General features: G+C 37.8%; 1 protein-coding gene and 1 long non-coding RNA gene across 2 annotated transcripts; one reads left to right on the forward strand and one right to left on the reverse strand.

Moving 5' to 3' along the window:
- Positions 1 to 23447: 23447 nt before the first annotated feature.
- Positions 23448 to 28254, reverse strand: LOC130599960 (uncharacterized). Its single transcript, XR_008972337.1, has 2 exons — positions 28160 to 28254; positions 23448 to 23655 (listed from the first exon to the last, which is right to left on the reverse strand). It is a non-coding gene; the product is annotated as an uncharacterized LOC130599960 (long non-coding RNA).
- Positions 28255 to 35075: 6821 nt separating this feature from the next.
- UFL1 (UFM1 specific ligase 1) lies at positions 35076 to 60266 on the forward strand. Its single transcript, XM_057410872.1, has 20 exons — positions 35076 to 35198; positions 38377 to 38450; positions 39171 to 39316; positions 39982 to 40014; positions 40753 to 40846; positions 42077 to 42191; positions 43312 to 43442; positions 44076 to 44134; positions 46819 to 46965; positions 48109 to 48284; positions 48954 to 49133; positions 49518 to 49638; positions 51001 to 51123; positions 52957 to 53077; positions 53952 to 54115; positions 55052 to 55182; positions 56366 to 56446; positions 57183 to 57268; positions 57691 to 57871; positions 58578 to 60266. The coding sequence occupies exons 1-20, from the start codon at positions 35076 to 35078 to the stop codon at positions 58785 to 58787; spliced, it is 2496 nt and encodes an 831-aa protein (XP_057266855.1). The 3' UTR covers positions 58788 to 60266.
- Positions 60267 to 60948: the final 682 nt, after the last annotated feature.

A 60948-nucleotide genomic window follows, 5' to 3' on the forward strand; every position in this document is an offset into this window, starting at 1 on the left:
TTTTAAATGGAACCTCCTGCATTTCAGTTTGTGCCCATTGCCTCTGGTCCTGTCACGGAGCACCACTGACAAGGGTCTGGCTTTGCCTTCTTACACTGTCCTATCAGTCCCATTATACACATTGATCATACCCCCTGAACATTCCCTCCCTTCCTCAGGATGAACAACTTCAGCTCTTTCAGCCTCTCCGCATTGGAAAGATGCTTCAACCTCTTAAGCATCTTTGTGGCTCTTTGCTGGATTCTCTCCTGTCTGCCCCTTGTACTGGGGAGTCCACATCTGGGCCCAGGACCCCAGATGTGTTTCACCAGTGCTGAATAGAGGGGAAGGAATGCCTCCTTCAACCTGCTGGAAATGCGGGAGCTGTCGCCCTCTTTGCTGCAAGAGCACATTGCTATCTCGCGTTCAAGCTGTTGCATATCAGAAGCCCCATGTCCTTCTGTGCAGAGCTGCTTGCCAGCCAGTCAGCCTCCAGCATGTACTGGGGCATGGGGTTATTTGTCCGCAGGTGCAGGACTTTGCATTTCCTATCAAAGCATTAGCATATAAAAGAATATTAGATATGAAAACACTCATAAGGCTGCATTATATATCTCAAAATATTAAATAATTGAGAGGGCAGATGCTGTCTGTCCATGTGCAGATAATTTTCATACTCTTAAATAAGTATAGAGTTAAGTCTCTTTACTCTTCAGGGCTTCCCAGCTCTTACAGAAAATGTCAAGAAGAAACTGGTAAAATATTGCCTGTCCAGTCTGAGCTCTACTGCTTCCTTGATGTAAAGCTGAAGTGCAGGGAAAAAAAAAAAAAAACAGGAAAAAAAAAAAATACTGTGTCACAAACCCCGAGTTTATTTACACAGGTGAAAAACGTGAGAATTGGTGCAAACAATAAAAAATCAGATTCTATTTCTTGATAATTTCAGTTTCCAACACTTCCATTTTAACACAGCTAAATGGAAAGGTGATGTAATAATTTTCCTGTTGCACTTACCCAAAGTAAAAGGTAGAAGCAGAATCAAAGACCTGATTCACTGACATTTTAAGTGAGTGCTCTCAACCCCCACTAAAATCAGTACCTTACTAGTCGCAATTGTTTTACATAAAATATCAGAGAGGGAAGTCTAACACACCTTGTCTTCCATATGGAAAGGCAGAGCCAGGGGTCTGGAAGAACATGACATACAGGAATTCATTTTGTGGTTTGTTTTTTGGGGTGGGTATTTTTTTCTAAGTGAGGATATGCTCTCCCACTCCTTACGGATATGTGCAGGCAGCTGCTTTTGGTTGGGGTTTTTTTTGGAGGGTGGGCTTTAATTTCAACTCTATTTACACCTGTGGTGCTTGATTTAGGAATTGATATACCAGCAGTTCAGTGCCATAGAGATCTGCAGTGTGCAAAGACAATAGATAAGATAATATAGATGGAATAAAACACCTTGAAGGCTTTTCATTTTTATGTTGATGCTTTTATGATGAACCTTGGAAAATCAGCTCTCAGCACCTGAGACCACAGCTGCTGAGCAACTGTCATCTTCTCAGGCAGCTGGTGCAAAAGGTCTCAGGTTTAATCAGCCTTTTAAAATGACAAGCATGAGAACATTGTTAGTAACCATGGGAAACCCTTGCAGTGGTTTTTCTTTCTGTCAGGCAGACCCACTCCTCCATCTCTCCCTCCTTCCTTCCTTCTTTTCTTCCTTCCTTCCCACAGTAATATCCGGTCACTGACCAGGACACACTGCAAACACATCCTGCCTCACTCCTCGACCTTGGAGAACTTCAAACCAAATTAGGATAATTTTATACAGCAAATTTCTAAGTCCTGTCCAAGAAGCCTGAGTAAAAGCTTTTCAGCTCTCTCTACATTATGACCAACCTGAAGCCGGAAAGGGTAGATCCTTTAGTGTCTTTAATAAAGTCCGTTTCTGGCTTCACCCTTTCCTTTAGCAGAGAACTACTCTTGTTAACTTTTATTTCATGACAATTATAGGAATCAAATATCTTTCAGACCTTCACCAGTCTAAATTAGCTAAAAATGGCAACAGAAATTACAATTTCTTTATGGGAGAGGCCAAGAGCACTTGAAAACTAAGCATTTTCTGTATGGAATCTGGATAGAAATATCTAAAAATACATAATACTCTCAGGAACTCTGATGCTTTACATATGCTAGATGATGGAATTAACTGATTTCCTTTTTTTTTTAACTACTCTTTTTTTTTTAACTACCTTTAGATAAAAAATCCAAATCCCCCAATTTCCATATGAAAATACTATTTCTTTTATTCAATCCCTGAAACTTTTGAGTGAAACCACAATGGCAGGTTCCTATTAAAGATGAAGGGTTTTTTCCCCTTTCTTAACCCAAACCACAGAAAGTTACTGTTGTTAGAAAGCTTTATTCTTTTGACTGAAGGCCTGACCCAGCAATCAAAACTGCAAATTGTAGTCCAGTTACAAACACACAACTGTAGGCTGCGCAAGAATTGAGCTTTTTAATCTCTGAAGCATCACACTCTAGTTCATGTTACTATTCATTAAACAGGAGCTGTTAATGTTATTTGTTGATGCAAGAGTTATCACTATTTGACAGCCACTATCCCACAGCAAGGCTCTTCAGACCTTTTTGGACCCTTTCTCTGTGATTATGTTGTACCAAATTTTTTCTGTTTGCAGTGGCTCATTTATGATTTCAATTTTGAATTACCACAGAAACCCAGAATTTCCCACTGAGTTACTGGTTAGGAAGCAAAGGGGAAATAGTAATTTTGAATTATGTTTGGTTTGTTATATCTTTCAAATGGGAGGAAAAATTGTATTCTCCATCTAGACAGTTTCCCTTAACAGTGTTTCTAATGTGGCTGTGTTACTTTCTCTGACCAAAGCTTTTTTTTGTAAAAGTAAGTTCCAAGGAAAGGCAGGAAAGCACAACCCGTGGTGCCTGCAAAAGGCATCACTTAAGTAGTAGTAGTGTCCTGGGTTCAGCAGTAGCAGTCATGTTTCTCCTCCTTGGTAGCTGGTGCAGTGCAGTGTTTTGACTTTCGGCTCGGGAACAGAGAAACATGACTGCTACTGCTGAACCCAGGACAAGTAGAAAGACAATAATTAAAAAAAAATGATTTAGCGGGAAGGATGGAGAAGGAGGGAATAGTATGATCCAAGGCAGCCTGTGACTTAGGTTGCCCCTTCAGTAGGATTTTGTAGCCCTTGGATTATTGCATTATACTGCAAAAATAATATAGGCAAAAGTTTGAATTTCTAATCCTTTGGAAAAACATCATCTCATTCCAAATCAAGGTCCAAATGTTGAGGTTTTTCTCATCAGAAGCTTCAGAAAAAATCTGTTTCAGAAATAGCTAAATATTGTGTTATGAGTCAATTTGACACCGAACTGGGTTATCTGCCATCTCACATGGTCTCACAGGAGCTGTATCATCACCAGCTCATAATCTACTTCATAAGCAGTGCTCAGGACTTCATCTTTCACAATGTACTGACACTTACGAATCTTTACATGTTTCAATCAAAAGGCTACTACTATATGGCATCATGAGACTTATAACCCATCTGGGAAACACAGATTACAGACTGTCTGTAAGGCAGGACTCTAAGCACCTAAACCACAGATGTGAAGAAATTTTAGTGACAGGAAGAGATCCAGGTTAATGCTTAAGTGAAACTAACATTTTAAATTTAGCAAAAATGAGTGTTTAAGAACCCTTAATAGATTTTTTTTTATTATTATTACTAAGATAAACACAGTATTTTATAGAAAATTATGTTGTGTAGGAGTTGGCCTGCTCTACACAAAAGAAACAAACAAAAAAAAATCCTGGCCATGTCTTGGTGTGCAAATTGATGATTTTGGACTATGCAGGAGCATGGGGGATAGTTATAAAGAATGAAAGAATTTTGTTCCCTTTGACTCTGGCAGGAAATTATTGTGTCAAGTCTCTACATGACGCACTGCCTCAGAAAGGCAGGATGGCTTTAATAGCTGGACCATTAAAAAAGGTCAGATGGATGTAAGGCAATATGGCTGGAGTATTCTGATGCTTAATAACTCTGTAACTGGAATGATCTATTTCAGGCTAGATTACTAGAGTGATTTAAAGCAACTAATTCCTCTGAGCAATCAAGTTATCTGAGCTATACAGAATCACATCAGCAAAGATCTATATCAAAGCCTAATACAGTTGAGGGCACATTCATAACCAGAGGTCACTGAAATGATGCTTTATGCTTTATCCATGCTTAACAAAAAAGGCTAAGAAATTAATCTTCTAATCAGGCCAATATGAAAATTGGAGATGAGATGTCTTTTTATGCTCTTTGATGCATTTCCTATGCATTTTGCTTTTTCAACACCAGACTTCTTTCTCAAAAATCAAGTGATTCATGAAAAACTTTCAGGAATGTTCTAGCTATTTAAAATATATACTTTACAGGATATTTTTCTTGCTTACAGCCTTTTTGTTTGGTTAGTTTTGATTAGTTGGTTGGGTGGTGCTTTTACTTTTGTTTTGGAAAATGTGGAGAAGAATCTTAAAGAGTCATGTCTCGTTCATTACACTGCATTTTGTTCTTAGCAATTCCATTTTCTATTGCATCATGTTTCCTATTTTGTAAAATAAAGTAACTCATAATTTCTTAATCATGCCCCTTGCCTTTTCTGTTACAAAAAGGTTGGAACAAGATGCAGGTAAGAAATAATTAAAGGATAAGAATACATTTAATGTCACTTGGGTTGGCTAGAAGGAAAATAGATCTTATCAAACAAATAAGGTTTAATTTTGGCTGAGATTGAAGGTCTGATTGATAAAGATAAATGCAGAGGTGTAATTAAGTAGTTAAGCATTGATGACTAAAATTCAGATTTAAAAATTAGTTGTCTGTATGATCAATGAATTAAGAATCATTCAGCTGACAAACCCCCCAAAGTCAGTGGACGCTATCACTTAGTTGTTCTGCTGGAGCAAACTAGAAAAGGTTTTCTTGCCTCTGACAATACTAATGTAAAAAAGCATTAGCATTTTGTGGTAGAAACGGTTATAAAATTAGATAGAACTTCTCACCAGGGAGGACTTTGTCCTTCTTACCCAGTGAATATTTAGCTCTAGATATAAAGCAAAGAAGAGGTATTGAGACCCTCCTAGGAATGACGACAGTATGGTAAAACATTTTGTTTGAGATGTGGGTAATTTGGGTTGAAATACAATCCTTAGCTGAATCAAGAAAAAGAGGAATCTGCTATCAGACATTCCAAATTCCTAGGAGGTGTATATCTCATTTTTCTAGAAGGGAATTCTATTACCTTTATTAGATATTCCTGAATCTGAGAAATCTCTCTGTGAAATTCTCATCAAAACAAGCATGATCTATGAAGGATTATTAATTCCAACATATTGATATAATCCACTGAAAAGGACCTGTAAAAATACCAGCCTAGGCCTATTTTCTATGGAAAATCTGAAGGGTCTGACAACACAGATGATGCTAATCAGTATCTTCTTCAGTGGTATGGAAATAACATAAAATCACTGCTGATAAAATCATATCAAATGCTGCAAGATTGATGAAGAAACACCATTGCACTTGGTAAATTGCTCAGTAAACTGAGTCCATTAAGGCAGGATGCACTACACTAAAATATGTAGAACATGCAAGACATATAGTTCAGAGGGAGGGACTATTTTGTGAACACAGCAGATTTGAACAGGGTTTAGTGTTCCCACTAAGCCAACTACTGCAGTAGAGGGTAGGTGCAGACCCTGTTCAGATGGCAGAGGACTATTTCAGGTTGTATGTGTGTTTCTGAATGATACCGAATACTAAAGAGCTCTCAGATCTAACAGAAAAAGCCAGTCATATCAAAATCAGAAGTCTTACATTTATAACAATCTAAACATCAGGGATGTGGTGAATTGACCTTCCCTCACTCTCTTCAAGTAGATCTCTTGATCTCTTCAAGAGAAAAAACATTTCAATCCAAAATTTCCAAAGTTTTCTTAGTAACATTGCTTCTGTGTTCATTATCTCACCTTGAATTGTAATCCTGTAGTCTGGGAACCACTGATGTAGTGAGAAAGAAGTTATTGTCTTTCAACATTTCCAGCAAAATGAACCGTATTAGTCTGTAAAATGCAGAAGGTTTGATGAGGTTCAGTTCTTTGAACTGACATTTCACATATATAATGTGCTTCCGCAGTCAGTTCAAGCGATAAATGTAACACCTCAAGCTGCTCCACAGGACAGGTACTTCACCATTACTGATACGTGTAATTCTGCCATACTCCATCATCGGTTTCAACTACATTCTGGAGCAGTCTTATGACAAAGTAAAAAACTACTACAAACAAGCATGTAGTTCCACAGGCTCCAGCACTGAGGACGCCTGGCTTTCCATGAACTTTTAACCAATGTAGCAGACTTTTGTAAATAAAAAATCTCTACTAACTCCAGCTGGAAATTCAGCCTCCTTCCTACATGGATTGTCCAGTGGCTCCACTGGGGGAGCTCCCAGAGGTGTTCTTGCCTCAGGTATTGCATATGCAAAGTACTTCACTTATCCACCTATTTTCATCAAACTGGAGAACTAGCCTGCAGACTAGTCAAGCAAATTCAAGCCTGTCATTTGCACCTCAGTTTTAGGTAGCTGGTGATGCTGTGTGCGTGCTTTAGCACAATTATCACTGTATGGAAAGAAGTATTATTTCTGATGGCTTTTAGAAGCACTTATTGTCCAACTAACTTTCATGCCTAAATTATGGTCATCAAGATCTCTAAAGGCACCTACTCATCTGCATTTACTCCACAGGGAATTTAGCCAGCTGCTTTAAGAGCACTTCTTTGCTAGGAGTGAAAACATAAACACATTACCAGTCTTCAGCTGAGGAGACTTGACTCTGAGTGCTAGTTATCATCAACTGTATAAAAAATTAACAAGAGTAGACCCCTAAAGGCTATTTTAGCACACAAACATTCATGTATTCTATCATCCCAAATCTTTTTTCCATAGAAAACATATTAACCATATTTTTTTCATTTGTAATTTCTCTTTTACTTTTGTCTCTAAAGCAAAAGCTTCAGCATATTTTAAGGTAGCTGACAGCCAATATTTTGGGAAGAAATTTCTACTGTAAAGAAATGTGAATGAAAGTCTAGCATTTTTTTTTTCAATTAGTTGAGATTCTCATTGATATTTTTATTTGTCCAGAACACAGTGCTGTATAAACATTAACATCACTTCGCTGCATTTTTCTGAGTTAACATTACCATTTATGATTATCACTGAGATAATGTTGCAGCTGGCTGAAATATCCAGCCAAAACCTAACTGATGGCTGGACTGGTCTTGAATATGTCAGTAGAATTGCTGGCAGCCAAGTTTGTGTGCTGAGAACATACAGATCTGCTAGATGTGTACTTCTGTGCATTATAAAGCACATTTTAAGTGAGCGTACACAGAAAATATTTTCTCCTCAAGCTACCTGACGTTTAGGATTTTACTTGGATTAATTTCCCTCCCTCCTCAGTGTGATAGCCGAAAGGGTAGACCTTTTTCTTCCTGAAATTTCTGTTGCTCTTTGCAGCACACCAGCCTATGAAGGTTATTTTCTTCATTATTCTATCTTTGTTTTATTTATTGTCTTCCTTTAGCTTGATTCACTTGCTCCAAAATTATGGCTGTTTTACTTTAGTGCTCTCCCTGACATTCAATAGGAGATATCTTTATAGAGATAAAGCTGCTTTTCTCATAAGTCTTCCTACTAAGCTGAATTCACACACTCCACAAGAGATTCAGCCTTTGATTAGGGATTCCTTTCTGTAAAATCACATGGGAATGGAAAAATTCTTAACTGTGCAAGTTTTTGGAACATCTTTTGATCCACAGTTTTTGTCTCAGAACTCATCAAATTGCTCTCTCCTGTGTTCAGACATCATTTCTAACAATGGTGTCCCATTTATTTGCTTTCTTTTTTCACTCAGAAAAATATTTAAAAGGCATTATCTCAATTTTTTAAAAATCTTTTATCACGGGGAGCACTATATACAGACTTAACTTACTTGCCCTCTTTGCTTTTATGGACAGATATTTGGTGGTCCAGCTTGAAGCTGTTTGATTTTTTCTTTTTTTCTCAGTACTGTAGTCTTCAGCTGTTAATCAGTCTCCTCTGCAGCATGAATATCACAAAACTGAATAGCGCTACCATTTCTCTTGCATTACATGTTAAGTAATATATAAGAAGATTCTTATGGGCCATTTTCTATTTATGAAGATCTACAGAGACTCTACAAGTATAGCCAGCAATCTAGCCACATGTTGGCTTCCCAGTCTCCCTTTCAACTACTTGCTTTGCAAGCTGGATAGTTTTTTTCTCTAAGAATTTTCCAGATTTTTTAATTAATGCAATGCAAGCAGCAATGTTGCAAAAGTTCAGTAGCTTTGGTTCACCTTGCGGACCCATAATTTAGTAATCCCCTGCAGATCACCAGTACATGACTTCCTCTCTACAGTAGCAGCTGAACAGCAGCTGATAGGAAAAATTTATGATGTGAGGGTCTACCACAAATCACTCTCAGTATCATTAGTGGATCTACAATTTCTCTTGCTATCTCTGTACTTGGGACAAAAATAATATGGACCAATTCATCAAACAATTCTAAATCACAAAATTAGCAGAAGACATGACAATACAATGATCTATTACATCAAACACTTGTGAGGTTGTTGTGTATCAGGTACTTAATTATTGTATAAGTGTTCAAAACAGATATGACGGTTTGAAACTGCTAAGACTTTAAACCTTTACTATTTGTAGTGTTAACTTATAATTGCAAAGTACCTCAGGCCACTATAAATAAGTGCCAAGCATCTTAAGTACTTTCTCAGTCCCTGTATCAAACTGATGAAGTGAAGCATATCTCAGATACCTGAAGAAAATAAAACAGTAATCACAAATGATGAGTAGCATAAAATCAGAATAGTACCAGCGGGGAGTGAAAGAAGGTAAAATACTGAGAATTGCCCAGGAACAGTGCTGGTTTTTTTCAAAAGTGGGATCTAATTTTTGCTCATAAAATTGTACTCAGAGTTAGGAGGAATGTGGAGCTCCCATTGTCAAAAAATGTTTCATTGAATTCAATAAGCAGTGGTATGTGCAAATTGCTGCTTCACCATGTCAGTATCCTTTCTCCAGCTAATGCAGCCCATTTGGGTGCATTGCTGTGATACAGCAATATGTGTCTTTAAACTGTTCACCAAACTCTCAGAACAGTAATGCAGCAAGTCAGCTCCTCAGCTGGGATAAGCCACTATTGGTCCTTCTATGAGATTCTATTTTCAAACTATTAGCTGGAAGACCTGAAACTCTTTCATGTCCAGAAGTTCAAAAATATTTGGCTTCTTTCCCATACCTCAACTTTACACAATTCCCTGTTTGAAGGTGGGCAGAGAAGAGATTGGGAAGACTTTGCCCTATCTTTTTTCTTTCTGTCTTTGTTCTCTTTGGGTTTGATTAACTATTATATTATTTGGTCTGTAAGTGAAAACACAAATGACCTTTATTCAACAAGGACTACCAAACTTGTTAGCACTGGTGACAGAAACAGAAGCTGAGATATAGGTTTTAGAAAGAAATCAAGATGTATTGTTTGTTCTGTTTCTCCTCACTCCATTTTTATCATAAAATTGTCACTTCATATGTCTTTCCTTAAAAATATTGCTTTTTACCTCCAGCAACCCACAAATCACAGATTGCTAATGATATTTCTGTCTTATTTTCTTCCTCTCAGAAGTAAACTTTTTGCCTGATACTCTCTCTCTGAGAGAAATTACCTTTTAACAAGTGTAGTATGTATTTATTCTGAGACAGTCTTACCCTATCATGCATCTCTCCCATGACTGATTTTCCACTTTGCTGACTTTGTTATTTCTGTCTTAAAGCCTCCTGAAAGCTGATGGTAGGCATTACGACTTTGGCATGAGCACACATTCTGGTGGTGCTGATTACATTCCAATGCACCTTCCCATCATTTTCTGTTCCCCACTGGTAGGTCCTCAGAGATCAGTGGCTAATAGGGAGCACTGTACAATGAGACTAAAGTGGAATTCAGGTTGTCAGAACCTGTATCTTTACCCTTACAAACATAAGCTCTCAAGGAAATTCTTCCTTCTGTCTGAATTGAGAGGGCTCTGTACCAAAATACAATAGGTTGCACCCTTTAGATCTAGAGTTAGTTTTACATGATATGGCAACCCTTATTAAATTATATGCTTTCTGAGGTTTCTAAGGGCAGATTAGCAAGTAGTAGTAGACAGCTGACTGTTTTCTGTAATGTCAGTAACCCATCACGAGCCAGTTCCATTGCTACCATGTACACCTGTGTGGAGCAGGTTGAGCCCTTAAGATTAAGTGGACATTTGCATGCATTCATTTAGAAATGTAAAATATACTTGTGGTGCAAGTAAGGCAAGAGTATGAATTTTGATTTACTGGTCTTGTGCTCCTGATTAGAATTACTCCAACTTATGTAAAGATCAGGAATCCAGTGATATTTTTGTTATCATAGAATCATAGAATAGTTAGGGTTGGAAAGGACCTTAAGTTCATCTAGTTCCAACCCCCCTGCCACGGGCAGGGACACCTCACACCAAACCATGTAACCCAAGGTTCTGTCCAACCTGGCCTTGAACACCACCAGGGATGGAGCATTCAAAACTTCCCTGGGCAACCCATTCCAGTGCCTCACCACCCTGGCAGTAAAGAACTTCCTCCTTATATCCAATCTAAACTTCCCCTGTTTAAGTTTTAACCCATTACCCCTTATCCTATCACTACAGTCCCTAATGAATAGTCCATCCCCAACATCCCTATAGATCCCCTTCAGATACTGGAAGGCTGCTATGAGGTCTCCACACAGCCTTCTCTTCTCCAGGCTGAACAGCCCCAACTTCCTCAGCCTGTCTTCATACAGGAGGTGCTCCAGTCCCCTGATCATCCTCGTGGCCCTCCTCTGGACTTGTTCCAACAGTTCCATGTCCTTTTTATGTTGAGGACACCAGAACTGCACACAATACTCCAAGTGAGGTCTCACAAGAGCAGAGTAGAGGGGCAGGATCACCTCCTTGGACCTGCTGGTCACGCTCCTTTTGCTGCAGCCCAGGATATGGTTGGCTTTCTGGGCTGTGAGCGCACACTGAAGCCAGCTCATGTTCATTTTCTCATCGACCAACACCCCCAAATCCTTCTCTGCCGGGCTGCTCTGAATCTCTTCTCTGCCCAACCTGTAGCTGTGCCTGGGATTGCTCTGACCCAGGTGTAGGACCTTGCACTTGCCATGGGTGAACTTCATAAGGTTGACATTGGCCCAACTCTCAAGAGTGTCAAGGTCCCTCTGGATGGCATTCCTTCCCTCCAGCGTATCAGCAGAACCACACAGCTTGGTGTCATCGGCAAAGTTATCAAATCATCCCTAGTAGTAAAACAAGTCATTTTCTGCAAGGGCTCTCAGCAAACCAGTTTCTTTTACAACGTACTGGGTTTAAAGGATTTAGACTCACTGCAGCTGTTAAAGTCATTGAACTGGAATTTGCAGCTACTGACTGAGAGAAGGCCTGAAGAAGGAACAGTCTCTAATAATTTTTCTCTTTAGTCATACTCTATTGGATAGCAGAAATAGGACTCCAGCCAGCTGGTCCACTGTTTTGGCCACCATGTGTGTCCTGATTGTGAGCTACCTCTACACTTGGTCATTCTTTCAGCTTCTGAAAGCTTTCAACATATGAACAGCGATAAAGTTATTCTGCTGTGAACTGATTTAGTCTGGTTACTAACTACTATATGAATTTTCTGTGCAGGATTTATGAAGGAAGGGAAACAAGGGGTATATCTTACTAGAAGAGTGCCACTTCTATCAGCAGGATGCAGTGGGTGGTTGAGTCTACAATTAATTGAATGCAGGTGACCTCTGTTGGTATTTTTAACTTTTCATTCCTTGGTTGGTGAAACAGAAGAAAGTGAAACAAGAGTTTCAGGTAATGAGAGGACATAGCATAAATAAATAACTGTGGTAAAATTCATTATATCAGTGGGATCTGCAAGACTTTTCACACATAGCAGAAAGTCCTCCTTTCTTGCAAATATTTAACATACAAAGCCACAGCTAACATTTTTTGAACTATATGTGACTTTCTTTTTAGAGGAGTAGAAGCCACATACCATGTCCCATTAGAGAACTGCAGCATGTACATTCATCATTTCTGGCTAGAAGTCTGTTGTAACTCTTCTGAAATCCCCTCCTTACCAATACCACTTTGGATTAACCACAGAATCGCAGAATGGCTGAGGTTGGAAGGGACATCCAGAGGTCATCTTGTCCAACCCTCCTGCTCAAGCAGGGTCACCTAGAGCAGGCTGCCCAGTACCATGTTCAGAGTATCTCTAAGGCTGGAAACACAACAACCTCTCTGGGCAACCTGTGCCAGTGCTTGGTTATCCTCACAGTGGAAAAAAAATGCTTACTGATGCTCAGGAGCAACATCCTGTATTTCAGCTTGTGTCCATTGGCTCTGGTTCTGTCACTGAGCACCAGTGAAAAGTGACTGGATCTGTCCAATATGCACCCTCCCTTCAGGCATTTCTATACATTGATAACATTCCCCTGAGCCTTCTCTGCTCCAGACTAAACAGTTGTAGCTCTCTCAGGTTTTCCTCATAGGAGAGATTCCAGTCCTACAATCATCTCTGTAGCCTGTCACTGGACTCTCTCCAGTATGTCCATGTCTGCCTTATAATGAGAAACCCACAGCTGGACGCAGTACGCCAGATGTAGTCTCACCAGTGCTGAGTAGAGAAGTATCACTTCCTTTCACCTGCTGGCAATGTCCTGCCCTCTGCAGCATAGGATGCCATTAGCCTTCTTTTATGCCCTTACTGAATAATACAAGAAGGGAATAAAGTACTTGTGTTTTCTTGATGGAATAAAAAGAGTTAGGTTCTTAAATCTTCTTATAAAAAAGGAAGCATTAAGGAAAAACAGCTCATCAGTGGTTGTTACAAGTGAATTAATCTTCTTTACTACCACTTATAAATATTGCTAATGCATTAATGTTTCACACATTGAACTCAGAGATGAGAAAATATAAATCATTAATACATTCATTCTTTTCCAGCCACCTCATACCACAAAAGTCTGATGTATCTGTACAGTATATTGTAAAATTGTGAGACTCTCCATATCCTACAGAGTTGAGAGACCTATGCAAGGTTATTTGCAGCAGGAAGCTGGTTGCAGGAGGGCTTAGTAAATCCAGTTCACAAAAGAACAGATTCTTCAGTGTTCATAAGCCACCTGCCGTCAAAAGTAGACCGGTTTACTACTACATGCATGGCATGAACCTGAGAAGTATTCTCAGATATGGTACCACACAGATGTGAAGAGTACAACTGTACTGTGCATGAGAGGGACAAATGTCTTAATCGTCCAGCAACACCATACAGTTATCCTTTTTTTACTTTCTTATGAGTTCTCACTCTGCTCCTGCCTACTACATACCTTTCTGTTACCTTTTCCTTCTGTTACCTTCCATATTTCTGTGATGTGTCCTAATGAATTATTCCTTTCTTCCTAGGAATTAACTACTCCTTGTGTTGGCTTTTGCAGGTGATGAATGAGACAGATGCAACAGCTCTTCACTCTGGCTATAAGCAACATGCCAAAGGTCTGGAATTCATAAGAAACAAAATTAGGAACTCCTGCTTGTATTTCATAGATATCTCTAGTAACAGAGTTCACAACAGACTTTTTTACTTGGTCAGCAACTCTGACAGCGGTTGCTATGGATGTTTTGATTTTTTTTTTCCTGACTACTTGGCAATTAAAAGGCTTTGTAGAAACTGATTTCTTTGACAGCATGTAATTTCCCTGAGGTGAATTTCACATTTGACTACATGCTATTCTGGCATTCCTCTAAGTATCACAGTAATCATTACACATACACGCATTCAAAGGCACAAATCAAAAAGCAGGAGATGCCTATTTCAGTCAGGACATTTCCAGCACATAGTTAATGAAAATACTCCACATGCAGACAATAATTAAAAGTTAATATGGGCGGTCTCACTCAATGCAATTTCAACCCAACTTCACTATAATCACTGTCTGCATGGCAACAAGGCATCACACAGCCTTGCAGCAGGTCAGAAACCAAACTATACTTTTAAAGATGATAAAAAAAAAGAAGAAAAGAAAAAAGCTAAAAAGGAATTGCTTATAGCATCTGGTATCATTTCCACACTATTGCATAGCACAATGGGATATTTTGTTTGTGACTTTCATTCCAGTGCACAAATTGAGCTAGTACATCGAATGCTTGAAGCAAGTGATAAGTTGCAAATTTGGAGCAATCTGTGAAAAAACAGCCTGTAGGCTGCTGACTTCCGGGTTGAATTAACAACTCCAGAACTGCAGAATACTATCATTAAAAGCTAGGCACACTAACAGATTAATTAAAATTTGACTTTACAGGACTATTACCTTTTATTAGTTCAAATCTAACCTGAGTTTATTCACCTCTTTCTATGTATCTAATTAATATAATATTAACAATTAATATTAAGCAGATAAAAGATTTGAATTATTCAATCAAATAAATCTTCCACATTTTTCCTCCTCCTAATAAGTTTTTCATATTGTAGGTATTCCAGCTGAAGCGAACAAGTATCATTTTGCATTCAACCTTTGTCTCACTTAAATGTCAAGGAAAATAGATTGGTTTAATAATAAATAAAAAAAAATACCATTCACAGAGGTACAAGAAACAATAATCAATCGTTCATGTTATTATGCAAATCAGATTATTTCCTCCCCATTCATATTTTAATCATCCAGGAATATCTACAAACATGCAGCATAATGGATACTCCAAACCCAGAGGACGCTTTAGTACCTCAAAACCCAGCAATTTCATCATCACAACCAGGTATGAAAGCCAGAGCACACGAAAAACTCTCAGTGATGAAACTGAAATGTACTCTATACCATCTACAGTCCATGCTGGAAGACTGGCTTAAGGCATGCTGCTGATTTCAGCAGACAGGTATGGAATGGCTTCATTCATACTTTGAAATGAAAAAGAACATGATAAAAAAAATTTTTTAGAGGAACCATTCAAATTGGGTAGCCTAAAAATGGTTATCATGGGTAAACAGGACCTAAACAGGAGTGGAAGGTAATGGTCTACTGATTGGCTTTGGAGATCATTTAGTGCTGGTTTCAGTTAGCTCTTCAAGGATGACCAGGTAGATAAAGTGAACAGGACAGGAATCTGAAATCAGCCCTGTTGAACAAAGCTGTGGAAAGCAATGAGCTAAATGACATGACACAGCCACCTGGAGAGATTAGAAATCTGCTCCAAAAGGAGAAAAATGAGGTCTTTTTACTGGAAAAATAATTAAAAAAAAATAATACAAAAGGGTAATCTAATATATCTGGTGAAATCCAATTAATAACAGATTAAAAAAATACTCAGTCCATTGGAGAGGTACATAGAAGTACCAAGGGTGAAAGCTGAAAGTGAATGAGACAGGTTGGCAATCTGAAGTGGCAAGGCACAGGATTTTGATAGCATGTGTTCACCCCCCAGAATTTACTAAAAAAGATGCTGCCAAACTTGAAGGAGTTCATAGAAAGGAAAGAGAATTTGAAATTAAAGAGCTGAATAGCCCCAGTTTTCTCAGCCTGTCTTCATGCGGAAGGTGCTCCACCGCCTTATCATCCTTGTGCCCTTCTTATGTTGAGGACACCAGAACTGCAAGTGGGGTCTCATGATTCTTTCATATTTAATGAGAGGTAACTTAAGCTAGGAGAATGATGTGCAGAACTTAATAAAATTGAGTGTTCCCATGTGCTCATTCAAGGTCCTTTTTATGATAGTTTTCCAGTCAGTTTTAGTAACAGAAGTAACTCATCAATTCTGTCTGTGAAATAACTTGGTAAGTAGCAAAAAGGCATTATTGTTGCTCAAATATATGTTCATATGTTTACGTCATACAAACATTCAATACATGCGTCTTGTGTAACAGGAGATAAGAATTTACACCAAAGCCTTGGGACAAAAAATTCTTCTACACACACTCTGTGCAAGTATAGCTCTTGAACGGTGTGTTTTTAATAGATACAGGGATATTGTTGGACATCTATTACCTGAAATCATTTCAGAATTTCAGTCATCTTATGTGTGAACTGCAATTTTACAAATACAATCTAATTAATATTTCAGGCCATGAGAAATAAATAGCACTGTATATATTGCTATGTGGATATAATTTGTGCAATAATAATTCCCCATGCTATAAAGTAAGAATTTACATAAATTTTGATAATTAACCCTTTTGTATTACCAGAAATTACAAAATATAGGTAATTCAAATGTATAAAGTTGTATCAATCTCTGGGAAAGCTGAGGATCAAAATGGAATGTACAGAAGGCTGAATTCCCTTCTTGCCACTTTAGTTAAAATTATAATAGTAACTGTGCAAAAACATTTCACAAATTTTCCCCAATAAATTAAAGAAGCAAGCTTTCCTGAGTACAACCATTGCTAACCAAAATAAGCTTGAATTTTCATCTCTAGGGATGAATAAAATTCATGGTGTAAATCTTTGTTATCAAGTTAATGAATGACCGACATGATATGGAACTTCCATTAAAATGTTGAAACATTTCATAAAGGGAAACAATATACAGTTGAAGTTTGCTTCCCTGAACAATGATTCAATACAAAGCAAGTTTTCAGTGAGTTATATCTATTTTGCAATTAAATAACAACTAATAGTAGAAATACCACAGCAAAAGTTCTGATGAAAACTTCAGATTTTCCTTGTCTCGCAAGTGCTCAATCTAGGCTATAAATAATCTTTGACACACTAAATGACACGGATATGTGTTTCATGTTAAGTTAGATTTTATTTTCATTTGAGAATCATTAAATAAGATGATTTGGAAATGTAACATGGAAGAAAGAAAGACATCATTCCCAGTTTCTAATGACAAAAGTCCAGGCTTCCCTTGTATTCCCTGAACTAGCTTTTTTCAGATGTGCATTAAAATAATCTCCCATACTTTCCTGTACTTGCTAACAATGAAAAGTTAACTTTATCTCATCATAGCTGAGACATTGCACACGGTGTATAGTACTTGCAAGGGCCTACATAAGTCAGAAAAACCACCTGCTTGCTCAAAATAATCACCTCTGTCAGGAAGCTAGCGCCACCTGGGAGGAATAACATCCGTTAAAATATGCAGGCATCTGAACAAGTTATGCAAGGTTAGGCAGGGGTGAAATGGCAACTAATTTAGAAGGCACCTCACAGTTGCTGAAATGCTCCAAATAGGTAGATTATATTTTGAAGGAATCTAAAGTGAAGAGGTGAGGAAGAAGGACAGGAAAAGCGAAAATATTCTTTGCACTGGGTCTTGGCATAGGGTTCATTTTAGCTTGGATTGGTTTAGTTTTATGGTTTGTCTCTTTCCTGGCATCAACTGAACCTTTGACAAAGATGCCCCAGATGAAAAAAGTATTCTGAGACAATGCATTTGTCAAACCACACCTTCCTTTGGCAGCCTTTCTGCACCTTTCCAACCACTGCACCAACCACTTTCTCTTTTTCCTAACCACAGTCCTAAGGTTAGGTCTTGACACTGGTCTTGCCTGGATCATATCCCAGCACACTGAGCAAGGGTCCAGGTTAACAGATTCCCAGAAGACAATTCTGTTTGCCGCCTATGCCTTCCGTGGGCAGCTCTTTTGCTGCTGCACTCTAATCAATGCTTTCTCCACTTCCAAACTGCTGATCTTGGCCTTTGTCTTGGCTGAGTCCCATCCCAAGAACCAGAGCCATGGCCCAGACAAAAAAGTTCTCCAAGGGCTAATTCCTTCTGCAGCCTACATCTTTCTTTGGCAGGCCCTTTGCAGCTCCATTCCATCTGGTTTTCTGTGGTCGTGTTTTCTTGCACCTTAAGAATCCTTAGTGATAGGCTGACCACCCTGGCCATGGTTCCTGCTCCTATCAAAGGCTCCGCATTCTTGAGAGGAAAATTCAATTATCAGCTGTTCATTTTCTTACAGGATTTTCCAGACTCCTACACACACTTATCTCACAGTTTCTCTTTTCCTCCTAACTGCATTTTTATTCCTAAATATAATCCCTAGCATAAAATAAGCCTAGACACTGCCCTCTTCATCTTACCCAGAAAAGGATTTACTTCAGGGGGAAATCTAGCTTACAGGGTTGGTTTTCTCAGACAGCACTTCTCCTTCACCACTCAAGCTGTAGCTCTAGGCATTTTCTCTCAATCTTTAGAGAGCTGTTAAAGGAACTGAGTGGTGCAAAAATAGTTGTTTCTTTAGGAATTTTTCATCTTCACTGGCATGTTTTTTCTAAGGCTCATTTTAGGGTTTGGGTTAAGGTTATTTTTGACTGAATGTCCAGACCTAAGTTTGATTGCATATGGGCAGCATCTGACAAAGAAATCCATGGGCAGACTTTAATATTCTCCTCAGAAGAGCACTGAATCTTTGCATGAAGCACTATCTTTGGCACATGCATCAGCCAAGCATTTGTGTTAGAGCTAGAGGGGGTTTAGAAACAAAGGGAACACAGACATGAAGTTGTAGTGGGGCTACAACATACCCTCCACTGTTAAGAGTTGATGCTACAACTGGAGAATTGCATAGTATTTATCTAAGCCTATTTCTGAACGGGAAGGGTTTCCTCCCAGGCTAGGCTTAAGGTACACAGCTAAGCTTATATCTGTTGAGGAAAAGAAGCAACCCAGACATTCAGGGAGACAAGGTCTGGAAAGAGGATGCCAAAGGAAACTTGGAGTTGTGGAAAATACATTTGTGGCTGATTTTCAGTATGGATAAAGTTCATCTGGCCTTTTGTGACACTCCACTAAATCGTAGGATTTGGAATTAAGGCTTTGGTTGCTGTTGTAAGAAAGAGAAATCCTAGAACGATACTTCAGGAGCATCTTTTAAAGTTAAGACTAATGTTGAAATTCTTTTCTTAGGAATATTGATTGGTTTTGGTTGAAGTACCAGCGCTGTCCTAGGGATCAGACTAAGGCTAGGGCTGAGAGAAAGAAATTTCAGAAGTGCACTTGCAGGGGAACTGGAAATGGACTGATGAAAGAAACTGGAATTCTCCCATGAGGAACTGCTAGTCATGACTGTGCTGGCATGCTTTCTTCTGAGGCTTACCTTGCATTAGGGTTTGTGTTGAAAGAGAATAATTTGTTTGAACATGTAAGAGGTTTCCATATGTAGATTTTTCCTAGCCTTGTGTAAAGTAATGATGCATTCATGTGCTAGCATGATACCATCATTAAGGATCCTTTGTGTTAATCACAAACTCGCAGACTAGGCATATATTCGCTTAGGTTAAGTGCAAAAAGTGTGGAGGAGAAAGTTACAAGGTCCTTTCTAAAGGAAGGGACACTTTTTTCCCCCCCATTTTCTAACATACAGCAGCAAATACTTTCATCTTTTCATGTCATTATTTTGATAGTGAAAAACATACACATTCTTGTTTTTTATGATCCTATTTTCTTGACCCTCTGTTGCACTATATGCATGCTCACACACACACAAGTCTGCTCCAGGTTTTTCTATTGAGACCTGCAACAATTAAAAGCCTTATAACCACTATTAGTGGTTAAAAGCAACTGAATGTTCGGTTCAGTAACTTTCAAGGAAATAAAAAAAATCTACATAATTATTCTACATAGTTATTTAATTGTGTAATTTCACTCATGCTCAACATTTAATTTTAATCATATTTAATCACAGAATCCCAGGTTACAGTACCTATGTTTATGTGTGCTGTATGATACAGCAAAGCATTAAACCAACAACCTTAAACTGTAAATGCAGCACACATGAGATAGCTTATATTTCAGAGAACATAAATATAACTTTTTTCTTGCTTCTGGCTGCATGGATAAGCTTCCATAAACAGACTGTGGATGGCTGAGCAATGTTAGCCTGAGCATGTCTATTTAGGCGGTCTTTTGTAATAAAACCCCTCCTTTCTCAGGGAGAGGCTTATGCCTTAGGTTCTCCTTCATAAGAACCAGAATTGAATTTTCATAACTTGAGGGAACTCAGATTGTGGGGGTTTTATTTTAGTTCACTAACAGCAACAAAGACCCACATACAAATATGACCACACAGGTTAGTGCATTCGTACTACGACTTGAGTTCTTGTCTAGGTATGAGCAAACCAGTGTAAGCAGAATAAGGAGCCTCTCTGAAAGGCTCTGACATATTAAAGATGGTTATAGCAGTAATGGTTATAGGAATAATCCTAACAGAATTGCACTGAGAGCTTATATTTGACTTTGGACTACTTCCCATGAAGCCGACCCAGTTTATGCCTATGTTGTCTACTGCTTCCTTGAGCATAGCATCCACTTAGCAAGTCAGCATTCAGACCACTGTTTTGCATTCTGCATCAGGCATCATTTGAAATCCTCTTCCACCTTCCGCATGACAATTTTTACAACCTGGAAGCAGATTTTGAGTAAAGTGTATGAGCTTGTTACTTCCCAAATGACTGTTGTTAACCTGCTTGTTTCACCTTTTTTCATTATTTAAATATATGTATATGTGTATACAAAATATTTAACATCCTTATATTCAATACTGTATATATTCAGATGGAAGAATAATGTGTATGTGCTGTGCTCCATGTACAAAATAAATCATATAAAATTGCACAGCCTCACTGGACATACCATTAATGATTACAGTAAAGATGTTACAGAACAATCAAACATGACACTGCAGCATTCAGCTACGTGATATTGAAAAGTTCCTCAGATTGTTTGCTTATTACCTGGAGCATAAGACTGAACAAACATAGGTATGTGGTACATTCCGTTGTTCTTCCTGCATACAAATCCTGTGGATTCTAGTCTGTAAATCTATGCATACCCAGCTATGCGCTAATCACAGAAGCAAAAGTATCACAACAGAAACTCTAAACAGATGTTAACAGCTGGAAAAAAAAAGTATCTGTGCTATTTTCAAGCTCTTGCCTGTTTGGTATTAATGAAATCAAAGCTTTCTCCTGAGACACGAATTTTTTAGTAATAAATACAAATTTTATCAGATAATATATTTCATGTTTTATAGGTTACAGAGAGTAACTTTCTCTTTACATAGATGTGGAGGTAGATGAGCAGGAGTGTTAGCTGAGAGTAATCAAAGTTTAACAGACTGTTCACATACCAACCTCATTCCCTTCTCACTGCCCATTCTGGGACATCAAGCAAGTAAATTTAATCCTCTGTTTTGATTCATGTGGCTCTGTGTGTGTGAATGTATATGCATGGATAAGGATTTGGTCTACATTTCTTTTCCTTTTTATTTTTCCTTTCCTGAGTGCCAGTAGTGCTGTATAGTACTGTAGCGCCAGAGTGTAACACCAGATTACAACAGAAAAACTATTTGGGGGCTGTGCTCATTGCACCCAGGAATCCAGCTGTGCAGGCCTAAGGCAGTATCTGCACAAATGCTCTAAAGAAGCAATTTAATTACTACACTGTATCACTGGAAACAGCCTAAAAGGAAATTCACCCAGGTAGTGAGAGTGGTCATATTTATACTATATCAGAGCACAGGCTTGTCCATACATTTGCTCTTTGGCAACAGGGCTATCGCTAGAGCTGTAGCTGCTGGATTAAAAGAGATGCTGTAAGACTCAAATTCTGTTATGGGCAAAAAGCAACGTATCACATAAATGAAGCTAAGAATGTATTTTTATTCCAGTTAAAGTTTTAGTAGGCTAGCAGTCTGAATTAAAAAATTGATTGTAATGGCCCTCAGTACATCAACAGGTTTTAATTGCTTTGACCTTCACCTATGCCCCATTTCTTCCAGGAACCACAGTTAAGCTCCTTGCCTGAATTATGTTACAGGTATGTTTGTGCTCAGTTCTGTTCCTGGCTTGTTTTGGCTGGCTACTTTGCATATCTCAGATCATCACTAGACTGTAAATAGCATTTCTAATTGTACCCATTCTTTCCCTTCTCAGGCCTATGCCTCTGTCAGAAGAGGCACAGATCTTTGCACTGTTGCTTCTCACTTGTTTTCTCTTGTGGGGCAGCCCCATTCTTGTTATTTCCTGATTGTACTACATCAGTGTTTTTCGTCATAGATGTAAAATAATTTTTGGAATAATACATCTCTAATATGTAACCCTTTTTCTCTGCTGTTATGCTCACACTTCTAATGTTATCCCAGATCGTAGAGAAGAGTGAGTGAGTGACTGGATAAGGGCTCAGATGCTGGCTGGTGTCAAGCCACTGCAGGCAGAAAGGGAAGGTCACATAGAACAAATACAATTCATTGCTACTGTTCTAGTTTCACCATGTGTCTTTAAAAATGTTTCTGGGTTTTGTGTTTGTTGTTTTTTTTTTGTAGCTGCTGATACATGAGAACACTTTTTACTAGTCAGACTTAGTTCTACACCAAATTAGCCAGATACATGGTAATAGCTAGGAAGAAATGGAGACTTTCTTCCCACCCCAGAAAAAGCTTTGCATACTGGGAGGAAAGAATAAGTATGCAACAAGATCTGTTTCTGTAGTGCCAATCACCTTACGCCTTTACATACTCCCTAAGGCTCCTTCTTAGAGGAGATCAATAATCTGCCCAATCTGACATCAGCACATGACTGTTGGCATAGACTATGGATGACCCTGCTTCACTTTCAGTACACTTAAACAGGGACAGCTAGAAATGCCCCTGATTATTATTTTTTGTGTTGGAAAATACTTGCATTGTACAATGAAGGTGGAAAAGTACTGGAACAGGTAGCCCAGAGATGTGGTGGATGCATCATCCCTGGAGACATTCAAGGCCAGGCTGGATGTGCTTCTGGGCAACCTGATCTTTGAAGATGTCCCTGCTCATTGCAGGAGGTTGGATGATCCTTAAAGCTCCCTTCCAACCCAAACTATTCCATGATTCTATATGCCCCCAGCCTTTTATAATCCTGACAAGGCATAAACAACTGCTGAAGAGCCAAAGCAGAGAGATGTTATTTTCTGTGACAGCAGTAAAAATACACATTTCTATCCAAGCATTGTCCATTCTGTTTCAAACAAGGATGGCTTAATGTCCTGTGCTGCTCTCCGTCATCTGTGACTCAAGTAAAAGAGGCTGCTCTGAACCATCATGAAAGATCTGTTAACATGCCACTAAGAGATCTTCCATCATTCATACATTAAGCACATTACTAGGTTTTATAGGACGAAAATAAAAAGTAAGAAGAGCAAAGAATAAGTGCTTTAAGGAAGACTTGTATACAATGGTTATTGATTGAGACAGGCTTCAAATCACTAGTTTAGCACAAACATCTAATATCCACTCACAGGTGCTGCCACCCAGAGTCCAACATTATGACATTATGAAAACAGAATACCTTTCAAGCAAAATGACTGTATTTGTGTGGTCATTTTAAAAAGTAGAGGAAGGTGGAGGTATTGGTTTCAGGTGAGTATGTAGCAGGAAAAGGTGAAAGAGCTGATAAGCAGGCAGTAGGTAGTCTTAATCTTGAATTTTACAATGTCTTCCTTACAAAATCTGTAATGGACAAAAGCAGATATTATACCAAAAGGTGGAATGGTGGAACTTAGCATAGGAAAGCAAGTAGGAGAAGCTATTCTGTACATTTATCAGAATACATTAAAAACATATTTATTTTCAGTTCAGTTTTCAGGTCTGCAAAATAATGGTCAGCAGACTAGGAGATGTTCTAGTTGAGCAGCCTTGCCTTCAGTTTTAATGAAAAAGTCTGCCAGTTTTCAAGAAAGACTTAAAGAAAGTATATTTAAGCTTCTCTCTCCACCAGTAGAATACCACAGAAGACAAAATATCCCCATGAGGTAGCCTGACTGGAAATCCAAGGGAGGCTGGAAAATGAGCTATCCTGCTATGCCTTAGAATTTGCAAACAGCAGCAACCCAGTTTCTCAGCTAACCTGAGGGAGCTGGCAGCATTTGTTACTAGATGCCTAATTCAGTGCCTGGACTGTCACACTGTGTGTAATTTGTTTAGAAATGAGCTATGAACGCGGATCTCAATTTGCACAACAGGATATGGTTTGATTAAATGTGTCCAGATGCATTTGTAATGGGATTACAGATTTCAATTAGCAACAGTCATTGCAAGGTAATAGTTTTTCATGCATGTTATAATACGCTGAATTGGGGCAAGAAATAGAGTATGATGGAAAAGTCTCCCATTTCTTTCTACCCTCTACAACATTGTTACTGCTTCTTCACATTCATGCAGTGTTTCTTTCCAACTTAGCCTTATCATTCTTTCCTTTCCCTTTGCTGGCCTGCTGTCAAAGTGATGGTTTCTAGTTCCACTGAGCTCTGAACGTGGCCATGCTCCCAGAAATAGTCTGATCTGCAACTCTTCTGCCTGCTAGTGAATGACAGTGAATAGATCTTTACTATATCTCATTCCTGAGCCAGGAGGCTTAAGCTGGTTGTTTCCATGCTGTTGGTATGGGTATTTCTCGACTGAACTAGCTACCACTCCCTTAAATTGGTCTGTGTCTTTACTGCGTGGTGGAGAACAGGTTTGAGAAGACAGTGTCTGTTCATTGAGCCCCACAATCCTCACAGCTGGTGGTAGCTGAAGATGAGCCAGCTCCTAGTACTTCTTGCTCAACAGGTAATTAAGCCTCACTTACACCTCCTCCGTCAGACTACATCTAGAAGAGTAATTTCACAGAACCATGCACACAAGGATTCTCTCTTCTCCAGGAAGCCCTAGAGCTTGGACTGGTTTGGTCCCTTAGTGTAAAACTGAGGGTTCACAGCATGGGTAGTGGTCAAACTTCTGTTGCCTATAGTAGAGACAGACTACTGCCACAGAGACTTGCCAAAGTACAACCTGCAAACATGCAGCTAAATTTTCTTTAACAAAACAACACTAGAAAGGGTGTTAACAGTGCTGGACTTTGCTTGGATCTGTGCCTTGGTTTTGAGTAGGTTTGTGTCCTCAGAGAGCAGTAACTTAAGACAGTGGTCAAAGTAGGTATGCAGCTGTTTCTGAATAGGATGCTGGTCCTTTGGTAAAAAATATCTGTCAACTGTGGGTTAAGTGTCCCGATTCCTCCCGTGAAAAAAATAGGAATGCTGAATGGAGAAGGAGCAAACAAGGCAAAGCAGCTTATTCTGCATGCTTCCTTATAGGGGCTTTGTAAATAACCATTACTGATACAAATAATAATCACTTGTGACATTACTTGAAACAGTAAGTTTCTAACATATGGTTTGCACGCCTGCTGTCAGAAAATCCATTCAGTCCATACAATATTCTCCAGCGGTTGCAAGGAAGGTGTTTATGTTAGTAAAGTGTCAACAATTCACCTGCTGCTTTCTTGTGGGAACTGGGTGAAGATGGGTTGTCAGAAATAGCAGCTATTCCTTTATCTTATTCTATTCCTTCCAATCTCTTAAAAAATTAAACAACTTAAGAGTACTAAATGCAATAAAGCATACAGGCCGATATATAAAAATGTATATATATAACTGAACTCCCGACAAAACTGATATTGCCACTGCCATTTCAGAGAGCCACATCCCACTCTGAGGGGTATATAAACCCTGAAATGCAACAGATGTGTCTGCTCAGTTATGTCACTTATCTGAAGCACTCTTCTCCTCACAACCTGTTGGCTAGCAGATAGCTGTATAATTTGCTTCCTTAAAGTCTATAAATGCCCACAAGGAACTTTAAAGGACATGTCAAGGAGTCTTACTTTGGCAGACTCTTTATTCCACATAATATGCACCCCAGAGAATGGAGAGGAGACAAACTGACTAAAAAGAAGTTTGACTGGGCAATGATTAATGCACATACCTGGTAGAGGAGTTTTTTTCCTCATCTATCATTGTGATGTTTATTATCATATAGAAATCTGGCATGTTCATGGCATAATCAGTGGATGTATTGCACATGTTCAGACTATTCCAACCTACAGAAGCAGTCTGCATCAGTTTGCACTGTACTGGAAAACTCCGTTTGCATACACTGCCAATACACTGGCATAAACAGCATGGAAATGACTCCCGGGCAATGCACGAGTTATATTTTTGCAAAAAGGGGCAATGGATTGGCAATTTTGTTGCATCTGCCATAATATTGAGGCCACCTTTCTCTTCTGCAAAGGAAAGCAAACAGTTTTCCAGACCAGATGAATTTAAAAGGAAATATGATCATTTCTGCCCATTCATTCCATTCACATATTTCTGTTCAGTAGTTACAGTATGTTCATCATTATTTTATTTATTTCCTATAGAGTAGGGTAAGATCTGGTGCCTCTTTGCATCACTCTTCTGGATAGCTATTAGCAAATCACAGAACAGAACAGACTACTAAGATCAAACCCCTATTCTACAAGAACAGCATAAAAATACGTAGTTGCTTAGCCTGGACTGATCACTAGTCTATTGCTTATCCTTTATTTGCTGGAGTTCCTAGTCTGAGTGTACATTTCATTCTTTGAAATGTACAGAAAAACTTTAGAGAAAAAGTTTAGAGTATGGATAAAGAAATGGAAAGAAGGACAAGAGAAAGTGAGACACACAGGAAGTATTTCCAAAGCCTCACAGCATATTCACATGAAGAATTATCATGAACTGTAACAGGAAGGAACTAACTATATCCCAGAGACATCTCTGACTACTTCAGCAAATGAGAGAATGGGAGGACAAAATGTGATGAGTTGCAGTCACATGAGATCAACTTATCCTGAAAACCAGCCATAGGGGAAAAGTTTTAAAAGATACAAGTGTGTTTCTGAAAAGCACCCACCTGAATGCTGTTTTCCAGGATTACAAAGCACGTGATGTACTTTAGATATGATTGTCAGAGGCCATAAGCAAACCAAGTTTTAGTTGAATATAAGGTTATAAGACCAGATAATATCACTGGAGGCATTTCCTTCAGAGAGTATTTCCCTTATGTCTGAAATTGAAACCTGACCTGCAGATCCTCCATTCTGCCCAACTTCCTAAATCACCTCGAGGCCTCTCTGCATCCTGAGGACTACAAACCCTTCAGGAGAAGGACGTCAAAGACTCACAGATCAGAAGCAAGCCTGAGTGTCTGATATATAGTGTGGCCAACAAGTTCAGAGCAATTCAAGCAACCAGCAGACAAAGAATGCCTCAAAAGGCCTTTATGATGCTTCCATTCAATTTAAGCTAAGCTGTTTGACTTAGCACTGACACACCATCAGGGAAAGATAAGAGGCAGTGGAGCAAATGGAAGAGCTCTGAAAGAGACTGCTCATACACTCCCCTTCCTCTTCATCCTCTCATCAGCATCCCAAACTCATATTTCCTATGCTTTCAATTTATATTGCAATACTATTTACAAGAGATGCTCCTGCATAGTGTTCATAAAAGATCTCCATATTCAATCCTTTTCTCCAGAGTTAAAACTCAGAAATAGGGAAGCACAAATATGATGGAATTCTCGCAGTGATAGGCTTAAAGTGTAAAATCCAAAAGGTAACTGCCTGGGAGAATTAAATGCCAGCAGACATGAGCAGTGGTAAATTCTTTTCACAACATGCAGACAGGCTTTAATGCTTTAAATTGGAGTACATTCAAGTGTTAAATGAGGGGTTTGTGGGGGTTGTCTTGGGGAAGATTGGGGAGATTGGGTGACTTTGTTTGCTTAGAGAAAAATAAAGTATTTCTAAGATTGTGTACTGGAACAAATATTAATTTTCCTTCATTGTACAGGATCAGAGAAGAGAGTACCAGGTCTGTGTCCCCAGTAACTCATCTGCTTCCACTGAGCAATGTCAGTATTGCTGCATTCCATGTGGCAGTATAATAAAGTTCTTTAAAAACTCGGACAGCCCATATTTCTTTCAGCACACCATTTTTTAATGCTGCTCTAGATAACGGGTTTGATCTATAATTCCTGCATGGTTAAAAGCGATTGCTGTTCTCATACTTTTCACCAGCAGCTGAAATCTGCTAAGCCAATGGCCACTGTGGTGTGTTTGCCTGGATGCATGGCAGGGGTTTTTCAGCAGTTAGCCTTTGGAACTTACTTATGATTCAACGAAGCTGAAAGATGTCTGACTTTCAGCTAACAGGCAGAGGCAGGGAGCATTTTTCATGGGATTGGAAGGCAATTTCAGTGAGATTACAGGCATACAAAAGAAAACATAGCCGCGTTTTCTTCAAAAAGATAATTAATACGTTATACAAGGATATTTCATGGACATATACTCCTTCTGCCCCCCACCCTCAAGGAAAGGGCTTCACTGCCCACATGGCTAAAGAATCAGAGGCAAATCCTACTTTGGGTTTACAGACCCATTAGCTCCCCACTAAGCCTACACCTGTTAGACTGTGCTTAAGGTGAACTAGAGAACTAGGTGAACTAGTAGAACAATGTTAGTACTTTTTGGGCTTGCCATAAGGGGAGCTGAGATGATCAGCATTATATTCCCGATAAGCACTCTGTCAAGAGCTGAAATATATTAAAAAAGATTAGCAGCTTTCTGCTCTAGGCCAGCTGTGCATGTTCAACACTCTCAGCTTTACTACTGCTGACAATGCAGGAAGCAAACAGCACTTACATGTGGAGTATCTCATACATCTTGGGTAACATACATCTTGGGTAACTGTAGACTGTGTGACCTGGATCAATTCACTCCTACTGGGAAGCATGGACAAAATACACCTCTGCAGATACTGCAAATTCTGTCTTTTGATCAAAAGGAATGTCTGTGACAGATTTTGCATTTTAAAAGATTTAAGAAAATTTTCATCCATTCTCTGGGGATGCAAATCTTTCCATCATATTAATGTATGAGTTTGCCCAACATCTGTGGTCTCAGATTTCCCTTTCTGTTCCTCTTATACAATATCAATCCGTTTGATTTGGCAGTCATACTAGTCACCTCAGAAGTCATTCTAAGGCAACCGGTTGTTATGGAAAACATAAGAAAAATAAATACAGCAAACAAGAGCCTGGAAGGGAACATGTTTACTACCTCGGGGATCTTTCATTTTATATAAATAAGCAACGCAATTTAGATTCACTGAATATGAGAATCCAAGCTTGGCTCTAATTTGCAGATGTTACTTCCTGCAGAAAAGCAAACATGTTTAAGTGGATAAATTTTTTTTTATTTCACAATTAAGTCATAAATTTATAAATGGCGTGAATTTGCCTCTAATTTAAGCAGTCTTCCCTATTGCAAATTGATTTTCCATAATACAGATGTTTGAGTTGCTGAAAAGTTTGGCAATGGAAAGCTGTATTATCAGTGTTGAACTTCAGCTACTCAACTTCTTTGGCATTTAAGTTATAGCTTTCTTCTGTGCAAAATCCAGGAGTAAAATAGTGGAACTTATTTATAAACCATCCAACCTGCTATCAGTTGGATGGTGCTAAACCATGCCTTTCATTTCTGTGCACTATGCTTTCTAGTCCTCTTAAAGATTATTGCCTCAGCTTCCTGCATTCTCGTCATGCAAACAACACATCTCAAAGCCTACTGCAGAAACTCAAAGCCCCCCTGCGCAACAAAAACATAGATAGAAAATTAAAGTTCATCATTTTGGGTTTTGCTGAACATTAGGGACCACTATTGCTTGCCCAATTACCAAAGAAGTTAAATGCTGAGTCTGTGTTTGTGGCTCCTATTCGCAACACTCCAGGTCACTGCACTCCTGAAACGCCAGTTAAAAGGCAAACAGAAACCAGGCACAGTCATCTCCCACTATTGTGCGAAATTTTCCCTCAGCAGGTTCTTTCTGCTAAAACTAAATGCGCCCCCCACATGCCTCCCAGCCACAGCTAAATCAGCTCACAAATAGCATTATCAACACACACTTCTTCTGCCCATGCTGACCTCACAGCAAACTCAAGTAAAATAATAAGGAATTTCAAAGGAACAGAGATATCAGTTACAAATTAAACAGACACTTCTCAATTTTACCTGGTGTGATAGTCTCGGTGAGTGCTGAATAATCAAATTCAATTCTCTTTCCAGAACACATTTAAGCTGTTCTAAGCAGCTTTGTTATGGATTCTCATAGCTGAATAATGGACAAACTTTAATAATTTCCTGTGATGCTGCTTTGGAGAAAATACCAAAAGACCAGTAGAAACATCTACCATCTGCAAGCTAAATCTGAGCAGTGTCAGTGCAGCTTTGATGAAAAGCCTGAGAGCTTGTTAGCACATTCTCAGCTGTGAGCTTTCCAATTACAAAAGGGAAGATTAATATCATCAACTTCAGTCACCTGAAAGTTAGTTGACTACTTTAAAAAGAGTAACTTTAAGCCCTATATGTATCAAGGGAATGAATGAGGTATCTCCAGAGGGTAATCATCTCGTCTTAAATCTGGTGGTTCAGAAAAGATGAATCTCTCCCTGCAGACACTTGATTCATTTCACTGACTACAAAACTCAGAGTTTAAACTTAGACAACTTCCAACATTATAAGTAGGATGGAGATTGTATAAAACATCTAGTATCTGAACTCTGTTATCAGACACCTACATAGGCATTTTCACTGGGAATATATGTCCAGAAACACCTAGAATAGCAAATCCCATAATGGCAGGCAAGTTCTGGGGGCAGGTTTTTCAGAATCAAGCACAGTCAGTAGTTAATAGTATCTGAAGCCATTATATAGTGCTATACAGTGCATATCAGCCTTCAGTAAAAAAGCATAATTTTGCAAAATTCTGCCAATGGACTCTTTGTATTTCATGTCTTAGACACTGCAAAATGAGCAAAAATAAATTTCCAAGGAGAGGAGTTGTTGACAAGGCTGCAGTAGTTAGAAAAACTAAACAAAGCACAAACTCTACACAGAGCACACAATTTATTTGTAGTTTTAATATTTTAAATGTGTTATTCATTTTAGTATTATCATGTTTGGAATTCTTCATATACAAGGTAAGACAAGGTAATTCTCCAGTGTTCTTATACAGCAAGTGCCAAAAGTACTGACAGCGTTAAGTATGTGCCATGAGAGAGGGAATAAGTATGTAACAAAACAAGAGCACAGAGGTGTTATGAAAAAAGTCAGGGACTTGGCTCATGAATAGCTTGGACTGATAAGTTGCTAACTTCTCATGTTAAGTTAACTGATGTTACCCTTTCTGTTAAAAGGTTAACCACCCCCTCCAGTCGTTTTGTCACTGAGACCTGACAGGAACTGAAAATTCAATTTCTGATAGCAACATTTTGGGGCTATCCTGGGAAACATTTTTCTCTTTACCCTGTGTAAAAAATGGAGATAATGGCTGGGATTCAGCTTGATGTTAAGAAAGACATCTAGTGCAAATACGCTACTTTCAGCTATTCAAAACATCTGCATATGGCTGGTAAATATGACACAATGCTTGAAGAAGACACAGGCTTCTACACTGGCAACAAGAGAACAGAGGAAATATCCCACAGAGCCTAAACGACACTAGGGATCTACATAGATGTAATGAATCCTTCCAAAAGGTAGGTACATACAAGCATGCTGCTTCCTTAAACTCTCATTACAACGAACAAAAATCTTATCAGCATAATCAAAGGAGCTTAGAAAGCACCATCTAGCTGAGTAGATACTGACATCTTGACTTAGTTGCCCATCAGCAGACACATTATTTCATATGTCACAAGGTGTTTAAGAGTCATGACTGACAAACATGATACAGGACTTGGGGAAGACGGGTATCATTCTGGAGAAGTGGCTGTAGGCCATCAGGGTAGCTCTTTGGTAGCTCAAATAGCACTAAGTATCTGTGTGAACACCCCTCATGGTTACCTAAAGCTTGTTCTGGGCTCCACTGACTGTTGACTAGATGCTCATTTTGTTGGCCTAAACATCTAAAGGTGTTCCATGTGACTTGCAGAAATTCTAAGGCCTCCCTTAGTCCTTTTGTCATATTTACTGGATCCATGCAGATATTCTGGATACTTCACAGCATCTCTAATGGCTCTTCTTTCCTTTATTTAGGTATCAAGCCCTAGCTCTCCATTGACTACAGATGCACCTTAGACATCTAGTACACCCTGCAGGTACGTACACAGAGGTGACTTATTTAGGTACATTAATCTCAGACTGAATCCCATGTAAGGTTCCTTATCTAATACTTAAAATTAACTCACTCAAATACTGCTAGAACAGGAAAAAAAAACAGCATGAAATGCTCAGCGACTTTCAGTTGAGGGCATTATTCAAGAACACTATGCTGTTGCTAGTAAGAAGAATAATTGTACTTGTGTCATGGGAGCCAGTGTTACCAGTTTCAGTTGCAGACCAGTGTAATTGTTGTCTCTTCCTCAGGCAACAGTGCATTGCTCCATTTCTAAAAACTGAGCGACACTGTTTTGCTACTTTGCGCCATCACAGCTATTAAGTACTGTTTTTCCAGAAGTGAGTCTCCGTTTCATTCTGTGATATATATAGCCAACAAAAGGGCAAACCTCTGCCCTAGGAACTTATAACATGAAAGGAGATAGCAGATGGAGGCTGGCTGCAATACAGGAAGCACAGTGAAAACATGACACAGCTTTATGATGTCAAGTGCTCTCTGTCTACCAGCAATCTGTTAAATTCTGTAAGAAAGTATTATTTCTGATCTGATTATAAACTGATCAAAAAGCTTTTTCTTTACGTTAAAGGAAATTTTTAAAAACCTATCTCAGAAACATAAAGAGATGATTTTTTTAAATTGCATATTGTAACTAGGCTGTACCAGAAAACCCACTAATCTTGACATGATTTCCCACTCTAGAATAAAGGGAATTCAGATTAAATGGACTTCTAGAATAAAGACGAATTCATGAATTCTAAGGGGGGGGAAGGACAGGAAAAAAGAGAAGGGAGGGGTTCAGTTTCCTGTGTGCTTTTTCATTGGACTGACACTATATTAAAAGATGGTGACCTCTGTAAGGAAAGAGTTAATCATGATATCCAAAATACTGAGAGGATGTGACATGTGGAGAAAATGGAGAGGAAAATCTCTACAAATTAATTGTCAGAGATTTAAAGTTTTCCTGGAAAAAAAAAAAAAAGCAGTATGATAACAATTATATTGTGCAGAAGACTGAAATTTAAGGGCTAGTTTTCCTACCTAAATATTTTGACTCTGTATTTCCCATAGCTATCATTTGAGAACCTAGGAAAATGGTTTTTCTCAAATCTAATATTTGCAGATGCAAATTTAGCAGAAGATGGTTTGGATTTATTTTATTTCCTTTTTGCTGTGTTTGTTTCTAATGGAAGCATGAATTTGCTTCTCAGCATGCAATGGCATTTCATAAAGATACATCTGAAATATAGTAGAGCTTTTTTATCCTAGCACATCTGTGCTGTTTGCAGTGTGTGCAACATGAAGGCACCCTCTAACAAAATGACACAGAATGGAATGGATTAACATGTTGAACTAAAATAGAAAACAGTTGTTCTGCTTGAACATGCCTACAATTTCAGAGGCTTGGGGCAGGACTGAGCTGAAACAAACAAACAAAAAAAAAAAAGGCCATACAAAATTCACATTAACCGTTCGAATGCTTTCTCCACAAACACTTTTAGTGCTTTCAGTTCCTTTAATTGGTTTTCTAGAAAGATGTTAAAATTAACTTTTCAAATAATTGTATTGTTCAGTTCATAGAAGAAAAGCCAAAGTGAAGGATTGTTTATTTAACCTACAAATATAAATACATTTTGGTAAGAGCAGTCAGGAAATGGATTAACAAATGGTGTGCTGAAACACAATCAGAAGCGTTTAGGCTACTGCAACTTGGCAAGTTACCACACATCAGCTGAGATGTGACGATTGACCACTGCAAGCTTCCAGCCTGTGCCAATTGCAGCATAAGATAGATAGTTATTCCAACATTGGGTTTAGTTTCTTTCAGTTGGAGAGGGTCAGAGCACATTCAGCCACAGATGTTATCATGCTTTTTGACTGCGTCTTAACTCAGAGAACCTGATCTAAATATAGCATGAAGCTATCTACCTTATTAATATAATCGGATTGATTTACTAGGGAATTCAGAGTCACAATACATTCCAAATAATCACATTAGATCAGATCTTGAAATGTGTTGATCACCTTCAGTTTCCTTTATTCACATTTACAAAATGATCACATCTCTGAATCATATGATCTCTGTGATTCATTTTTCCTACAACACAACTTAACTGCATGTAAGACCACTAGTAAGAGAGCGATCTCCTACAGTGATCCAGACCGTGTATATTTTAGACAATCAAGTGTAAAATTCCAACTGAAACCAGTTCAGTTGTTTGCCTTATAACTTGAATCTAGAAATTCATTGTTCTGGGGTTTTGTGCCAATTTTGTCTCTAACGTAATGCTAGCTTTTCCCTACATATCAGTTTTTTACCTTCTGGTTAAAGGCTCAAGCATTTTTCAGATTTTTTTTTAAACTGGACAAGACAGATCCCTCCTGCAAAACAGATCCTCTATTCCCTTGTCCTCATAAATCATACCTACAGATCTTACAAGGTCTTTTTCATTTTTAACTTGGACACTTAGAATTGTACATGAGTCTGATAACCAGTGTCTTTCACTGTGGCATTAACACTCCCATCCTTACCAGAAATATCTTACCCCAAGAATTCTTGCATCATACTGATCCTTTTCAAAAATATTAGGCATTTTTAGGCCATGCTGATTCTGTGACTGAGTAATTCAACTAAAGCACTACAGTGACACAAACACTAATGCTAATTAATTCAGTCTGGAAATTAGATGATTTCTAATCATCTAGATAAAACTTTCCAGATAGAACAGAGTGGGAGGGAACAACATGATTATTATTTGTACATAATGTGGTCATCTGTGATATGACAAAAGGCAAACCATTGATCCAAAGCCCTATTCTCATTCGGGGTTAAAAGCAGTCCAAGGAAGATGGGAGAGAAAGAGAAACTGCAGTTGGAAGCCTGATCCCTCATAAAGTGATGGAAACTACATGGTTCAAAGTGGCAATTTAAGAGGTCAAGAGGTGACAGAGAGGCAGGCAGGCTTGAATCCTGTCTCCTTTATTCCCATTAAAATTCTGCTTCCTGCTTGTGAAATAAAGAATGCTACACTTGTATGAAGCACTCTTCCATTTGATGGCAATGGACTTACATCACCTTATACTTGAACCCACACTGTACCCTGAACTGGCACCTCCTCTGATGCCTCAGTGCCTGTCAAGAATATGCAAAGCCTCAGATCATTGCTGCTCTAGGATGTGATCCATGACACCTCAACTGCAACATGAGCCTCATACAGAGGAAGCATCACAAAAAGCGATTTGAAAATATGTCACTGTGAAAAAAGTATTCTGGGGATAAAAGTATCTGAGTTTCTTTTTATTTGCATGTCTCTTAATAATGCATTTTGAAATTATGGCTAAAATTAACATGTACTCCCCTTCTATCTTTAAATAAAATATTTTTATTTGTCTGGCCTTAATTGCTACTTGAGTTTTTGCTTGGCATTGAATTTTGAGAATTTCTGTTGACTGATCCCTTAAAAGGTTCTCTGTTGCCTTTGATTGCATAACTGCTCTTTAATTTATGCAACAGCATATATTTTATATTGTTTGCAATATCTTACAAGTGTTTTTAGTTTACTACAAATAAAAACATTATCTATGACTTCAGTGTTTTGTTCCATGACAGCTCAGTATATCACAGTAAAATATACTTGATGTTTGCAGTATCTCACTATGACATGCTATGCTATTACTGACAAATCAGTCTTCTATTTAGCATTAATCAAAACATTCAGTTGAATGGCAAAATACGCAGATTTACACTGGCTTTTATCCTTATCAATTTGTTCTATAAACACAGCATTACGTTTGATTTTTAATTGGGCATATGGCTGAAAACCCACAGAAATGTCTCCCACTCCCCCTAAATATTCTGCATTATGTTTTTAGATCAGGTGAAACAAACAGTTACTCTAAATTCTGTATGTTTAACTATTCCTCAAAAAAGAACAAAGGGGATTTTGTCAAACACAGTGTAGAAATTTGCTCATTTAAATACTTCAGTACATTTAGTCTTCTAATCCAAATACAGAAAATAACCTCGCCAAACAAACACATAAACTGGACTTAGTATTCTAAAGGTGAGAAAATTTCATTAGCTCTCTATATACCCTAAGAAAAGGAAAGGGCTTCTTAAAACAGCAAAAAAATCCCTAGCATATAATTTTCTGAATACACATCTGAAACACATGCACTCAGTGTATGAACAAGGAAGCTGCTGATGCATTTAGCATTCAGTGTTACTTGTGAGATTTCCCACGTGCATGTGCTGTTCCATGCCCTGCACATTGATAAGGTTTTACTCAGGGAATGCTTTATTACTGATAAAAATATTCACTGCAAAGGAAGAACCAAAGGAATACAAAATTTCTCCTATCTAGAGTTAGGTAAGTAATCACACTACTTAATTGAAAGTATGGTGTTCCATAACGAAACCAATTACGTAGAAAGGCTGCTTGAGGTTGAACCCAGCACCCTCCATTAGCATACAGCACAGCCACTGTGCAACAGGACAGGAAAAGAGTATGCTGAAAAGCAAAACATCATGTTATTTATTGAATATTCATTTAGAATGAATATTATTGCTGTTCATTAAAGGGGGACTGTGAAAATGAAAAAAGCCAGTGCTACCCGTGGCACACACAGCCAGGGTGAAAACTTCATCCTTCTAACATACATTCACTATCCACTTACCATTTTATAATCCTTGTGCTTTAACTTGCTAGCTCTCTGATAAAGCAAGAGCTTACTAGGCACTTGTTCCTTCATCTGAGTAATGCCTCTGAATCACCACATCAAAATTGGTCATGTTACTTAGATTTTGTATACCAGCACAATTAAAACCAAATGAGACATGAGGTAACCTTTTTGATCCTAAAATCAAATTAAGTACATTAATGAGCAAAACCAGATAGCTACATCTTTAAATTCACAAATTCAGCATTTGGTATGAAAAAATGGCCAGGAAGTGATGAAGATAATGTCATGACGCATGCAGAATTAAAGAACCATTTAATAAAATTCTAATTTATACTCCATTTTATCCAGTATACAAATTATTTTTGGACATGCTGTTGGACAAATATTTTCTCATTTCTACTTTTACATCATTTCTACTTTTTCATCATTACAGTGGCTGCACTGCTAACTCCTGCCTTTGCAGGTATCTTAACAAAATATTCCATATCAAAAACAGTCTGCACAGAGTCCAGTCTACCAAATAATCACACCTTTATGATTTATTCTCCTGTTAATATCAGATCAATTCCAGATGAACATATGGCACTGCTCTGAGTGAACATATAATATGCATATCAAAATTCTTCTAATTAATTTTTTATGCCAAGTAAAAAGTTTTCTAATAAACCACACCTCTTAAGAACTTTGCTCTTCTCTATTTTGCATTACTCATTCTATGAATTTTCTATACACTGCTAAAAGTACTTTATGTTGTCAAACCCAGTTTACTTTGTGGGGGTTTTTGTTTGTGTGCCTATACTTATTTTTAATACTTCTGTATTTTTGACCATGGCTTTCTTCCTAACCTGTCTGAAGTTAGTTGTTAATTCTGATCCAGGTATCAGTGTTCTACCTTTCCTCAAGATCTCTTAGCTTAGTAAGGACACATTGCTTTTCCTTAGTATGTGCAATTCTAAACTTAAGATTTCCAAGCTTTCACAAAAATAGTTCTTTACAAAATCTTATTTCCATTGCCAGATGACAAGCTCGCCCTTCACTGCGCAATAGCGGTGCCTTTAAATGATGACACTATTTACCTCATACCCTACTTCCAGACTAAATTTCACTTCGGTTTTCGGTAACACCGGCTTCTAGTGCTGTTCAGGTTCCCACCAACACGCTCTGTTTACGTTTCAGGCTAAGTTTCAGTCCCCTGACAGGGTGCCAGAGAAGCCGGCTGCCAAGGGCACACAGCACACAGGGTGAATGAAGCACGCTGCTCAGCCATCAGATCCAGCACCCCGTCAGCAGTGGTGGCACTGCTCAGGGCCTCACTGACAACTCGGTTTGCCTGCTCTGATGGCTACATCCACCGGGCCCCGCTGTGAGAGTCAGGCACGCCTGGGGAAACCGCTGTTTTGATTTTTTTGCTTTTTGCTATTTTATCGTTGTTTGGGCTGCGGCCAGGCCCGGGGCGGCTCCCGGCCGATAGGTGTCGCTGCGGCAGGCTGCCGTGACGAGGCGTTTTGACCGCGCTGGCTTCCCGTAGGCGGCCGCCTGGGAGGAGATTCGGCGCCTGGCGGCCGATTTCCAGCGGGCGCAGTTTGCCGAGGTGGCCCACAGGTGAGCAGCGCGGCGCCGGTACCCGCTGCGGACCGCGGCCCCCGCCGCCTGCCGCTAAGGATCGCTGCCGGCGCTCCTTCCCCTCCCCGCGCCGGCGGCTTCCCTTCCCTCGCCCGCCCTCACAGCCTCCCTTCCGCTGCCCGCTCTCACAGCCTCCTGCCCTCACACACAGCCGGGGCCGGGAGCTCAGCCAGGCAGTCCCAAAAGTCCCGAGGGCCCCCACAGAGTACGTGCAGGTCCACGGTATGCAATTGCTGCTAAGTTCGGGCTGGTGAAGGCTGTCATGGTTCCAGTGCTTTGTTTCTTCCGTGTGTGTCGTTGGGCAGCAGAGGTTGTTGCCTACTGTTTTATTAAAGAAAAATAAAATCATCCCAAGCAAGCAAAGCAAAATAAAAAAATACACAAGAGTGGTAGACACACATTCTGTAAGCACAGCCGTTCTTAAGTCCACAAGCAGGTGCATTCTTTCAGCAAAAAGGGGCTGACAGCTGTTAAGGGGAAGAGTAAAAGTTGTTTTAGAGATATGACGCACATAAATGAAGCCATATGGATGATTTGGGAGGTGATAAGCAGGATCTTGAACTCAGTTTTTTGTCTTTAAAAATACAACAGTAATCCTCATTGCACTTCCTGTGTTTAGTATTTCTGAAACATCAATTTAAAGATAATTTTAGCAAGCACTTACTTAGACTTGACTGATTTTATTTATGCTGTTGATAGATTATCAGAGCGGAACTGTATAGAAATTGTCACTAAACTGATTGCAGAGAAGCAGTTGGAAGTAGTGCACACACTTGATGGAAAAGAATATGTCACTCCAGCACAGATTAGTAAGGAGATCCGGGATGAGCTTCATGTATGTGGTGGTAAGTGTGACATTTGCTTTCTTCCTCTGGATTTGGAAGTTAGTTCTGAAGACTACAGAAAGACTTTGAAGGTTTTGTTCAGTAGCCCTAATCTTGCAAAAAAAAAACCCAAAAAACAAACTTTCTTCCTACTGCTTCATCTACATATTAATTCACCTACTACTTTTTTATTGTCACTTCAGATCTGTGTTAAATGTTTAGGTAAGCATATCAAGATACTTTACTTAGTTCATTTGTTCATTTTCACGCATGCAAAGGTAGAAGTGGTCTAAGAACCCTTTTGAAGGAAGTTTGGCACTTTAGTATGGTTAACTAGCCTAGATATTTGGCCTTGACTCGGAATTTCAAAATCATTCTCTATTCATGTCCTTGATAATATTTTAAAGTTGTCACTGACATTATCTATTTTGTGAGAATGATGAGCGGTCCGCTTTATAAGATCTCAGATATGTAAGGAAGCACATAGCCTCAGACAGTAGGTAGAACAGTAGGGATATCTTGCTCTGACTGCCTGTGATTTGATAACATATAAATCTGAAGTCGATTTAATTGGTTTACAGAAAGGTAGTGAGGAAATGTTCTGTACACAATGGACTATGCTATATACTAAATCTGTTCAAGCATGTTTTATACACTAAAAGTGTATTTGTACTTTTTTTTTGAAGGTCGAGTAAACATTGTTGACTTACAACAGGTAACTTTTTAGTAATAAAATACTACATACTTCTTTCTTTACTTCACCATGTATATTGTAAATGTGGAGTTCATCAGTTATATTCCAGCTAATTTACTTTTTTAAGAGAATGAACTTTATGAAAAGCTGATAGCTCATGTCAGAGTACAGCAGATTACTTAATCTGACAATTTACTGCTTTGTAGAAAGCTCCTGTGTGCTTAATGATAATCTAAGAACTCTGAAATCACCACTGAAATATACTGATTTTCTTTATGAACTCTTCCTTTGTAAACTAAGGATGGCAAACAAAATAAATATGTTTTTCATTTAAATATAAAGCTGCAGGAGCATGCATGATTAACTTTTGCATGCCTCTTTGGATCTTCACTCTTCCTTTTTTATTCGCTTGTCTCCACTAATCTTTATACTTGAGTAGTCTTCCTCTGTGACTCATTTTCCCTTCTGGCTTGAGTAAAATCACTTGGAATCAGAAAACCATTCTGAAAGACAATTTAGTTTTTTCTGTTCGTAGCTTTCTGGATTTTTTTATTGTAGAGGTTTCTTTTAACCTTGTCACAGTTGCAAAGAAAGCATTGCTGCTTTATTCCAAATCACAGCTTAACTATGTATGTATGCAATAGCAGAAAAAATAAAAGCAGCTTTCCTCAAGACATAGGAATGTGTAAGTATGATATCTCAATGTTTGAGAATTAATTTAAAGTTCTGATAAGAGGTTTCATTGGCATTTTTCTGTAGGTACTAAATGTGGACCTTCTGCATATTGAAAACAGAGCTAATGACATCGTTAAATCTGAAAAAACTATTCAGCTTGTATTGGGACAGCTTATAAATGAGTGAGTACTTTCAGGAGCAATATGTATAATTCACATTCCTCTCATATTTTAGAATGCAGGCTAAAAGCATTGGCCAGCCTTTGTTGTTTTTGAAGCAAACTGCATTTTTCTTGCCTGCTGCTAAGGGTGCCTGGTGGTGATCAGCGCTTCTTGTGGAAATGGCAAGCAAGGCCTGTCTCAGAGCATCCAGTGAATCCATGGAGCAAAGGCCTTACTGAGGCCAGTATCCTGCACTTAGGAGTCTTCATTTCTTACTCAGTGTATTTGTGTACAGCAGCCATATCTCTCTTGCCTTTGCTGTTTGCCTCAGCTATTGACAAACAGTCTAATTTTTTCCCATGTCTTGCTTTACCTCACAAGCTGAAGGTGTATGAGCAAGTTATTTCATGGCTTTCAGCACACTAACAGCTACTGAAGTAATACTCTTGTCTCTATTATTGATTGTGCTGCAGGATTTATTCTTGGCAAAGAATGTGAAGTTCCTGGCTCTCTTGATAAAAAACTATCTTGCTTATTAAAGCCCTTTTCTAAGCCTCCTTGACATATAATGTTTTCCTGTTCCTGCTAGTTGACAAATTCGTACAAGCAGATAAATGGCCAATTTTAATACTGGCTACTTGGTTAGCGGGCTTAAAGAAAACCAAAACCAAACAACCACATGTTCACTGACATTGTTCTCCTTTATTAATTTAAACTAACTTTATTTTTGCAAAAATTCAGCAGAAAGACCTATAGTCATAGAATCACAGAATGGTTTGGATTGGGAAGGACCTTAAAGATCATCTAGTTCCAGCCTTGCTGCCATGGGCAGGGACACCTTCCACTAGACCAAGTTGCTCAAAGCCCCATCCTGGCTGGCCTTGCACACTGCCAGGAATGGGCAGCCACAGCTTCTCTGGCCAGCCTGTTCCAGTGCATCACCACCTTCACAGTAAAGAACTTCTTCCTAAAGCTAATCTAGATCTCCCCTATTTCAGTTTAAAGCCATTATCCCTTGTCCTGTCTCTACATGCCCTTGTAAAAAGTCTCACTCCAGATTTCTTGTAGGCCTCCTTTAGGTAGTGGAAGGCTGCTGTAAGGTCTCCCTTCTCCAGGCTGAACAAGCCCACCTCTCTCAGCCTTACTCCATAGTCATTATAATGCCAGGTCAATTAGTAATTTAGCATATGGCTAGCAGGTTGATTTTGAAATTCACACTTTGTGGGTGGTTTTTTCTTGTTTTTAAATAAGGAGTTACCTGGATCAATTAGCAGAAGAAATAAATGATAAACTACAGGAAACTGGCCAGGTGACAGTGTCTGAACTCTGCAAGACATACGACCTTCCAGGAGACTTCCTGATACAGGTGATGCAAGCCACCAACCTAGCAAATATAGAATTTGTTGTATTTACATTCTTTCGTTATCTTTGCAGTATTCATGGCTGTAATTATTATAAACTGTCATTCTAAGCAGAAAAGTATTAGGTATGTAGAAGGTACAGTGTAAAAACCATTCGCAGAATGAGGTTGATAGCCTTTTGACTACTGGGCAAAATTTCTTCAGAATCTTTATAACTGGTAGGAACAGACCATAATTAGTAACGTCAGGAACAGGTTAGATTAGTGTAAGATCTGAAAACTTATTTGTGTGAGATACTAAAGATATAGGGGTAATTTCATCAGTCTTATTAGTTACCCAGGAAGCAGAAATACAGTGGTAGAGACCTTTCAGTTTATTCAAAAAACATTCAGAGTAGAAACGAAAAACTTTCTTTTGTTAGTGACTATTGTAGTGTTTCAAAGGATTAGGGAGAATTCTCTTACCATTATTGACTTTCAGTTAAGGTTAGATTTTGATTAGAAGATACTTTTTTCAAAGAGTAATCCCATGGCATGTGTTAGGTGAACAGTCATATTATGTACCACAGACAACCTTGTTGACTCTCAGTTTGTGAGCAGATTTCTTCTAATACTTTTTGTGTGATCAGCTTCTACAAAAACATTTCTAGCGCACAAAATTACACATGTTCTGTTTGTTTCCTGGGCAGTAATTCCTGGGTTCAGTTCACTTCCAATGATGCACATTTATAAACTGTTTCTACCTGTTTTCTTTTGTGTTTATGGTTCCTGATTTTTATCTTGTCTATTTGAAAAAAAAAATAGTATTGCTCATTTCCAAACTATTTTTACTTCTTTTGAAAAGTTTCCTTTCATCATTAGATGCTCACATATCTAATAGAAGAGGGCATTGTTAGGAAAGCTGAATTCCCTTAAGTTTGGAGTGTGGGCCATAATGGCATCAATTTATATGTAGTAAATACATACAAATTTTCAACATACCTAAGTAGTAATTTAAACTTGCAGTCCTCATTTCTGAATTAGCAAAGCTAATTTGCTGCTCTGCTAATACAGGGGTTTTTTCATTCATTTTTGTTTAATATCATTAATATACAGTTTTAGCAGTTAACCCAGCTTCTATTTACAGGCATTATCCAGGCGTTTGGGTAGAATTATTCATGGACAACTAGACCAGGAAAACCATGAGGTGATTTTTACAGAAGCCTTTGTGTCACGGCATCGAGCACGCATTCGTGGTCTCTTCACTGCAATTACTCGGTAAATGGAACGCATGCAACCACATATTAAAATATTTTCAAAATATGTCTTTATGGACCAAATTCTCTTGTGACTGAAAAGCAAAAGAAAATAAAAACCTATGGATTGATTTCTTTAAGTGTAGTTCAGTTCCTGGGGTGAATTATTTACTTATAGTAGACTCACTTTTTTGAAATAGGGACCTCCTTTTGAAAGGAGAACAAGGGAAGTATAACAATATGCAGTATACAAGAAGTTGTTTGGCTGAAGAAAATGTTAATCAGTAGTTCTCCCATTTGTTTGGAGAGTATCTATCCTCATCCCTAGTCAATTACATATTGATGTCTGCCCACTATGTGTGATTCTAGATATTTTTTTATAATTAAGTCAATAACTTTCTGTGTCAATTTGTTTGAAGAGCAAAACTTGGAACAGCGAAAGTTTCCTTACAGTAATTATTATAACTTTGTTATAAGATACAACTTCGTAGTAATTTAAAATTAAAATGTTTTAGGTAATGTTAAACATCAACATAGTGCCCTGGGGCTAAGATACTTTGTAGTTTTGTCCATCTGGAGTAACCTCTCATTTCTAGATTTGCCGCATCAGTTTCAGGTCATTGACTTATATTGGTTTGTTTGTCTTTTTTCCAAGGCCTACACCTGTAAGTAACTTGATCACACGGTACGGATTTCAAGAACATTTACTTTACTGTGAGTTTCATTTGGATTGGGTTGGGTTGGTTTGTTGGGGTTTTTTTAGTTAATTAATAGATTCTTCATTACTAGAAGTATGCTTTCAAGTAAGCATTTTAGTATATAGCTTCAATTCTGGAAGAACGAGCGATATGTTTCTCTTTACTGTAAAAAACGTTAAATCTTTTCTGCTATCCAGAACTGAAGAGATGTTCTCTGTATCTAAAGCAATGAAAGGATACATTGGTGAAGTGCCTCTGGTGCAGGATGATGCAAGAAGTACAGTACTCATTTTGTCATCTGTTTTGTTATTTGCCCTTAGCTACTGGCAGTTTTATCTGTGAAGCAGCAAAAGGGAACAGATTTTATGTAGCCAAGTAACATTAACTGCTCTGGATTCTATTTATTGACTTTTCTCTGTGATATCGGAGGCAGAGCTTTTGTTATGCTCTTAGTTAAATGTGTTTATATGCTGAGAGGTAAAGCATATCCTTAAACTGTTTGCTTTTATTTCTTGCAGTTTCTTTTTTAAATAGAAATGCAAAAATAGATTTTCTACCGCACTACTGAAACTTTTAGGCAGTACTTAATTGTTTCTTACTTCTAATGTTGTAGCTTTTCTTTCACTGTCCCCTCCCATCCGTCCAAAATGCTGCTTCAAGCATCATTAGTCTTGCATTCTGGCTGACTTAAGTGCTACTGGTCTTTAGAACTTAGTAGTTTTCTGTCTCTTCTCATGAAAGTTACTATTTCTCTTCGTTTGGTTGGGTCTTTTTGCCTTCTGGGCATTGCACGCTTTAGCTGCGCTGTAATACCTCTCTGCTTACCTTCTTGTTCTTTGCAACAAACTTGTTCATTGAAAATGAAAATCTTAGCATTTAAAGAAGGTTATATAAGCACTCTACTTTCACATAATCTATTTAAGGTTTCCTCTCTGTTTTTTGGAACATACCATCCAGCTATTCATAGATTAAAAGGAAAATCTGTTAAACTGTATTATAATACTGTTGCAGTACCCGATAAATTCCAGTATGTGTTTACAGTCTTTTTCAAACAGTTCCTGCAAGTACATGGTCATGTTCTGCTCATGTACAGTGTTAATGTGGATAGAAGTTCTAGTGTTTTCTCATCACTAGTAGTCGTAACTGTGTCTAAGTCTGTTTCTTGTATCTTTTTCATGGGTGTTGGGGTGGGTTTTTTTTTTTTAATGAGTTTGTTCGTCTTTTTCTTTAGTTTTTCTTACTGTATTTCACTTCTGCAAGTTTCAAAGAGCTTTTTATCTTTTTACTCACTGCTAGAGGACATTTGATTTTATTCTATTTGCTGAGATACCATTTCAATTTCACAAGTGCTAGAAATTTGAAAAAATACCTTTTAATGATGTCACTTATATTTTTGTTATAATTTAACTATTAGTAACTACAAACATCTAATTTTATTTTAAAAATCTGTCCTATAAGCTCCATTTTATACAAGGCAACTGAATCATGGCAGAACATGATTTCTGACTCTTGTTTTAGGTGATGTAAGGCTGTGTCTTGTTTAAATCAGTTTCTTCTACATTTTCTCAGTGTAAGTAATGTTCAGCTGAGTTAGAGGCAGTTGTGTTCAACGGCTGCTACTCTACCTTGTAGAGACTTACTTACACCATGTTCATATCTGCCCAAAGAAGAAAAAAAAAAAAATCATGATTTAATGTGCAGTATTTCTTCTGGAGCCAGGTTTTCGAGTAAATTTTCCTGTGTAGGTGAGCTAAACCTTCATGTGCTGTACTAAGCATATTGTAATGTTTACTCATATCATGAGGAAGAAGCCAAATCATATGATACTATTTAATGTTCTGTTCCAGCGTAAAGTCTTTCAATGAAATAGAAATCATCCCAAACTGGGGAAAAAAAAGGCATCTAGCAAATCTCTGGAAATCAACAGAGCTTGGCAGTTGATGTCACTGATTTTTTTTTTTTTTTTGTCATTGTATCTAGTGATGTATGAGAAGGCACAGGCAGAACATACAGGGTCAATCAGATATTCTTGTGCACTTTTAATGGACCAGAAATACCTTATTAAGCATTGAGAAAGGCTTAGTACTTTGGTACTACCAGTTGCCAGTATGTTCTTCATCAACAGTATTTGTGCATTATTAGGAGGTTATTATTGGCAACAGTGTGAACTTTGGAAACCATAAAGATGGTCACCAGTAGGAGGTGCTCACATTTATGCATATTTAGTAGGAGGTGCTCACATTTATTTAGATAACAATTTTTCATGTCATTTTAGTGTGTTTGGATCTCTTTTTTTCTGTCTTGGTTAACATGCAAGCAGTGAATTTGAAGAGAACATAATTGCTAAAACGCTTATACATTATATATATATATAAAGATACTTTTATGACTACATTTTCTAAAGTAAAAGCTCAAACTGTGCAGTTACATGTTCAATAAGAAGTGTTTTGATTCTGCCATTTTTATTCTGAGGTTCACTCTTTTGAAACATTGTATGCTTTCCAGAGCTTTTATCAGAACACTTGCATAGTGTAAAAAATAGTTGATAGACCCAAGAAATGTTTTTCTAAAACAAGCACAGACAGCTAATGGGGTGGGGGACAGCAAAGAGGAAACCAAACGGGGAAAGTAATTGCCGTATTTTGTTTAGTGGAGATATCAAAGTGGAAAATGCCACTTCTTTTATTTTCTGTGTTGTAGCTGTGCTAGAAGAACTTGTTAACACTGGTCGACTAAAAGGCACTGTGGTTGGTGGGAGACAGGATAAGGCTGTGTTTATTCCAGACATTTATGCCAGAACGCAGAGCAACTGGGTGGATTCTTTTTTCAAGCAGAATGGTTACTTAGGTAATTAATCTATATTCCCATAGATAACATGTCTTTCTAAAACTAATTTATGTAATTGGTCTTACCCTAATATAGCCAGTGTTTAGAGTGACGCCTCACAAGAATAAGTGGAAATCAGTACAGTAGTTGATACTCCTTTGTTAAAAGACTAACCATACTGCTAAACAGTAACTTTATTTCTCAAAACCAGAGTTACAAATGCTACTTTTACTGCTGTTCTGAAAACATTTCTTAGACTACTCCCTGTAGACTTTCCAGGTGATCATGTTTGATCCACAAGGTTGGAGTTTCAGTCGAGGCATCCAGATTACAACCGAACTTGGGCTAATAGTCTGGACAGCCAAGCATGCAGTGCACAGGACGAACCTGTGCAAAATAAGATTTGTAGAACTGGACTGGGTGGCACTAGTGTCTGATTTGAATCCAAACAAATCTATCTAACTTAAAGATGAGTGATGCTGGACGGTGGTGTTTTAATACAGGAGCTATGGGAAAATATGGACCTGAATAAACAGAGAATGTATCCTTATGGTCCCAAAGGGCCAGTTCCTAAAAACAGTTAGTCTTGCAGTTTGAAAAGCTTCATCATAATTTACTGTAGTAGTGTTAAGTGTTTCTGTAATACTGCCTGACTGATAGATTATCTGTCAAAGTCTTTGAATGTTTTCAGAATGTCTAAGTATAAACTGCCAAATAGTTGAAACACTTTGGTTGTGAGGCATTGCACAATTCTATGAGCATATTGGGGTGGCTTTTGAAAACAAAACATTTTGTTATTGTATATATTATGAATATTGTGCATGTTATATTGGAATACTTAGAAAAGATACAATTGCAAAGTTAAAGGTATAGGAATCTGAAAAAAAAAAAACCACACAAAAAATCAAAACTCCAAACAATTCTTTTTTTCCAAAACTCAGCCCAAACTCATGTCCATTATTTTATCTTCATATTTCTCTTAACTATATTGTAGTGCAGCTTGTACAAACTTAAGTTTTAGGTCAACATCTGCTTGAGGCTGCATTTACTTTTATACAAACTAAACGAAATTCTTCATTTCCTGCTTTCAAAAAAAATTACCACATAAGATCCTGTAAGTATATGAAGGTACTTAAATGTGACAGACATCTAACTGTTTTATAGAATTTGATGCGTTGCACAGACTTGGCATCCCTGACCCAGCAGGCTATATTAAAAAAAGGTACAAGTCTACACAGCTCTTATTTCTGAGAGCAGCTTGTGTTGGTCAAGAAATCGTGGATCAAGTTGAAGCCTCTGTAGAGGAAGCCATCAGTTCTGGGAACTGGATAGATGTAGCAGTAAGCAACCCTTTCAGTTGTTGTATTTATTTGTTTTGTTTTACTTTTGTGTCCAAAAATATTTATACTACACATATATAATGAAAAATTTCATGTTTACAAAGAAGGATATTCAGTTCAAGTGAAATAACGAGTAAAAAAGCATTATTTGCCTTTAATCTGATCTGAACAAAGCCAATGGAAGGACAGCAGTATTCAGTTGATAGAAACCTAGGACTAACTTTCATTTCAAAATTAGTGCTAGTGTATTCTGCTAGAGAGCAGTATATTTTGGGGGGAGGTGGGAAAAAGTTTAAACCGGATTTCTGTGACAGTTTTGTAAGCAGACGGATATTAGCTATTTTGTCTTGGCTAAATCCTAATTCTAGGCCGTAACAGCACTATTTTGTCACTTGCAAGGAAGCCTGCTGTTTTGTTTGGTGTTACTCTGTATCTGTTGAGGTGCATTTTGAAGAAGTTGCCGTGCGTTTGCACAGAGCAATGTTGATTTCTGGTGTTCTAAGATTTAAAATAGTGTTTACTCTTAAATTGGTAGTTTAATTTTAAAAGTACAGTATATTCTAAATAGTTGTCAAATGTCCATGGATTCTGTTTATCCACACACAAGTATGTCTGTCCAGTCTAGAACAGATCATTGTATGTAAATTATTTTTATTTTCTTCACCATAGACTCTTCTGCCCAGCTCATTGTCAGTAGAAGATGCTGGGATTTTGCTTCAGCAAGTGTTGAGATCTTTAAACAAAAATTCTTCAGGTTTAATCTTCAGTGACACTATTGTTGTCAGTGAGAAATTTGTAAGCAGCTGTGCTGATCTGTTCTCTGCTACCATGCAGCAGAAAGCTGAAAAGGTAGGGGGTTTTTTTGGTCAAGATGCAATCACTATACATTGAGTGCTGGACTATAGTTTATATGACTCTGTTTGCTGTTACCATCTCTTTGCATCTCATCTGAAATAAAGTTTGAGAAGAAGAACAAAAATGATGAAAAAGTTTGTATGTGTAATCAGTGTAATTTAATGTATGTTCAGTTGCACTCAGGGAACACTATTCCACTGACAGGATGACCAGATGCTGGATTTTGAAGAGAAGAATAAATATCTCTTTATGTATTGCACTTGAAATACATGGTGTTAGCTTAGTATACTGAAAACATGGCCAAAAGGGTTAAATGTTTCTGCATGTATCTTTTGTTGCTGTATCTTTTTGCTGTTAAGTGCATGTTCTTCATTTCAGGAAATTAAAAATAACCCTGTTAATTTAATCACTGAAGAAGATTTAAAACAGGCTTCTGGTTTAGAGAACTCATATGCTAATAAAAAAGACAAAAAGGATGAAAGAAGAAAGAAGGCAACAGGTAAAGCATCTATATTAAGAAAAAAAAAAAAAAAAAGGCTTGTTTAGCCTTGGAAGTATTCAAATATAAAGTTACAGTACTTTGTAGTCTGGTAGTTTCTTCCAGTCTGTTGCTGAAGATATTTTAAGAAATAATCCAACCACATCTTATCATTATTCTGTAGATGTGGATGTGTCTGAGCTATGTCCATGAGAACTAATTTCAGGTTTAGAAGTATCATAAAGGTGTCTTGAGTTAGTCCAACACAAGGCAGCTGTCCTTAGAAGCAAGGAATCCATTTGTTAGTGTATATGGTATGACCACATAAGATTGAGTTGTGCACTGGGGAGTGGCCAAACCAGTAGCTCAGGGACCTCTGTACCATTTTTGATTACACAGTATAAATACACTCTGTGCTCTTCTTCTCAAGGACCCATGAAAATGAAACTATTTCTTAATAGTCTTGAGAAATAAATTCCAAAATAACTCTGTATAAATAGAGAAATCAGGTTTGGGGGCAGGGGGATGTTTCCTTTTCTTAAATGATACCACTGTTACATAATGTAGTTACTTGAAATCTTGGACCTTATATTTAAGGTCTTAGTGCATGTATAGAACCAGTTATTCTGGATCTGAAATTTCTTTCAAGTGAAAAAAGAAGGGAACAAGCTGTGGAAAGGGAAACAAGCAGCAGAACTACTTACTTTGTGGAAAAGGACTGTATTTCAAATTGAGATCCAGTCTGCAGGGTGAATACATGGATTACAGGAAATATGAACTAAGTAGTTTGATATGTTTATCAGAACTGTAACATCTCATTGCGTTATAGTCATCGAGGAATAGTTGAAAAAGAATTAGTGTTCTAGTTAATTGAATGCATGTTTTCAAGAATATTTTGGATAAATGCTTGCTACGTAGGATTTTTTTCTCTGTAGGTTAACAAGGTTGCATTATCTGGATATTTTTCAGTAGCTCAGTTATTCAGCATCACTGAATAAAAACGCTAAATGCCTACTAAGATGCTATTTTCAGCCAACAGAAAATCTGCCGTTACATTCTGGAAAGTGGTATCTCATCTGTTTTCAGCTGGAAAAAGATATTGTGCCTTTTAAAAATAGAATATATAGGTGCATTCAATATGATTAGCACTTGTGTTTGTTGGTGATGTTAGCTTAAATAAAGCTGTGACTCAGTTGCTCTTTTTTCTCAAGACTGAGTCTTAAAAGTCCTAAGATTCTGGGATATGGATTTCAGGTTATGTTTAGAATCAGGTTGTAGGGTTTTAATTCAGCATTAACAAGTAATGCAGGTAAATTACTTTAATATTGTAAACTTTTAAGTGCTGCAGCTTTTCTGTGTACTAAGCAAATAATTCTCCACCAGAGGGCAGTGGATGCGTGAGAGGAGGAGGAGGTGGTAATGCTAGAGAGATCAAGATTAAGAAAACCAAGAAGAAAGGAAGAAAAGATGCTGACAGCGATGAAGAGTCGCAAGCAACTAGCACAGGTTTGTCCTTTTATTTTGGGCACTGTCTATTCATACTCACATGTTTTTAGCACTTGATTTTTCACACTTCTTGTTTTCCCCACTGTCAGGTAAAATGCCAAAGAACATGAGAATACTTTTAGTTAGAATTGTATCAATGGATATGATATTGCTGTTTAAATGAAATAGACATACCATATTCACTGAGAAGTATAACTTGGTCTTTAAAAAAGAAATTTAAGTAAAGGAAATGAGAACCTTTTTTTATTATTTAATTTTATGTAGGAAGTGCCTTAGATTTCAGGATTAATATTATATTTGGTTTCTTAATACCTGCTGAATAGTGTACAATAAATGGAGAAGTTCACATTCAGTTCCAAGGCTTAAATTAACAAATCATAAGGAAGAATTAGTACTTAGATGTTTTTCCTCATAGGGATAAAATACACAGTCAAAATAAAGGTTTAATATTTTAAATAGGGTTTTTCTTGTTTAACTGGGACATCTACATCAGAGCAAGTTGCCTTTATATCTGTTGGCTTTGTAATGGAGAAAGGTAGGTACATTGAAGGTCTAGTCTGTCTCACTCATTTTAGGTGTGTATTACAGGATGAGATTGAATTGCTCCCTATTGAGTCCATTTCTCTGCCTTTACTGTTAGGAGAAGGAGCATGGGTAGCATCCTCAGAATTAAACACCTACATTGTTAGGCTTTCAGCAAACTGGTTGCAAGTGGCACAGTCATGATTATGTGTTACTTCTTTTATTTAATGGAGATGCAGAAATGTGCACTTCCATTTTATATATAGTATCAAGACTTTCATTGCTGACTGAAATACTTTAAACATTTGAAGTTGTGAAGTACAGCATCTTAATTTTGTATGATACTACTCTCAGATTACTGGAATTCTCATATAAATGAAGTTATTTTTCAAGGCTGCTCAGTCACTGAGCATACAAAATTAAGTTTTAAATCACCTCTTTCGTGTGTTTTACAGTTGTTGATGCTTGTACTGCTGTATTTTAGTAAGTAGCTTGAGCCAAAATCCCCAGATAAATTCAGGTATATATAAATAAGACCCTTCCAAAACCTGATTTAAGCTCCCTTACCACCAGTTTGTATAGCCTTGTATGTTGTTTATTGCTAACGTGGCACTATTAGGACCATAATTGATTTCCGTTCATTCAGTTTCCTTATGTGCAGAATAAGCCCGTTACATGCTGCATCTGTATCATAGAATGCCTGTCCTTTTCTGGTTCCCTGTCATCATCCTGATCTCATTCTTACATATAAAACAATTCTGTAGCATGCACATAAACTTCGTATTTTGTCCAAAACCAAAATACAGAGTCACTAATTCATATGTGTTAACATGCATCATGTAAGTTGATTTTATTACTGGAACTTCTTGTCTAGTTTAATACTTTTGCTTTATCTTGTCTCAAATTTTATACTGCAATGTTAAGCTTAGGATACCCTCTGTTACATGATTGTGTACCTTACTAAGTGGACTCTAAACAAAACAACCTTATGAAATCTTTCAAATTGGAACATTCTTTTCAGCTTTGGCATTTTAAAAACTACTTGGTCTTGGTGACATCATAGTTTCTTCTAAATTAGTGGATGGGCCAGGCAGTTTGAAATGTGACTACAATTACTATTTAAGTTGTTTATTACAGAAAATAACTTCTAAGCAATCAAAAGAGATATTTTGTCAGTTTTTCCTGTGTAAGATTTAACTGTCATGTGTATTCATCTTCTGTGGAGACGTTTCAATGCATTATGCCACAGAGGAAATGCAGCAAAACTAAGTATAATGTTTTCTCAATGAACATTGCTCATGACCACTACAGGTAGGAATAAGCAGCCGGAGTTCCCTTTCATGTCAGCAGATGAAATTCAGGATGTTTTAAAGACCCACGTGCAGGATTGTCCTGAAGAACTTATTGCAGAACTTGCTGAACATCTAATAAGGTAATTTCAGTAATTCAGCTGGAGTTGGAAACTCTGCGATTCACTTCAGATTAATCTTCTCTTCAGTCTGTTTTCTTGCTGAGAAAAAATGTTTTGCTGATGGAAGCAAAACATGTCCCAGCTCCATGTGGCATGTGTCATGGCAGTAGGTGGTTCTGTGCCCTTTGTCAGCAAGCATATTTTCTAGTTCATGCTTGTATTTCCTCCCCCTTACACTGATCTATATTGGGGTTCCACCAGTGCCATCTTCTGTACAGCTTTTGGTCTGTATTCACCTTTCTTGTCTTTTGTAGCTCCGCTGGTACCTGATGAACTGGGTAATAAGCTAGGTCAGCAAACTGATCTAAGCAAAGATGAATATCTTGTTTTAAAAGATGCACCATACAATAGAAAGTATGCGAATATGTGTAAGGGAAAAAAAAGACATTAGGGTACAGTGGTAACTGCATGTTTAGAAGGGCCTGTGCTATTTTAACGGAGCTTAAAAGTCTTCCCCTCTTATAACTATCGATCTGAAATTTGTCCTCAGGCCCTTAAAAGAGTTTTTGAATAGCATTGCATCTGGAAGTATTTTCTATCTTTCATCTTGTTTGCATTTCGGAGTTGTTATGAGTTAAAACCTTGGCAAGCATGTACATACTGTGCATACTGTAACCATTAGTACTTCTGCACTTAAAAAGTACGTTTTAACTTCCTAGTGCTTATTTTCTGATTTCTGTTACTTGCTTTTTTATTAAGTTCACCATTCTGTGAGTATGCTCCGTTCACTTACTGTGCAATGATAGCTCTCTGTTGCTGATATATTTGGAAAAACCTACAGTTTTACACTTTGCTTAATGTTCAATTTTTCTCCTCTCTTCTTCCCTGTTCTAAGACCTTTAACAAAAACTTACCAGGAAGTTGTGCGTTCAGTTTTTACATCTTCAACATCATCTTCTGGAGCCAGCAGAAGACAGACTATGAAGGACTTGCAGGAGGAGTTCTCAAACTTGTACAACAACATTAGGTTATTCGAAAAGGGAGCAAAGCATTTCACAGGTACAGTACATACATACATTAAAAACTGAATATGCTCCTTCAAGGGTGTTGAATTTATTCTAGAATCTACATTCAAGGTCAAAGAAGAGCAACCATTTAAAAAGGAAAAGCTTAGAGATGCGTTTACTCTGCCTAACACTGACCTTATGCTGGAGTGCAAAATGAGTAAGCTTCCTTCATTCTGTCACCTGTGCCACTAATGAAAAATTCGAATGTTTCTAAGAAGCCCCTGTTAAAAACTTTTAGGTTTGATACCGAAAGCAGCTGCTCCTTGAGGGCAGCTTTTCAAAAAGGTGTAGATTCATTTTGCAGTGGGATACTTTGTAAGGTGTCTTCTTTAGCTATATTTTGTGACAGAAAAGTAGCATTAGGAAAATACTGTAGACATTTCCATGATTCTCTGCTGTATTCAGCTTTCATGTAGAACTTTCCCTGGGGAAAACTTATAACAAAAGGAAACACTAATAAAAAACCCTGATATTCCTATATTTAGGAATAAATGGAATTATTTCTCGTTAGCGTCTGTTCTTGTACGTGTGTTCTGTAGCCTCTTTTTTCTAAAAGCTGTTTCAGTGCTATAGTCATATGCCTGCTCTTCTGTTCAACTGCTTGTCCTGTAGAGTTTTTTACTTGATGAATAGCAGTGATTGTTCATTAGGGGTTCAGGAGGATTGTACAAGGACTACTTTACTGCTTCTACAAATACACCTTTTGAAATAGTACCAACACATTAAAATACTCTTAGAGACCTGAAAGCTCACATTTTTCACTGAAGAATGTTCAATAAGCAATTACAAATGAGGCGTGTTAGCTTCATGTATCAAGATAACTTTCTCATACTACTCATACTTGATAAGACTCCATGTCTTAGGAGATGCTCATAAGAATCACATTTAATGCATCAAATAACTTTGAATCTCTTACTTCTTTTAACAGACGAAACTCAGACTAACCTTGCCAAACATCTGTTGAAGACAGTCTGTACAGATATTACAAATCTGATTTTCAACTTCCTAGCATCTGATTCAATGATGACAACAGAAAATTACTCTGCAATCACAAGTGAGGTACACAGATAGCGGTTCCTTTTTAACAGTCTCAAGTAGATCAGTAATGTTTATTTAATATTTTATTATCTTATGTGTAAATGCAGCTATAGTGATAATTAATAGTACAGATTACAGTATCACAGTATCACAGTATGTTAGAGATTGGAAGGGACCTCGAAAGATCATCTAGTCCAATCCCCCTGCCGGAGCAGGAACACCTAGATAATGTTACACAGGAATGCGTCCAGGCGGGTTTTGAATGTCTCCAGGGAAGGAGACTCCACAACCTCCCTGGGCAGCCTGTTCCAGTGTTCCGTCACCCTCACTGAGAAGAAGTTTCTTCTCAAGTTTAAGTGGAACCTCTTGTGTTCCAGTTTGTACCCATTACCCCTTGTCCTATCATTGTTTGCCACTGAGTAGAGCCTGGCTCCGTCCTCGTGACACTCCCCCTTTATATATTTATAGACACTGATAAGGTCACCCCTCAGTCTCCTCTTCTCCAAACTATAGAGACCCAGCTCCCTCAGTCTTTCCTCATAAGGGAGATGCTCCACTCCCTTAATCATCTTAGTTGCCCTGCGCTGGACTCTCTCCAGCAGCTCCCTGTCCTTCTTGAACTGAGGGGCCCAGAACTGGACACAATACTCCAGATGCGGTCTCACCAGGGCAGAGTAGAGGGGAAGGAGGACCTCTCTCGACCTACTAACCACCGCCCTTCTAATACACCCCAGGATGCCATTGGCCTTCTTAGCCACAAGGGCACAGTGTTGGCTCATGGTCATCCTGTCGTCCACTAGGACCCCCAGGTCCCTCTCCCCTACACTGCTCTCTAACAGGTCATTCCCCAACCTATACTGGAACCTGGGGTTGTTCCTGCCCAGATGCAGGACTCTACACTTTCCCTTGTTATATTTCATCAAGTTACTCCCTGCCCAACTCTCCAGCCTATCCAGGTCTCGCTGGATGGCAGCACAGCCTTCTGGCATGTCAGCCACTCCTCCCAGCTTAGTGTCATCAGCAAACTTGCTGATAGTACACTCAATTCCCTCATCTAAATCATTGATGAATATATTAAATAATACCGGTCCCAGTACTGACCCTTGAGGCACTCCACTAGTTACAGGCCTCCAACTAGACTCAGCCCCATAGACTACAACTCTCTGGCTTCTCTCTTCATTATTTTAATTCTTGTCTCATACAGGTCCGAACAAAGATTTTAGGTAAATTGCCAGAAGACACCAAAGGCCCTTTAACTAAACTGCATACTTCTCTGAATGGCAAGGTAAAGTGATCCAGAATCTGAGTTCAGATTTTCTGCTGATACAGTGCTAATAAACAGCTAACAGAGAGCGTGTAGTACATAACTGCTGCTGCTGCTGTGAATGAAGAAGTCAAAATAGTCTTTCAAATTTTTGTAAGTCAGTGGGAGTAAGTGTATTTTCATACCTGTGAATTCTTAGATTTGAAAGGTTGTTCTTACATTTACATCGTCACCTAGCTCTTCTCTTCCAGGTGAAATCCAGTGTATCTCCTAAGTGCAGGTGAGAAAAGTAAAAGCTGAGAGAATGTGTAATTCGAAGTGGTTGATGTTTCTTGTTGTTTGTTCCTGAAGCTCATGATTGTTGTCCCATGTATTTCATAACTAGTAAAACCCTGAATATTTAGGAAAAAAATCAGATCAGCAGGGGAAGTACAAAGCAGAGTGATTTATTATTTTATGCAAAAGGCCAGACTGATGTTTCTTAAGAAAAAAACATATCTGTAAATAATAGTAGAACATATATTCCTTTTTTAATTACATTGTTAAGGTTAGTGGGTTATAACTTGGTTTAGTATTTAAGTATATGAACTATTGGAAAAGGAATAGCATTAATTTCTACTAAATACTTTTTACTTTCTATTTTCTTTCATAGCATATTCCAAGTGTATTCACAGTCATCTGTGTGATTAATTGTGAACAGTAGTTAACTTTTTTATAATCTGCTAACAGTTTAAATATTTATCTCATTTTCTAATAGAGCATAGAAGATTTTCTTTCATGCCTTGATTCTGCAGTGGATATTTGTGGTATTATGGTGAAAAAAGGAGACAAAAAGAAAGAAAGGTACCTTAATTTCATTTATTCTATCCACAGTCTGAAATGTAGCTGTATTGCTGAACAAATGTTAGGTGGTTACTGTGGTAGCAGTCACACAGAATGTGTAAGAGGCAGTCTTTCTTTTCCATACTGTTGAACTGAAAAATGCAAAGTCAAGCAGTCCTAATTCCATGGGAGAGGAGGTGAGGAGAGTTCATATTTAGCTAATTTACTTGACTTACTACAACACAGTTTATAAATTCCCTAGGGAGCTTTCAAAATTTGAGCTACACTAGTGCTAGTTTGTTGTTTGGTTTTTTTTTTTTCTTTTAAATGTGTAATTTTACATAGAACTGATCAGAAGAGAAAATTAAGTTAGATGTTTTAGAGTATATTATCAACTGCTGTAGGACAGAAATATTTTTATATAATGTATTCCTGTTCCTCAGGCAAGTCCTGTTTCAGCATAGACAAGCTCTGATTGAGCAGCTTAAAGTCACAGAAGATCCAGCTCTTGTTCTGCACCTGACATCAGTACTGTTATTTCAGTTTTCAACCCACTGTATGCTTCATGCACCAGGAAGATCAGTACCACAGATCATTAATTTCCTAAGTGGCAAGATCCCAGAGGTATTCCTTTCTAGTTTCTTAAGGGGAAAGTACCTTGTTTCTATGACAGAACATTGAAGTTGTGCCTTATACTGTTTCTGCTGCATAAGACTGACATCTTTGTGTTTCACGTCTAATCATTGTTTTATTTGCAGAATATGCAGTTTTGCTAATCTGGATTGTATTTCAAACCTATCATTTCAAGGATCTGTCTTCAATATTTTTCAATAAAACTAAAAATCAACCTGTTACAAGTACTGCAGCTTTTGCCTTTAACCACAGAGACAGCTGTCTGCTGGAGGATAATTTCTTGCAGCTGAAAATTCTTACGCTCTGTTTCCTTCCAGCTAGAGCATGGTTGCTTTTTAAACTTCTCTAGTTCACTGTTATAGAAAGATATACCATTTCAAAAGTAAAGATATTGAAATTCTGTATTCCAAAGTGCCCAAACTGGTGACATTTACTAACTGCACTGCTTCGCTGCTTTGGTGTTTAATTGTCCTGTTCTCACAGCATTGATGCAGTTCAGTTTTTTTGTCCCTTTGAATGTCTCTCAGAATTTAGGTTGCAAAATAACTTGATGGAAATATATTTATGTATATATTTACCCTCTTTAGGCAAAAAGGGGTGAATGCTTTTTAAAAAAAAATTACTTTCAGTTAAAGCTCAGGGGTACCTTCTCTGTAACATTGACATTCCTTTGGTTTGTTCTCTCTTTTCCCCTTAGGATCAGCATTCTCTGTTAGTAAAATACCAAGGGCTAGTAGTGAAACAGTTGATCAGCCAGACTAAGAAAACTGAACATGGAGACAGTGACACAACAGATAACCTGGAAGAGGAAGAAGCAGATGCCATTCGAAAAGAGCTCCAGGAAATCACTACCTCTATCAAAGACCTTGCTCTCAGATCTAGGAAATCTTCTGTAACAGAGGAATAAAATTACTGTTTGGTGAATCCAAATCCATAATTCAGTCAGATTTTTTTTTTTCTTATCCTGAAGGAAAGGATAGCAGATAATGCTTGGCAAACTTTAAAATTTAGCGTCTAACAATGGCAAATTACAGCCGCGTGATGATGGTGAATTAAGTATAGTTATGTACTACTACAGTGTGCATGTAGCACATGTAACACGTTGTAGTACAGCTGTGTACATTGTTCATTCAGCAGACTTCTTGAGTTCTTAGTCCAGTTCGCATAGCAGTTAGAAGTATTGTATTCTGTCAGCTCCTTGAGAAAACTTGCGGTATTCTGTTTATGCTGAGTTTCATTAAAAGATTTCGATTTATGATCTTCCTACATAAGCTTTATAGACCAAAATACTGGCTAAAGTGTTTCCCTTGAATTTTTTACCAGCCTTATTTTCACATGTGCGGTGCTTTTTGTCTTCAGGAAGGTGGTAAAATGTGTAAAATAGAATTCTGCCACTATTAATTACACAAGTCTTGTATGTCAAATGTACTGCTAACTTACTTTTAACAAAAGGTGATTTTCAGACAGGAGAGATTGTAGTTGCATTTCTTCAGTAATGCCCGTTGATTTCATATGTGTAATTTCAGGGGTTTACATAAAGTCAAGTTTGAGTAGTAAGACAGAAATAGAGTTCTTTTCACTAAAAATGTCATTCACCCATCCTTGCCAAAATTCTCTGATGCTGAAAGAAAGCAAATTCTGTGCAAGCCCTACTCTGTTCAAATACTTGTTTTCCAACAGTTGATGTATTCTATAAGCTAAATCATAAATACATCAAAACCGGAAATCACAATAAATGAAAGTTGAAGAGGCCAAGTATGGGAGCTCAGTAACTGATAAAACAAGGTTAAGATAATTTTGGTAAGGTAAAAAAAAAAAGAATTTTATATATATATAAAAGGCAGTAACATTTATCAGTGTTCACAGCAGTGCTGATCTTCCACCAGATGTAAGGCAAAACAGTTTGCCGGTTGTAAGGCAGAAGTAAAGGTAGTTGGGTTTTTTTCCTTGGCTGGAGGCTTTCGTAGCTGACAGTAGAAGACAATTAAAAGTAAGAGATGAAAAATATTCAGGCTGTTAAACTTTGTTTAAGAAATAAAGTTTCCATACTGGGAATAGGTTCAATTTCTTGTTATTTACCTAAAATAATTATTAAGTTCCAATATTGAATATAAACAATTTTATATGACATTGAGCTGTTTTGTAAATAATATACCACATGACATTCTATATACAAATATGAAAGTATTTTAATAACATTAAATGATTTAAGTATTTGAAATGCATCCTGTTGATTTAATCAATAGTTGATCATCTTGAAACTTGGATCTTTCAAAGAGCAATGAGCAAATGCACCATTTGATTTAACATGCCATTCTAAGCATCCCTGTATTTTTGTTCGATACTGGTTTATGCTGCAATAATAATGGACGTTTTATAAAATTTACTACATTGTGTGTTAGAATTCTCGTATTGTAGCTAGTGATAAAAGGATGATAAATATTTTAAGTAGATACATGGGAAGCACTAAAATTCAGAGGTATCTTCTGGCTACTAACAATTCAAGGAGACATAGGTTGGAAAACCTTTGCAGATATTTTTGTTGCCTCTTAGCTGTGGAAAATCAGTCTTCAGTTTATGATACAGAAGTATTTTGAAAGAGAAAGAAAAGGAATATTCTCAATTTCCTGAATATTTTGCTAATTCTTGGGGGTTTTCCTCTGACTGGGAGGAATTGTCTTAGAAATCAGGTGTTCGGTTCACAAAACAAAACTGCCCTTTGATGGCACTACGGAGTATGCAAATTAACACGCTTACTTTGATTTCAAGTATTTGGTCTCAAGACTCTCATGCTCTTCACCTGTGGTATTTAAACATCTCAAAAAGCTGATGCGTATATATGCATGTATGTAATATATACACAACTGTTTATAAACATCGATCTAGCTTCATTTGGTGCTGCTGTCAGGAAACTGGAATGAGTGCATTAGCCATAGGTAGAATCTCTCACCAGTGGCCTTTCCTTGCCCTTTTTTAAGTGGCAAAATGTGACTTTCGTAGCTGGTCATTTGGTTATTTGCAGGTCTGCTGGAAATAAGCTGTTGCTTCGTTAGGACTTGCAGCCTTCT

Source organism: Pezoporus wallicus, unplaced genomic scaffold (genome assembly GCF_028554395.1).
Source record: "Pezoporus wallicus isolate ANWC-B61680 ecotype Strahan unplaced genomic scaffold, APGP_CSIRO_Pwel_v1 contig_747, whole genome shotgun sequence".
In the NCBI taxonomy this organism is placed as follows: domain Eukaryota; kingdom Metazoa; phylum Chordata; class Aves; order Psittaciformes; family Psittacidae; genus Pezoporus; species Pezoporus wallicus.

Excerpts from the sequence above, each read along its gene's own strand:
- UFL1 (XM_057410872.1), top strand. The coding sequence starts at position 35,076 with ATGGTTCAAAGTGGCAATTTAAGAGGTCAAGAGGTGACAGAGAGGCAG. Across the intron at positions 55,183-56,365 it reads ACTCTGCAATCACAAGTGAG|GTCCGAACAAAGATTTTAGG; the intron begins GTACACAGATAG and ends TGTCTCATACAG. Across the intron at positions 56,447-57,182 it reads ATACTTCTCTGAATGGCAAG|AGCATAGAAGATTTTCTTTC; the intron begins GTAAAGTGATCC and ends ATTTTCTAATAG.